Raw genomic sequence first — 64,696 nt, 5'->3', positions numbered from 1 at the left:
GAGTCCGGTTTTTCGCATGTTACAAAAATTAAAACTTAGCAAAGGAACTGTATGCTGACTCCAACCTTATCTGCTTGTCTCCATCTCAGTCTATCCGAAATCCAGCCGCGCATTGACATGCTTGTTGCTAAGAGACAGGTTCAAGTTTCGCACTAAATTTTTTTTATTTATTTTTCGTTAGGAATCTTACCCGTTTATTACAGTAATCTGTGAATCCGATTAGGTTCATATTCATTTTGTTATTGTTTGTATCTCTCATTTTGTTTTTATTATGCAATGAAAGGTTTTTATGACGTTGCGAAAAATCATGTTTGTTTTCGTTTATTTATTATATAATCATAAAATACCTATTGCCTCTGGCGCACTTTGAGTTTGACTCGACTTAATACTATTACAATTGGTATGATTTCTAACAATGATATAGTTTTGCTAAAGTGTTCGTTTTTCACTGAAATTCTTTTGTTTTTTGCAAGAAACATTGTATTAAACATTTTATGTAGAATTAAAATTAGGGGTTCCGTGGAAAAGTTGAACTTTGGAAAAGGGTTCCGCCACTAGAAAAAGGTTCAGAAGCACTGATGTAGTGAGTATCCTTCTCAACCTCCACAAAGTGAAGCATCAGCAAGATTCTGGGTTATCCAATAATGGAGTAATGCCAAATGCACCTCAATTGGTTCGACCAAGGGTTGACCGGGGGATCAGCCAAGAGACATGGCTTGCTTTCATTCGGAGGTGGGAGGCATTCAAGATTGGTTCGAATATAAGCAACCAAAATGCAAGCATACAGCTTTTTCAGTGTGCGCAGGACAAGCTTGGCGATCTTATGTTAGCAAGTTATCCTCGACTGATGGCCAAATCAGAAAGTTACGTTGCTAAACTGATGGAGTCGATTGCAGTCATAAAAGTTGCTATTGGTGTAAAGAGAGCAGAACTTATGAACCTACATCAGGAACATGATGAACCGTTTAGAACGTTTGCCACACGTGTACGAAGCAAAGCAGAAACCTGCAATTTCACTACAGTCAGTGAGTGTGACTGTGGGAAAAGCAATGTGACAAGAAGCTACACAGAAGAAGCAATAAAAGACGTGATGCTCGCTGGCGTTGGGGACGGTGACATAAGAAGAGAAGTTCTCAGTACTGAAGATATATTATCCAGGTCATCATTTAATATAATTTCCTTTATTGAATGTAAAGAAAAAGGACGCCATGCAACTGAGAATTCGCGGACTATATCTGCAGTCTCTTCCTTTCAACGTCAGAAGAAGGGACGTGTCAACATAGAGATAAGTCCCAACATGTTCCTTGCCAGAATTGTAAAAAGCTTTTCTATCCTTTCAACGAAAAAGGTAACCGAAATAAAAAGCCTTTTAGATATTGTCTATCTTGTTGGAGTAGTTGATCAAAAAAGGTTAATGCTGTTCAAATCCAAGCTGATCATTCTGATTTTATGCAACAAGATACCCAAATAATGTCACTACACGCAAGTAAAAGAATCATGTTGAATAACACCATATTCAGTAAGAACTTATTGAGTAATGCCAAGGCAACGACTGATTATCCTCGTGCATCAGTCAAGATTGCTAGACATGGCACAAACAAGTTTGCATGGGTAAGTGCGTAAGCTGATACTGGAGCACAGTCGAACCTTTAGGGGTGGAAAAACTTTCAGGAGGCTGGTTTTTGTAAGAAGGATTTAATGCCTGTACCCATCACAACTCGGGCTGCCAATAAAATTCCTATTAACATTCTAGGGGCTTTCAAAGCTACTATTAGAGGAATGTCTCCAAAGAAGGAGGTTATCAGATGTGATGGAACTGTTTATGTAAGCGATTCAGTTACTAGATTCTTTCTCTCGTATGAAACCATGGTTGATCTCCTGATTATTAACTCCTGATTTTCCCACCATTGGATCTCAACTGCCTCATCAGCATTCTCATTCTGAAGTTGCTGTAAGTTCAAATGAAAATTATCCGAATAGACAGGACTCGCATAAAGATATGACCTGTGATTGCCCGCCAAGGAGTAAAGTGCCAGACCAACCAAACAAACTTTCGTTTGAGGCAACAAATACAAACGTGAGCAAAATGCGTGATTGGCTCTTACAAAGGTACGCAGCTTTAACGTTTAATGTATTTCCACATAAATTACTCCAGCAAATGAGTGGGCCTCCTCTTGAGATACATTTGAAGAATGATGCTAAACCACGTGCTTGTCATACACCAGCTCACGTGCCAATTCATTGGCAGAAACAGGTTGAAGCAGATCTCATTCGAGATGTTAGGTTGGGTGTCTTGGAACGTGTCCCATTTGGTGAACCTGTAAGCTGGTGTCACCGCATGGTGGTCACCAGGAAACAGGATGGGTCACCTAGGAGGACAGTAGATCTCTCACCACTTAACAAGTATTGCAAGAGGGAGACGTGCGCTACAGATACTCCGTTTAAACTAGCGCGCAGAATTACAAAGGGGAACGTTCAAGACTGTAACAGATGCATGGAACGGGTATCTTGGAATTCCACTGAGAGAAAGTGATAAACACCTCACTACATTTATCACTCCGTTTGGCAGGTTCCGATATACTAGAGCACCTCAAGGCTTTGTATCATCTGGTGATGGTTACAATCGACGATTTGCAGCTATTTTATCTGATTTCGAAAGAAAGGAGAGGTGTGTTGATGACACCATATTTTTTGATTCAGAATTAGAGTGTCACTGGTGGTTAACAATAGATTTTCTGTCAAAAATTGGCAATGCAGGCATCATTCTAAATCCCAAGAAGTTCCAGTTTTGTCAAAAGTCCGTTGATTTTGCTGGATTTAGAACTTATGATGAAGGTATAGAACCTTTGCCCAAATATCTGGATTTTATTCGCAGTTTCCCAACCCCAAAGTCTACCACAGATATACGTAGCTGGTTTGGTCTGATAAATCAAGTCGCAAATTATGCCAAACTTCGTAAAGTCATGGCACCGTTTAGAGATTTTCTCAGTCCAAAATGTAAGTTTATGTGGACAGAAAAATTAAACCAATCATTTAATGAATCAAAAGAGATAATCATTGACGCAATAAAGAGCGGTGTTCAAATTTTTGATCTTGGGAAACTGACTTGTCTTAGACCAGACTGGTCAAAGCAAGGATTAGGCTACTTCCTTATGCAGAAACACTGCAAATGCAAAAGCCGGTTACCAGATCGCTGTACCACCGGCTGGAAAGTGACGCTTGCAGGTTCAATGTTTCTGAATGGGGCAGAAAAGAGTTATGCTGCCATAGAAGAGGAGTCGCTTGCTATTGCTTGGTCATTAGAACAGACAAAGTATTTCACTAAGGGCTGCAAAGATCTTTTGGTTGTTACGGATCATAAACCACTGGTAAAGATTTTTGGTGATCGCACCTTAAACGAAATTCACAACACGCGCATTTTTAGGCACAAACAACGTACATTGCCATGGCTATTTCAAGTGCATTATATGCCAGGTAAAACTAATCTAGCGGCAGATGCTGCGTCACGTTATCCAAGCTTTATTAATGAAGTGAATTCACATGATAGTGATTTGACTGACGAATCACTTCTAATTGCTTCATTGAGTAATGAAGCATGCCATTCAATGGCAATCACTTGAAAGGAAATTGTAGAAGAGACACTAAATGACAAAGTTCTTTTAAGAGTATCCAGGTGTATTGAAGAAGGTCGAAGCTTGAAACATGATGAATATTTGTCAGCGTATTTTAGATACGATGATGCATGTACTTAAGTGATGGAGTTTTACTTTACAAGGACAGAGTAGTAATTCCCGTCAGTTTACGATATCGGGTCCTCAACAAGTTACATTCGGCGCACCAAGGAGTCACATCAATGCATAATCGTGCTCAACAGATTGTCTTCTGGTCTGGTATTACACAAGACATTAATTCAATTCGGGCCAATTGTCAAAGCTGCAACCGCAATTCACCTTCTCAACCATCATTGCCACAAGAAGCATCTAATCCTCCTACAAACCCTTTTGAAAAAATATTCGTGGATTTCTTCCAGTTTGCCGGAAACAATTTTTTGGTAGTTGGTGACAGGTTGTCGGGTTGGTCAGAAATATTTTCCACACCCAGCGGAACCACTCAGGCAGGTTCGCGTGGGTTGATTAAGTGCCTCCGAGATTTGTTTTCCAGGTTTGTAGTACCCGAGGAAATATCAAGTGATGGTGGACGGGAATTTGCGTCCAGTGAACAAAGGAATTCCTTAAAACCTGGGATGTTACGCATCGAATATCTTCAGCTTACTATCCAAAATCAAACGGTAGAGCGGAAGTAGCCGTCAAACAGACAAAAAGGTTGCTAAGATCAAATGTTGACACTTCAGGAAGTCTGTACATTGACAAGCTTTTAAGTGCGATGCTCCATCTGAGAAAATAGCGATTGTCAAGTGTCTCCAGCCGAGATCATATATAGACGTCAGCTGCGAGATAGTTTCTCATTTTTGAACAAACTTGACAAATTCTCCAATCCTAATGTGCGACCCATGTGGAGAAAAGCATGGAAGCTTAAAGAAGAGGCGCTCCGTACAAGATTTTTTAAGAATTCCGAAGTACTTAACCAGAGAGCGAGGGATTTGCGACCTCTCTATGTTGGCAGTAGGTGTCTACTACAGAACCAGAGTGGCACTCATCCACGTAAATGAGACAGAAGCGGATCGGTAATGGAGGTGCTTCCACATGATCAGTATGTAGTCAGAGTTGATGGTTCACGGAGACTTACTCGGAGGAACAGAAAGTTTTTAAGGATGTACAACCCAGCCTCAACAAGCATTGAAGCAAAAACTTCCCATGGTTAGAGCAGTAATCTACCAAGCTCACATGAGTGCAATGTTGGTCATCAACGTCCTGATTCTTCTGTAAAGATTACAGAGGATTCCAACGGTGCCAATACTGGTAAAACCAGTGAGGTTGAAGCGGATCATGAAGAGGTTGAGGAAGAGTACATTCCTGCTCCTATAATTCCCAAAAAAATAAGGTGCCACTTGCTTTGCGTAGGTTTGAAGACTTCAATGCGCCAGGGAAGCTTGAGAGTGGAGTACTCCAAAGTAGAAATCACCGTAAGTGAAGTCTGTTTGTTCCTGTTTATACAAAAGTTTGTGCTGAGTGTTCAATTGCTGCTGTTAGTGATGATTGCTGAGCCAGGAAGGATTCAGCGTGGAATTGCATGAATTTGAATTGTTTTGGATTTATTTAGTGCGTTTTATTGCAGTTTTGTTTTTCTTTAAATAAATCCCTTCTTTAAAGATTTATTTATTTATTTAAGTCAATTGAGCTTTGTTAATGCAGAAATTTTAGTTTCATCTTAGTAAACTATTTTTGTTACTTGTTTAAATCACCTCTTGACGAGCTTTGTTGTTAAGGGCATAGGGAATCTAAGTTTTTTTTTACAAAAAATAATTTTTTAAATTTTGAAATTTTTCAAGACCTAGAATCTCGAACTTTAAAAAGTTTACTAAAAGTCTATCTTCTCCTTTATTTTTAAAGCAATATCGTTTAAATTTTCAGGAAATGTATTTTTCAATATCATAAACAATTTATAGGAAGCAGATTTAATTAGAATAAATATTAAAAAAACTATGACTAAAATTAATAATAAAAAAATGTTTTGTTTATTTTTTATGAAATAATTTTTTTATACGAAAATTATAAAATCTGTTCAGAAAAAATTGTTTAAAATTTAATGAAGACTACTCTGAAAAATTTTTAGAACAATTGCTCAAAAATTGAATGAGTAGGTAGAATTTTAGTGAAATAGTCTATTTTTGCCCTTTTAGTTTGGGCCTCCTATAAGGAACCTATTGGAAGCTCTTACTTTGATCGCTTATATCTAAAAATTTCCTTTGAGTTTTAACAAGCAGTAGAAATTGTGATTTATTCAATAACAAGGAGCTTATCTAATTATGTAAAAAATAAGGCTAAGGTTCAAAATATAATTTTTCCCCTTCCCACCCCCCTATGCCTTTAATATTTTAATTGATAAATCAAAATTCTTTAAATGATAAATATAAAATTAACACTATTTAAAATAGTTCAAACATATAAATGCTGCTAAATTATAACTTTTTATTTAAAACAAAAAATTGTATAAAGATTGTTTTTTATTAAGTCTTTCTATAAAGAACCCATTTAACTTTCATCTTTTTACCCTCTTATCTCAATGACTAAAGAAAAAGTTGAAAATAAAATAAAAGTTTTCTGCTGTTTTAGTTAAAACTCCCAACCCCTGGTGCTACATGTAATATAGTTTTCTTTAAGAAAAAATCTATAATTTTTTCAAGTTTGTTTTCAAAGTTTTCAAATGAGATTGAATTACAGTAAAAATGAGTTTGAAGCTAATTTTATAAAATATATTTTAATAACATATTTTATATTTGAAAAAATTTAAGTGCTTAACTTGATTGATGAATAGAAAAAAAAATGTAATACTAATAAATTTTGCTAATGACAGGATTCAAACCGCTGATCATAATTTCGATTAAGATTACGGTATGCAGCCTTAACCGCTCGGCTATATCTACTCGTCTCAACTCAGTTTTTGCGTTTTTATATTTAATAAATTGATCAACTTAAAACTAATTTTTGCAGCTCCTTATTCCTAGTTGTTATTTTAATAAATATATTATAATGTATTTAATTACGTTCTTTTTTTGTTATTTATTAATTTTGATCCGAAAAAGATAAAACAAACAAGATAACTTACAATTATTTTTTCCAATAGGAAGTTTGAGTATGATTAGTATTTCCTTTTATTTGAATTGTAATACCGAAACATAAGCTTAATATTTTAACTTATACTTGCAAAATGCTAAAAAAATTTGTTCCTTACAATCTTTATATCTACTTTATATCGATATAACAAAATTTACTCTTTTTTTTCAGTACACACTTATTTAATTTTACATTAGTTTTTTTAACCAAAATATTTCCTGATTCTTTTTATACAAAAATAAAAGATGATTAGAGCAATCAAAAAAGCTACTGTCTACAGACTTTTACAAACACTTCGAAAAGATCTTTCGTTTCAAATATTCAATTCAAATAGATAATTCAAATAGTCAATTCTTATTCAAATATTTTTTAATAAACGAAAGATATTTTCGAAGTGTTTGTAAAAGCTTTTTATCTAAAAGTTTACTTATTACCAGATTTTATATTATCCTGCGTAACTTACATTTTCAGATATTTTTTTAAAAATTTTATAAACATCTGTTTAAGAAGATCCAAAGATTTTTTGTATTCTTTTACTAAAAAATTTGTTTATTTAAAAGTTTTTTATAAAAAACTGTTAAATTTAATTTTAATATATTTTTTTAAATTGGTTATACTTAGAATTTAGGATGTTTTAAATATTTCTTTTTTTTTTTTTTTCTAAAAAATATATTTCACTATATAAAAAATATATCGAAAAAATAATTAATATTTTAATAGGAACAATGTTTGTATTTATATACTCTGTATATGATAAAAGTATTTATTTAGATATGTAGAGAAGTTTATAAAAAGAGAATAAACAGACTATAAACATTTAGATTTTAAGTAAAAATAAGCATAGTCTACTAGGCTAAAAAAGTTTATAAACTTGGTAATATATGGTTTTTTAATTAACTTTAAATAAATATTTTTAACCTTCATTTAAACTAGGTTTTTTTGAACTATCGTAAACTTTAAAACTTGAATTGATTGACAAACTTTATTTTTCAGAATTTTATGTTTGTTTATTTATAAGAAATTAAATTATCATGTTTTCTGCTACTCTTATTAATTAATTTACAATCTGCTATACACAGTATAATAAATCCACCTTGTTTTACGTAACGTATGTTATCGATGTTTTTATATTTTTAAATCGTTATTTTTTATTATTTACTTTTGGTACTTTCTATTTTTAATTATTTTTACACTACATTTGTAAGATCATTACCTTTATTAAAGACTTGTGTTTAATTTATTTACATTTTATAACATACTAAAAAAGTATATTTTTACTTTAAAACATTACGTTTAAAAATAGAAGTATAAATAACATTATTATTTGTACTAAAAAAAACATAAGTAGCTAATTAAAACATTTGCTGAAACCCATTAAATAAACATTTTAATGAATAATTATACCATTAAATTATTTAAAACTAACAAAAGAATCTACATAGTTCATTAGCTAATTACGATAGTTATGTTTTATATTGCGATATTTGTTTTTCTTAAGCTTATATACTTCCTTTCATGTGGTTTACGATCTTATGGTTATTATTATTTGCTATTGCACTCTTTATTTCACTTTTTAGCCCTGCTTAAAAAAAAAACTATTCAAATTAGGGGATATATGGCTAAAACTGATCACACTCATAAAATATAGAAAACTATTAAATGCTAATAAAAGTTTAATCATTAGAAATATATTGATGAAGCTATGAGCTATTTAAAATATTTGTCCCGATAAACACTTCTTTATTTTAATTTTTTTTTAACAAGTGTTTTTCTATAGTTTAACAACGATATTGGTGTTTAATTACGTTTATTTGGAAAAACTAAGTTTTATTGCTAAGTAGATCTTCAGGTGTAAATAAATAAATAATCATCTAGGAAATTTTATCAGTATATATATACATTTGAAGTTGGTAGTAATTAGTTATTGGTAGAATCGGTCACATGATAATTTAAATTCTAAAAAACTATTCCAAGGGCCACAACTCAAAAACTAATATATATTTGAAAAATAAAACGAATGTAGGTCTAACTTAATACCTACAAACAAAATTTGGGTTTTTGGAAAAAAATGTTTATTTAAAAAGAGTTTTAATATTTTAAAACAACAAATTTTCACAGTGTTCCTTTTTTATTAAGCTAACATATGTTTCTGTGTGTAAACAATTTAATACACTTCAACATTAACTTGTAAAAAATAAATAGTGTAAGAAAAGAATCAGAGTGTTGACCTGTTAACACACAAAAACATATATTAGCTTATTAAAAAAAAAGAGCACTGTGAAAATTTGTTGTTATGTATTCCAGTGAACTTTCTTCGCTGGGACCTCTATTAACGAACAATTAACTTTAAATTTTGAACACTTATACTTCAAAGTTTATTTTAGCTTTATCATATTTTTGTTTGAAGAAAAAAGTGTTTGTAGGTGTTATTTAGACCTACGTACGCACTTTTTTATTTTATTCAAATATATATTTCTTTTCGAATTGTTGCCATTAAAAAAATTATAATTTGAATTGTCGAAGTTTGAATTGTCGGAATTTGAATAGTCGTGCACCCGGTATGATCAATGTTTATTTATTTGTATCTGAAGATCTACCTAGTAGTGAAAATTAATTGCACCAATAAACGTAAACACCAATATTGTTGTATTTACTGCTCACTGTTTGTGTTTGAGCACTATACAAAGACTTTGATAAATAAAAAAAGTTTAAAGAAAATAAAAATATTTTTTATTAAAGCTTTCTAAATTAGTTAGCAAGAATTTGATTTTAACTGATCATCTTACCATAAAGTTTTAATAATAAAACTTTTCTTAAATTATAATTTTTTTTTTAAATATTAGTAAACAAGAAAATTTTCATTGAAAAAAAAAACGTTTTCATAACTTTTGGTGCTTAATTTTAAGTTTTTTTTTAATTACAAAAATTTCATAGAAAAAGGATACTTAAAAGCATATAAATATTTTTTGAGAAAATGAGTTTTTATAGAGATTTTTTGCAACTCGAGCAGGATCAGAAGAGTTTTAGTTTGAAAAAAAAATATTTATAACTATAAGGAAAACGTAAATTTCCCTGTACCTCCTGTTATGTCATCATGCATCGTCCCTGTTGTTTTTTATTTTGCAGATTCGTAATTTTTTCGAGCTAGCTACGTCCCTAATACATACGAAGTCTATTTGAATAAGAAATGGTCAAAAACACTCAACATTTTTGAAAAGTTAAATTCAGTTCATCATATAGAAGTATCAGGGTTGCCACTGGTTTTTGAGAAATTTCTTTAAGGTTTTCTTAATTTCTTCCATGTTTTTTGAGAGTTAAAGTTTTTGGATTTATTTTTAGTTTAAAATTAAGTTTTAAGGTTAAAAACTCTGTTACGTAGACGTTGAAAAGATACTGTAAAGCTACTTTATATGTGTTTTTTAATAATAATAAAATCTTGATGATGACAAAAGTTTTTATCTATTTCATAGGTTTTTCGAGCCAAATCAAAGTTTTACTACATAACATGTAAAAATATTTTGAAATTCCAGGTGTTTGAAAATCTCAAAATTTCCCAAACTCCAGATTTTTTAGCCTAAATTGTCGAATTTCAGGTTTTGTGGCAACCCTGAGGTATCCTGACAAACAAAAAAACGGTGTATACACTTTTGATGTACCAGAAAGTTTGCAAAAGTTTTCAATATCAGAATTACTACATCATAACTTATTTTTAACATTTATAAGTTCTGAAATTTAATAATTTGTAGTTTATGACAAACAAAAGCTTTTTGAGGATCAGTTAAAAACTCAAACAGTGAAAAATATGCAAAAAAAAAGTGTTTGTTATAACTAGATATTTATATATTAAAAGGGAAAACTTTGTTTTTGTGACTAAGTTTATATATAAATAAAGACTTAAATATACAGTATAGTAGTAAACAAACTTTACAAAAAAAAAACATTTAAACTAATCAGTTCAAATTTAGACACGCTAAATTTGCAAAAACGTTCATAATTAGTTAAAATTACAGGTAGAAAAATATGAAAATACTTAATCTTCACTGAGCTCACTTGGATGTGCTTTTAATACTTCATTTAAAATTAAGAATTTAAAAATATTGAGCAGTTGTTTCATGTAGTTTGTTGTTAGCTATTTGAACTAGAAATAAATACTGAAAAGTACAGCACAGATTAAAAAAATTATACGAATAACATTATGACGTAATTTTGTTCATTTGGTTATCTTCAATCTAACTCAAAAAAAAACAAAAACTCGTCTCACTTCAACTTATAAAGAAGTTGGAGCAGAAAAAAATTGTAAACAACTATTCCATCTATTTAATTATGTATAAAAGTTAATTACAACTTAACACTAAAAACATTGTCCAATAGTTGGATTCTTTGAGATGTACTAAAAAGCCAGTTTAGTTTCCAAAAAATAGTCTGAGCTAGATCAAGCTAGTCTGAGCCGGCATGAACTTATAAAAAAGTGATTAAGAAATAAAATAAGACTTAAATAAGTATAAAATATCTCATGATTTTTTATAGACTTCTGAGTTTTGTTGATATTTGGTTTAGATGCAAACTAGTTAAAATAAATTTTAGAAAGTTTTAATTTCATTAAAATTTTAACTCGTTGCATTGGAAGCATTGCGCCTGCTTTCCGAGAGAAGAAAGGAGTCTTTTTTGCGTGTAGCAAACCGTATAAAACCAAGCGCCGCAATAAGGGCGTAGTCATTTTTTGTTTTGGTCATTCGATGTAGTCTTTTGTTTTGATCACCAGATTCGTAGAGGCATTCAGTCTTATCCCGCGACGACGATAGGCTTTCCGTTTTATCGCTAGACGACTACAATCAGTTTCAATCTAGTCTTTCGATTTGGTCCTTTTGAAACAAAATCCCGAGTCAATCTAGTAACATATTGATCAAACAAACTATTCTGAGCTCTGACCTGCACGTGTGTGAGTGTCTCTAATTTATTTCGTATTGTATTTTTTTGAATTGTAGAATAAATTTTGAGTGCTAATTCACTATTTAATAACAGTAAAATATAATTAAGTAAATTTAAGTTATTAAAGTTAGAGTATAGTAATTAACTTTTTAATTACGAAAATAACATTTGATTTAATTAAGTATAATACTTTTTATTGACTACGGTAAGTTGTCAACGTAATACTAAGACGAGCCTCGATTCCTCACACCTCATTTCCAGTTCGCATTACTGAGCCCAAACTCGGTTAATTGCGGTGAATTCTTTCCAGTTCGCATTACTGAGATCAACCTCGGTTAATTGCGATTCACTTCATCACGGAACCTCTACGTTTGGTTAACACCTCGAAGAATGAGTTCCAATAATAAGAAACCCAAAACCCTTTCGAAAACCAACCTCACTAATTTTGTCAAGAAGCACGCGAAGCGTGCACACTCGGCCGATAAGGCGTCAAGTTCCAATAGACGAGCCCAACAAAGTAACCCCGAGCTGTTAAAGACTCTCTCATAACATCAACCAACCAAACAACTGTAGAAACATACAAAACAGAAGAGATTATAACAGCAGAGGGTTATAGCAATAACTTGATTCAATTTATTTTTAAATTAAGTACATATTTTATCCAACTATACATTTACAAATTTGAAAGTTTTGAATATACAACATCTTAGTTTTGTTTATACTTTCATGCTTGTATAAGTATCAAACAATATTATAAATAAACATCATTAGAGTAGAGTGCATTTACTACTTTATTAATATTCGACAAGATCAGAAACTTTTCGGACTGAAACCTGCTAATAATAGTTAATTTGCACCAAATTTACTATTTAGATAACATTAAACAAAATCAACTGTCATTATTGCATTTTTTATTTTACTCTGAAATACCAAAATCCTAAAAACTTTGCGTTTTTGTATGATATAAATAAATGTTATAGCAAAAAGTTGAAGTACAGTGCTTATTTACTTATCCGGACATGTTGGGCGAGATTTTTCTGTAAACATGTCCACATAACCAAAATTCCGGATAATTACAAAAAATCAATTATTTTATATAATAGTATAAAATTGAATAATGCTTGCAGGGTTGCCACTCGTTTTTTCAAAAATTTTTCCAGGTTTTCCAAATTTCTTCGAGGTTTTTAAAAGTACCTATTTTTAGGTCTAATTTTAGTTTAAGGTAAAATTTAAGGTAAGAAACTGTGTTAAATAGTATAAAAAGATTGAAAAGATACTGTATAGCTACTTTAAATGTGTTTTTTAATAAAAAAATTTTTGGTGATGACAAAAATGTTTTATCTATATGATAAATTTTTTGAGTCAAACCGAAATTTTACTTCTGAATATGTTAAAATTCTTAAAAATTCCGGGTTTTTTCAAAATTTCTTAAATTCCAATTTTTTTTTGCCTACATTATCAAATTCCAGGTTTTTCCAGGTAAAGTGGCAACCCTGTGCTTGCTAAAAATGACCTAGAATATTCACCGTAAATTAAACGGTGCAATCCAGAAGCATTTTCTAAGAGTATTTGACCAATTATTTGACTACCATTCTCACGTTCCTGACAAAACCAAATATAAAGGGCGCTGTCCAACTTTTCAAAGCCCTCTACCATTTCGTGGCTTTAATTAATCCCAGTTCCTCCTTTTCTGCTTTAAACTTTTCTGTATTTTTTAAAATGTCGTACAAAGTCGACCTGCCTATACTAAACTGATTGATTATAAAAGACTTAGGCACATTGTTTTTTTACCATTTTACAGACTTCTAGTTTGTTTTTATAGGTTAGTGCAACTTGTTTTCTTTTTTTAGAACTCTTGTCCATTTCTAAAACCTGGTATGTTAAGTGTGTCAAACTTATATAACTTTAAAAGAAATATATATGGTCATGCATCTCATCTTGAACAAAAAGTGTTTAAATTAACAACTTTTGTAATATTGTTTTAATTTAAAATCAAACATAAGATAACTGTTATAAACTCTTTTTATAAAAAATCAGAATTTAATAACTTATAAAAAAAACTTTGAAAGTGTAAATAAAAAACTAAAAGTTATGTTTTAAATAACATAGCTTTAAAAATTTCTAAATTGACTAACTTTACATGCAAAGGTTTTTGATAACTTGACTAGCTTTGAAAAAAGATAGAATGTAACCTTTAGTAGTATTATTACATCATAATAATGAAAAAAATTGTATAATTTATAAAATCACTTAAAAATTTCTTAAAGCATGAAAGATTAAATATTTGTATCATACAAAAATATTAGTGTTTAATATTAAATTATTTTTTTTCTTCTGACCGAAACTATCCGGATAAGTGAGCGTCCGGATAAGTGAAATTCGGATAAGTGAATAAGCATTGTACTTAAAGAATATATTATTTTGGCATTTGTTATCTTTCAATTATATTCGAAATTTTATTTTTTGTTTTATTATTACTATTAACTTGATTTAAAAATTTTTATTTTATTTTTGCAACATCATTAGTTTGTTGAGCATGCTACGTCCCTAATATAAACTTTTATCAAAACTGTTTTTAATTTTCATTAACAAGCATTCATAACCGCGAATAATTTTAATGAAATTGTACTAATAAACTAACCCTTAATTATCAAACAAATAATCAAGTTGCTCTCTGTATGTTTACAAAACTGAAGAATTAAACAAGAAAATAGATCATGTAAAATATATTGGTTATATAATCAAACTCTGAAATACTGAAGATTGTTTTATTTACACTACAATAGAACTACTCAAACTTTATTTTTGACAAACTAATTTTTAAAACTTTTATTTATGTTATTATATTAATTTATTTTAAAACAAAAACGAACAACAGTAACTATTTATTTAAAATGCATATAAAAACAAAATATATTCAAATGAAAAACTTGTTTTCTATAAAATTAAATCAAATTAATTTATACTCATAAAATTAGACAACTAAATTTTTCAAGTGTTAGATTTAATTTTTTCTACAATAAAAAAAGCTTAGTTTAAAAGCTAAAAATGCTTGGCGTAACTTGTTAAGTGTTGGCAAGATTTTTTTTGACGTTTATTCAAAACTATTAACAAATTTTTATGAAAAATTGTTAAAAAAATTTATCATCAAATCCATAAGTTTAGGATTGAGTTAAGTTTTAAAGAAGCATTGTGGACATAAATTTTTAAAGTGTAATACATTTTTTCAAAATTAATAAAACTTAAAAACAGCGGTAAGTAACAGACACTTTTAAAAACTATAATTGTATCGAAAATTAAGTAATTGGTTTAATTTAAGTTACAAAGAATTAAAAAGTTTTTTTTTCTGAGCTTCATGTTAATATTTTATAAAATTATAAAAATTCTACCATTATTTTAGTACTAAATAATCATGAAAAACTTAATGATTGCCTTACTTCTCATGTAATAAGCACTCAAAATAAAACAACGTTGAACTTTAAAGGACGGAAAACAAGCAGCAATCAGACTGTTGCTATAAAACTTTAAAAATTAAAGCTTTTTATAAATTTATCAACTATTGGCAACAAAATGTTACATAATTAGTGAAAAATAAACAAGCCTAATAAAAGAATATCATTACAGATCATTATTTTAATGCTACCCTTAAAAAAACTATTATTAATTTAACATTAATAAATTTGAAATAAAGCTATGACAACTATGTGTAAAAGCACAAAAAAAAAGATGAATAAAAATTTTGTTAATTTAAAAACAAGAAAAATATTTATTTAATAGATACATAATTTATTTAATTTATACAAATACTAAAGGTTTAAGTCGAAAAATTGAAAAAATTAACAGCGCAAAACAATAAAATAAAAAATTTGATCGCAACATTCTGCTAAAACATGATTGGTCAGTTCAAGTGTAAACGAATTTACTTACTTAAGGTTTGTAACAGTTGCGCGATGATTGCCTGTTTACAATTTACAAATTTTATACATATGAAGTACGTTCAAAAAAAATAGTAAAAATCTTAATAAGAAAACAACTATAAGCTAACCCTGCTTGCATATAATTAAACTTATATCCATAATAATTTGCTTCAATGGGTTAGTTTTTTTAATAAATCAGTAGAAGTTTTATTTTATCTTCATTTAAATATATTATTTAATGTTTATGTGAAACAGTAGAAAATCTTAAGAAATAAAATAAACAAAATCTACTTAATCAGTCCGTTTTTATTTTAAGTATTTTTTAGGTGGTGCGAACAAATACAGTGTTGTTTAAAAATATTTTTTTAATGTATTAGTATAAAAGTAGTTTTATTGCTAAAAATTTGAATTTAAATCACTAAAAACATACAGGGTTGCCACAAATATAGCTGAAAAAAATCCCTGGCTTTTTTCTTTATAAAATCTATAAATAAAGAACTAATTTATTGTAAAATTAATAATTAAAACCTTGGTAACAAAAAATAAACTCACTCATTTACACATAGTTCTCGGGTAGAGTTCGTGCTCGAATTTTTTTTTACTTTAGCCTTATTTAGACTTATTTTGACGGACTTAGCCTGATATTTTTTCAAAGTAAGGGAAATTCCTTTATAAGTCATTTTGGGTACCAGGAGATCTTAGTTAGTAAATTAACAAAACAAAAATGTTCACAAACACTACTTTTAAAGAAAAGAAAAATTAACAAAGTTATTTTTCAACATTTATCAATCGATTACAGAGCAACTTAAATATTTTTAACTGGTCATTGCAATTTATTCTTCAATGAATTGTTATTTTTATCAATTATAGTAAATCAACTAATCTGAAAAAAATATTAGCTATTAAAAAGATGTTTATTATATACCTGTTATCTAAAATACATGCTTTTATCATTTATTTTGAACTTCTTAAACAAAATACTAAATTTTAAAAAAAAAGTCATTTTGCAACTAAAACTGTTTAAGTGCTATAAAAAACTAAAATGTTTAAAAAAATTAAAATAAAAATTAGTATCAACTTAAGAACTTGTAAATATAATTCTACTTTGAATATATGGATAGAAACTTATACTTTAAAGCTAAGTTTTAGTCTTGTGAATTTTAAATAAACAAACAGTAAAATATATGAATAAACTGCTAAGAGTTTTAATCTAGAAACTATTTGGTATAAAGCTTTTATCTGGTCTCTTGCCACACTTGCAGTTCAGACTTTAACTCTAATGACTTTCGCAAGTATTTTCTTCTTTATTACATGGTTGCCAAAGGTTTTTTTTGAAATTTTTCTAGGTTTTTTGACTTATTTTCAGATTATTTAAAAAGAACATGTTCTTTGGTTCATTTTTAGTATAAAAATATATCTAAAGTAAAAAACGGTCTTAAATGGGTAGGTTTCAAATTTGCACAAAGAGTCATTTTTGCACGAACACACTTTTGCATAGGTTGAATTTTATTTTTATTATCACTGTTACCCCTAACCCTTACTCTTGGTCGGTAATATTTTCTTAAGTAATTTTTACTTTCGTGCAAAAATGACCTATAGTGTCTTCGTTCATATTTGACCCTTCCCCTGCTTAAATAGTATAGTAAAATTGAAAGATACTGTAAAGCTACTTTAAATACGTTTTTTATAAATAAAATTTTAAATGATATAAACTTTTGTTTAATATATATAAAAGATTTTTTGAAATTTCAATACTTTTCATGTAAGAATAATGTAAAATTCCATGTTTTTTGCCTGAATTGTCAACTTCAAAGTTTTTTTCTAATATTCCAGATTTTTTCGCTACCCTCTATTTTAATAAGTTATTTTTTATTAATTTCTTAAAAACTTATAAAATAGTTTTGTTAAACTTTTAATGAGTCAATCTTTAGTACTGTAAATGTAATTTGATATCACTGAAATTTCAAAATATACTAATTAAAAGTCCGTATGTAAACTACAATAATTAAATAACTTTCGAAAAACATTAATAAGTTTGACTTACATTGGGCAACTAATCATTTTGGTACTTTTTATAAAACTTCAATGACCATTTGAGGTGTCTAACATTGAAGCAGTTGAAGAAGTGATCATTTGAGGGGAGGTTGTTTGGTTAGAATTTTGAAAAGTTGGTGAGCTGTTAATACGCATTTCAAAATTGAAACAAAATTTCAGTAACTTATTTTGATGTATTTAGATAATACAATCTCAACGTTACTATAATAAAAATTTAAAATTAATTATAAAAAGTCAAGATGTTTAAAATATAAACACATTAAGTAAATAAAAGCCTAACATTTAATTTTTTTTTAACAAAAAATTTTTAATATGTTATAGCTTTACTTTTTAAGACATACAACATTTTTTTAACAACTATTACAACTTTAATCGTTTGATAAAAGTAGTATCTCAATAAAAAAATCAATTCCTTAACAGATAAAACGCTCATATATAAATCAACTTTAAAGAATAAAAGAATTAACTAAATATCTTTTAAAAGTATAGTAAAAACTTGAAAATAAAAAATACAAACTATCTAAGTTAGAACTCAATTACCATAGTAGTACATACTTTTAAATAAGCTTATATTAAATTAACGGATTACTTACCTATGTGTATTACTACTATCAAAACTTGTGACCGTAGGTTGTAAACTAACTGTATTTGCGTCACTACTAGATGGTTTGCTCTACATTAAAATAAATAATACAAATTAAATTCATAATAAATACTCATCTTACTATGAAAAACACGACAATAATAGAAAAAGACTGTTTGACATTAGGGAACGTTTACCAAATTATCTAATTAGTTAAGAAACATTAAATTAAAATTTATGAATATAAACACTTTAATTTTTTTTTTTATTTATGAAACTGTTCAAGTATTTATCGAATTGCATTTTAACTAAAAAAACGTAAGGATGCATAAACTAATAAACCAAAAAGCTATAAATTCATAAATTTTTGAACGTAAGTTAATTTTAGATATAAATATTAAATATAATTGTATTTACTAGCTCAATATTTCAAAAACTAACGCTGTTGTTAATGCTTTCAAAAACACTAATATTGTTACTATCATTTATTGAAGTTATTGTTATACGTTGTTGATTGTTATTCGTTGATTTTACTAAGTATTGATCGGTATCCTAAACGGTGTATTGAAAACATTAAGTGCAGATAAAAAAGTTTAAACCATATTTTAAGAACTACAAACAAACATACAGGTAAAGATTTCAAAAATATTTATTTAGATTTTTTTAATCATAATAACATACATTATAATGTAAAAAGATAAACACAATTGTTTAAAACAGTTTAACTAAAGAATCAAAAAACTTAATTAGTTTATTAAGTTTAACTTATAATTTCAAGTTTTGTATTTTGTTTTTTAAGTTTTAAACATATTGTATAACAATTTGATTTAAACTTCACTATAAGTTCTGTTGACATATAAATCGATAAATTAGGCAAAAATCATCATGCATACTAGCATTTTAAACAAATTTAAGTGCACAAAAAACGTTTAGTGTGTACCAAAAAGTTTAGGTTTTTTTGTTTTTTATTAGAGAATGGTTTGAATGCTAAGAATTTAATCATTAATACTTTTTTTAAGTAATTGAAGTTTAAATCAAGATTTAAATAACTTTAGAAAACATTCAAAAGAATATTAAGAATTTATCTCCAACATTTTTTGCCGTGCGTTTTTTCGTATTTTAAGAAGAAAATTAAAATAAACTATCAAGTTTTAAATAAGATTGCTTGGAAACTGTAGAAGATAGAGTTTTAATCTGGTTTATTTTGTTGTCTACTTTAATTTGCACTTTGAATAGCAAACTATAACTCCCAATTTGATTTCTTATATCTTACAATTAATTCGAATTTAGTCTAAGCTACAAAAAAATTGGCAGCAAAGTAAAAAACTCCACAAAATGAAATTTGTATGTTCTACTATTTCATTAAGTTAATTTACTTTGAAAATATCACATTTTTACAAATCTATCGCATAGTAAACTTTTAACTCTTACTGATAAAAACTTTTGTATACTTTAACGAGTCTTAAAAAAATTGGAAACATCAAAATTAATTTTTATTTAAAAAAATTAAGAAAGTTAATGAAATTCTTTAAAAAAAATATTTTATTTGATTAATAAAGTATATAACATAACATGCCTTAAAACATGAAATTAAATAAAAAATTATAAAATGAAACTTTTTTTTTAATATTCATCGCTTTAATTGAACTAGTTATGCATTTCAGTTAAATGTCAAACTACAAGTTATTATACTTTCTTTTAATATTAATAATATAAAACCTTACCACAATTTGTTGAGGTGAAATGAAGTCTATCGAATCGCCTGAATTTTCATACAAGCTTTTATTAAAAATGGTGTTTGGATTTGACTGCTTGTTGATATTAGAATCTTTTTTCTTGTCTATCATTTCAATACCGTCTGAACTGATAAAATCATTAGTGGACATACTAGCAGAGGTTGAAGACAAAAAGCTATTAGTGTTAGGAGTCGTCGACAAAAAAATATTACTAGAACACTTGTTAGACTGTGAAGAATGGGTAAAACAGTCTCCACTTTTTATGGTGTTTGTAAGATTTTCATATGTATTACTTGTATCATCTTTTTTTTGTTGCTGCGGAATGATGTATATATTAGGATCGGAGACTAATGAATCAATTGCCGAAGAATTTAAGCTATTAGAATTAGTTTGTGAACTAATAGCCTTTTCTATTGAGGGAGAAACTACATTATTTACAACTGGCTTTATAGAACCTTGCAAATTTATGTTTAAATGTATATTATTATGCGGCTGCTGATTTGAAGTGTTTGACGTTTGGATACAACTATCATCTAAATTGAAATTGTTGTCAAAACCTCTCGATAAACCGCTCTCAGCTAAACCGTTATTGATTATGGGGCTTGCTTTATTCATTATTGACTCAACGCTAACATTTGATTGTGACTTTATCAAATTATTTTGAGAATTTTCAACAAACATCGAAGAATTTTGAGAAGATGAGGTGGTGAATTCAGATGCTGCAGAACATACAACTTTTTGTTGGGATTGCGGAGGTAAGTGAGATAGCTGATGCACTACATCGTCAACATTTATAGCAGGGAAATCGGTTGGCTGCCTTACAATTTCGTCTGTATCCATCTTATGATTTTGAAGTTGACTATTTTGTACTAACATCTGATTAGCATCACTTTGTGTACTACTTTGTTGATTGAACAAGTTATTTGTGTCAACTTCTTGATTTTTGAACAGGGTATGCTCGTGCTGCATTTGTTTTTGACCTCCAAAAATACTTTGACCAGTATGTTTATCGAAGACAACTTGCTGATGCTCCGAAAAACTACTTGCAGTTGTGGCAGAACTTTTTTGAGTAACTTTGACTTGTTGCTGTTTAGAGAAGTTGTTAGAACTTTGATTACTCATGCTACACAAAGCCTCATTATAATCGGGTAGTTTAGACGTTTTCTTTTGATCCAGTATTTGTTGGTTTTGAAAACTTTGAAACTGACTTTGTCGCTTTATATGTTGATTCATCATTTCTTTCTGGTGTCGCTCTAATTGTATCTGTTGCATTTCCTCCAACTCACGTTTTTCTCTTTCATGCTGTTGCTGAAGAAGCTCTTTTTTACGTTGCATTTCCTTTTGCTTTTCAACTTCTTGCTGATGTCTCATTTCTTGATCTCTTTCAACTTCTTGCTTTCTAAGCGAATCTTGTTGCATTTGTAGTTTATGGCTTTCAATTTCTTGTTGCTTAATTACTGCTTGTTCTCTTTGATGTTGTTCAAGTTTTAGTCTATCATCTCTTACCTTTATCTCAATTTGTTCGTTTTGTTGTCTTTTCAGCAATTGTTGTTGTTGCTGTTGGTAAAACTCCTGTTGATTTTTAAGCTCATCATTTTGTAGCTGCATCTCTTGCTGTTTAAAATGTTTTCTTTGCAAGTCTTTTTGAAGCTGTATTTCTTGTTGATTTTCAAAATCTATTTGCATCGCTTGCTGTTTTTTTAAATCTTGTAACTTTAGTTGATTTTGAATTTCAAAGTCAGTTTTTTGTTGGACTTTTTCAGTAAAAACATTTTGAGGGTTGTTTTTAATAACAATAGGGTGTTGTAGGCGTTTAAAAAGGTGGCTTTCATTAATTTGATCCGGCAAAAGGACACTGCTGGTTGATTCTTGGAAATTAACTGAACTTTTAGGGGTTTGCAACAGTGGCGTTGAATTCAAAAAAATGTTTCCGCCACTACTTTTATTGCTGGTGTCTTTGCTTGCCCATGATAGCCTGCTAGTATCATCAAACACATCAGGTGGGGTATCATTAAATGGATCATCTAAATTTTTTACAACATCTACATCTGGATTGGATATTTGAGCAAAAGTTCGTTTATTTGCTGAAGACTGCATTGTTATATTATTACTTGGAGATGAGCTCCATGAGGGCAAACTAACATTATTGTCAACTACCATTGACGACTGCAAGTGGCTATTATCAGTAGATACACTTTGTTTTACAGGGGAGAAAGAAAAATCTGAGTTTTTAATGTTCGTTGATTGATTACTGAATATACATTCAGACGTTAAAAAGTTGCTTGTTACATTGCTTTTTTTGTTGGGTGATGATGAAGTAAAAACATTTGTATCATTTAAACTAATATTGTCTTTAGGTGTATCAGAACAAAACATTCTTTTCGTGTAAAAAGTTGAACCTATTCCCTCTTCGATAAATTGTATACTTGAGCTGGTTTGAACTTGCATGGGTGTTGGGCGTTCAACAGTAACTGGCGAAGAAGGCTTCACAACTGATTGTGTAAACATCACTGGTATATCTTCGGTCAATTTTTGTTGACTACTTTGCACTCTTACAATTTCTTTACTTTTCTGTTCATTTTGAAAATCTAACACTTTGTTTGTGACTATAGAAGGAAAAAACTGGTTGTCGCCGGCAACTGACACTGATTTTGAAGTGTTCTTTTGGTTTTGCGAAATATCTGGAACAGAGTCTAATACATTATAGTTTTTGTGAAATATTAAGTTTAGTAGTATTGTACACATTTAAGTAGTAAACAACATTTTAAGTTTATAAAAACTTTAGTCTATCAAACTACTTTAGGAGTCCAATAAAAGAAAATTTTATAAGTATGGAATCACTTATTTTACATAAAGAATTAGAAAAACAAAACATAATATAGAATAATGAACTACTTTTGAAAAACCTCATGAATACTAACTGAATTTAAATTTTCTATAATATTTCTTAATAAACGAATACAGTAAACACTTTTTTAACTTGTTTTATCAAATAGATCTGTTTAAGCATTTCTTAATTTATTTAAAAAAGTTACTTGAATTATTAAAAACATAATAAAATCATCAAGCAGTTACTTTTTAAGTGAAAATCATTTATGAAATATAAAAGAAACAATTGAAATTCAAAACTTATTCAAACTATTTACTGGTCTTACATTTAATTTAAATTTAAAATATACACTATCTAGATTAAATACAACAACACCATTTACTATCAAAATCATTTTAACTAGCATTTATTTAAAAGTTATTTAAAAGTTATTTAAAAAAAAGATAACCTTGCTTTTTGTTAATTGATGAATCCTGGTTATTATCAAAGTCGGGTGACATAATTATTTGTGAAAACAAACTAATTAATTTTTTGCGATCAGCATAACTTGACATAAATCGTTTTAATTCTTCAGCTGTTGTAATTATTTAAAGTACTTTAGAAATAATAATTGATGTTACAGTTCAGAAACTTATTTTAAAGCGTCTTTTTTATATACTGCTAGTAAAAAATTACGTTAAAAAGTTCAAGTTATTTTACATTCATTCAATTTTGAAGAGACTAATTTTGAAAAACTCAAGTTGGTTATACACTTAAAATGAACCAAGGAGTTTTCTTTGTATGATAAAGCATAACTGAAACTACATAATTTTTTTCTTTTAATTTTATAACAAAGGTACTTAAAAACTAACAATTATCACCAGTCGCTGCTATGGTAGCTTCTTGCTGTTGAGTTAAAGTGTCAGTAACATTAGTAGAAACTTCATTCGCAGAAGAAATATTTTGTACTGTTGGTGACACAGAAATTTGTTTTGTCATAATTGGGTCATAGGTAAAAGAATGGGGATCACACTTACGCTTCATGTACTCTATAAACACTTGCACATTTACTGGTTTAGTAATGTTTTGATTATGATAAGGAGGAATCTCAACAACTAAGTGAGCCTGCAAAAAATTATGAAATTGAAATAGTTTTGTCATGTTTTTTAAAGACAATATTTACATTATAAAATAAAATTAGAGACAAGTATTTAATTTTATGAATTAAATAGATTTATAAATAATTCGCAAATCGGTCCAGGTTTTAAAGTTCACTGATGAAGGACGGCTGTCCGAAATTAATTTGAACAAAATGTTGCAATAAACTGGTAGATTTTTAAACCATCGTTTATTTATTTTTTATGAATTATATAGAAAACTTAAACAAACTAATAAAAAGTCTACTTTAATTGAATTAAAAAATATGAAATAAACCATAATTAATATTATTGAACATTTAATTAAACATAATTTATTTTAGGAAATAAAAAATCTTCTGTAACTGGAGGTTGATTTGAAAAACTTTAAACTTTGTATATCATTGTATTTATTGATTTAAATAATACTTTCAATTTATTATCAATTAAAGATTTATATGTTTAAATATTCTTCATATGAATAAAAAAACAAGAAACTTTACATAAAATTTAAGTGTTTAAAGCTGTAAAAGCATAAAAGTTTATAAAATATTCATGTAAATAAATAAACGCTATAATATAAGCTAAATTATGTAACACTATTATTATTTGGAAAACAAAACAAGACTGAATCAATTAAATTCAAAACTAGGTCTAAACTATGGAAAAGGATACTGTAAATTTTCAATTCAAATTAGAATAGGTACCTACTTTTTTTTCTTAATTATACTTATTACTTACCTAATGAAAAAAAAAATTTACGCTTTTTTCAATTATATTCAAATTTAGTTATGGTTCTTTTACGTTTAAAGTTTTTAGTTTAAATAAGTGGTAATTATTTTAACTTGTAATAAACACGCATTTAAAATATTTATTAATCTCTGTTCAAGATAATTCAAAACAAACTTGGTTAAATGTATTCCGATCGACTATTCCAGTTGCACTCCAATGAGCTGATCCTATTGGAAAGCAGTTTGATTGAAAAATAATATTTACCATTTTTACTAACATTAAACTTAAAATAAAATTTATAAAAATTAAAAACAATTTATCGGGCAAAGCTTTTAAACGGAATATTTCACAAAACAAATGAAGTATAACAAAATTACACTTAATTCAAAAATTTTATATATTTTAAGAAAATATAATATAAAAAAATAGCTCAATATATTTACAAAACTATCTTAAACTACCTAATTACAGTTAAATAACTATAAATAATAATATAAACTAGTTTATACATTTATTAATTAATTATTCATTTATTTTATTATACTATTAGTTAATTTAATAAACAGACTTCATAATCATAAAAGTATTTATTACGTAATAAACTTTCTGTGCACAACCAACAACTTTCTTTGCATACTCTTTAGCGTGAACGTTTAAAAGATATACTATCAAAATCCACCCTATTTTTTTTCTGTTATCACTAACCCTTACCTACGATCGGTAAGCGGTTCTCGTATTTGACTGGGTGGATTTTGAACGTGTCCCGTTTAAAAACACCGATTCGAATTTGAAAAACTAACCAACTTAATAAAACTCATTTAAAATATTATTTATATAAAACTAATTGCAATTATTCACATTATTTTTTCAATATATAATTTATATGAGAACAAGATCTGTTTTTAAACTTAACACTAAATAATGAAATACATACCTATAAATTAAAGACTTTGTTACAACAAAAACAAACCATCAGCATTTTCAGGATCCTGAAAAATAACTTTAATTCCTTTTCTAAAATTTCTTCCTATAATAAACATTTCGTCACCACCTTTCACTGACCCTCGCTCCAAGCTTTTCTTGATGATTTCAGGGTGGCCTGGAGGCTGTGCTATAATATATTTTGAAGCTAAGTAGTGAAAATATTTTAACTTTGCTAAAAAAACTAAACATTTTTAGAGTTTGATATACTTTTTATTTTATATTAGGTCAACCGACTTTATACTAAAACTGAGTTATAAAAATTTAGATTTCAGAATAGTTTTATAATTAGTATATAAGATAGTTCAGATTAGTTTAACTTTAAAAATGGTATTAAAAAGCAATTAATCAAAAATAAATTATTAAAAATTAATATAAAAGCAAAGTAATAAAAGTATTTATTAGAGCAATGGTTCTAAAACTTTTCAAAACTATGCACTTGGGTGCATCCGGTGTCCTACGAAAATTAAAGTTTTATAATAATGCTTTGTAAAAAAATCAGCGTAACAAATCCTATAAAATCAGCACAAAAAAATCTTTCTAGCTGATAATAATTTAGAGCTAATGACATTTGAAATTTTATAATATCAGTAACTTCAAGAGGCAAGAGAAGGGGGTATAAACTAGTTTTTTACAGCTTAGTTTTTTGTAGAATTTTATCTTAGCTTTTAGTTGCTTTTTAAAGTTAAGTCATAATAACCTTTTTCAAGATATAAACTATCTATCAAAGTTGGACAGCTCAATAGGTTCTTGTAAAAAAGTTATTTTTTAATTTAATAATCATTATTAAATATTTATCTCCCCTACAGTATTCACGTTAACATTTTTAAACTTTAACAGCTCGTCTTTATTTAGTAGTAAAAAATTTATTGCAAAAAAAAAAATAGTTATTATTAAAAATAACTAGCTCTTTATAATCACCACACAGAAAAAGCAAATTTTTAACATTTTGAAGAACTTTAGAAGTAACGACTAAATTAAGATAAACAACTACATCAAACTTTTGCAAGGTTTTATTAAAACACTTTTTAAATCTTTTAAAGGCTTTTAACTCTGGATTTTTTACTGCTAGACAACTGAGATACTAGTATAGTAGCTGATCTACTGCACAATGCATAAAAATAGCCTAAAAATTAAGTTTCCAAGAAACTTTCTTAATTTGATTTAAAGCACCTGAAATGCGGCATGTATTGAAGATCGTAGTGTCAAAAACCTTACCGTAAATGTTGTTCAAACAGTTCGATTTTTTAGAAGATTCATCATTTACTTAGAAACTCATTTGCCGTAACTTTTTATCACCAAATATAAAACTTTTTATATACAACCATACAACAATTATCATTAGAAAATGTTCCACCACTGGGAAAAATAAAGCCAATTACTATGTTTTTATGGTATAAGAATAGTTTAAAACATTTCATGTTGACTCTAATTTGAAAACCGATTTTTTTATTAAATAAAGTTATTTTTAAATGATAACTTGAGCTAGCAAGAAAAATAAATGGAATAAAAGAAAAATAAATCAAGCGTGACAACGCCTTAAAACATTTACAAAAGATACAAAGCAATGAAAACTTTGACCAATTTCAGTCTTTTTATCAACTTGGATTTTTTTTCAAACCTTAAAAAACAACAGACGAAAGCGATTATAATCATAAACTGAAAATAATAAACACATATCAGCAAAAAATAATTTTATAAAAATATTTTAAATAATGAAATAAAGTTTAAAAACACCGAGGTATTTATCAAAATTTAAAAGTTAGTTTTATTTGTGCTTAAAAATTTATTTAATTTCTATCAGATATAAGCAAGACTACTATATTTAATTGTTATATATGATATACTATCTTAGTTATGTGGAAAAGATATTTAAAGGCAGTGAGAGTTTTAGATTTAGCCAGATTTTTATTCAATCATTTGCAAATTACACCAGTAGGAGTAATATTTTGTATACTAAATAAGAATGCTAAAACAAGTTCCGAAATTGAAGTTACCTATACAAACTAAAGATAGTTTAACCGTAGAAAAAAATAAAACAATCTTTCAATTTTTTTTTGCTAAAGTTTAAATCAGTACAGATAGTTCATATTTTCTCAACCATTATTCTCAATAATCAAATATGTAATTCAAGCATATTTAAAAGTTAAATTTAGATGCTTATGTGGTGTTTATTATGAACTAAAAAGTTGACTAACTTTTTTTAAATACTTTAATTTTTTTATGGCTATATAGGCAGTCCAACATTTTCTCATAAATTAATATTGACTCTTAAATGAAGTCTTAAAATATGAACAATAAGTTAGTTTTTATTGGTATGAAAACTTTCACTTGCTTTGAGATATAGTCATTTGTTTTAAAAACTTCCATACAAAAGTATGGACCACAACATTTTTATTTTCAATTTTCTAAAAAAATATTTTATTCACAAATAACAACTTTTTTTTTGCCTAGAGACCTCAAACTTATAGGAAGTATTTTTTGTAGAGTTTAAGAAAACTTTCAAAATTTATTAGTTTAGACTGATTATTTAAAGTTTATGTTAACTTTAGGGTGTTTAATATTAATTGGCTTATTTTAAACAAAAAAAATCATATTATTATTATCAAAATTAGTACTTATCTAGTTAAAGTTGAAGTTTCTCAAAATTTTAACAAAATTTAGTTAACTTATAATAGAAAGTTAAGTTCATTTAAAACGCACTGTTCTTTGTATTTCCAAGCCATTTATATTTAAAATTTGTATAACGACTAGCTTCCACAATCAAAAGAAAAGTTTTCTCTCAACAAATTAATTTCAAATTAATTAAAAAAAACTTTATCGTTGATAGTTCAGCTAGTTTAGGATGGTTTGTCAAATTTCAAACCATAGCTTTTAAAAAATTTGAAATTAATTTAAAACCACAAAAAAAGAAGGTTAAGTACTATTATAAAATAATAAGCTTAAAAAGTTGGTTAAGGAAATATTTACTTTAAATAATTTTACTTTATAATAATAAAAAACTATTTACGTCATGGTTTATCAATATAAAAATAAGAGTTACAACAAATTTGAAACAAACTAACCGCAAAAACATTAATCCTTGCTTTGAAAGCATTTTTAACGATTTGTAAATTAAGTTTATTTTTGAAAATATAGAAATTATACAAACCACACATTTTGTAAATGCTAATGAACAAAAAAGTTTAAAACTAAAACATTTTAATTGATAGCTTTTCGCACTTTAGACATTTAGTTTGATATCATCACAAAAATGCAGAGAAAACCGATTTTTTTTTTGAGAAAATATTTTAACAATTCTTACTAAATGCATGTCTGATCAAACAAAAGTTTACTTTTTAGATGTTATAAGCTTTTTTTTAACCCTTTTTATTATAATTCTCTATTGAAAAAATTAAAAAACAAACTATATAACAATGATAACTTTATATTAACTACTTAATCAAAAAACCATATTTTATATTTTTTGAATTAAAACAACAGTATATATAAATAATACATCTAAAACTATAAATCAATAAATTAATTCTAAATTATATACCCTTAAAATTAAACAAACATAAAATGCTATCTATATAACCACCTGAATGATTACATTTTACTTAAACATCAAATCAATATTTGACCAAACAAAACTCATACAATTCTTTGTTTAAATAAACGACTATATAAAAATAATATTAGTTATTATACTATAATCATAATTTTTGACTAAAAACTAACTGCAATTAATACGATTCGACACAACTTGCAATATTCTAGGAGTTGTAGAAAAAGTTGTTGCATCTTTGCAAGTAAAATCGTGTAAAAAAATTCTGAACACAAGACGAACATTTTGGCTTTTCTTTTTTGTACGTTGAAGGCCAAATCTTGCTTCAACATCAGCATTCCTAAGTTTTAATATTCCAACACAGTCAACACTAAAAAATATAATAAACTCATTAATACTAAACAACACTAACTATAAAGGTTTTTATTTTAAAATACATATAACTTATATTTTTATAAATGTGAAAGTTCGCAATAGTTAATTTTGCAATTTATAAACCTAATTAGCACTAAATCATAATTTATATATCTGACTGGATATTGTATTTTATACTAAATTACATTAAAAGTTTTTTTTTATTTAGTTTATAGTGTACAAACAAAGTATTTAAATATTTCATTCTGAAACTTTAATAGGTAAACATGTTAATTTGCTTATACATAAAGGTAATAAAAAACAAAATAAAAAGTAAAATCATTACTATACACTTTTTAATTGTAAGGTTTTTAGTCGCATTCATACAAATTTATTACATTAATTATAAAACTTCAAAATAAAATACTAAAATAAGTAAGTGGATGAATTATGTATGTCTATGATAATTTTAATATATATATACTTTGTAATTTTATATATATATATTAACAAATTTATATTTACGAAATTTATAAAAAAACTTTGTTGAAAAGAGCTTAGTTTTTATGTATTTAAAATCTTTAATGAAACTACCAGAAGTAAAAATTAACTTTTTGAAAAATTACATTTTATATGATATCAAACATCTTAGCTATTTTATGTTAAGATACATTTCAGAAACTGTATTTTAATCAATAGTTAAGTTATTTGCATAAATAATTTAAAAATATTTAACTTTAATCATTCTCGAGTAAGTAGAAATGAATCAAATATTCAAAATATTAAATCAATAAATAAGAAAGTTATCTACACACTTTTAATTATAATTTTAGTTTCATAAATTAGTTTTGTAATAAAAAAAAAATTCAATTTCCACCATAAAAAAACAGTACTATTAGAACACCTCAATTGTAGATTTTTTTTTTTGAAACGATAATCTATCACTCTAAAAGAAAACTATAAGCTATGAGTTCAAGTAAAAAATACAAACATGAAAATTTTATTAGATAATTTTTGTTCAACTAAACGATAGGGATTAATTATTTTATTATTAGTTTTAAAATTAAATGATCACAATAAATGTTTTTACAGGTGAATTTTTTTAATTTAGATATGATTACAAAAGAATTATAGCAAACAATTTTATAAAATAATCTTTTTTTAGAACTTGCTCACAACTTATCAACAAAATAACTTCACAGTATAAAAAAAAATTATTTAAGATAAAGTTTAAATAAAGTGTATTCACTTAAATTAAAAAAAAAAACATTTTCAAAAGTAAAACTCAATGCTTTTTCAAATAATATATTTGACTAAAATATTTCTAATTTTAGTATGGTATCAGTGAAGCTTATCGCAAAAATTCTAATTACAAATCAGCTTTGGTATGCTAAATTTTTAGCCAATTATATCTCACGCATGATGGTGCTCACAATTCATAAGTTAAGCGTGAACAATTGAGAATGTTTCATTTGTGAACTTCAATTAGTGTTTGTGTGAAACCGTGTAAAATACTCATGTTTAAATACCTCATCTTTTACGAAATAAAATAATGTTTAGAAAAACATTATGAGCATACTACATAATGTATGTAAAAACATTTCATTACACCAGACAAAAACTTTTAAAATTAAAGAATTTGTAAGTAATATGTGTTTATGTGTTCTGTTGTATGTATTGAATTGAATAAAAACCTTATTATAATTCATTGTGTTTATATGAAGTATATTATTTCAAGCAGTAAAAGTACAATAAATAAACAAGCATATTGCTGGTTGTATAATTAATAAAATTTAATTGAAATAAAAAAATAATTAAGATTTAAGAAACCTTAATGCATAAAAAAAAAACTTTTAAGTAGATCAATAAAATAAACCTTCAACAATTTCTACAAATTCTACCCTATTATAATACTTTAAATTGTTTAAACTTTAATTAGATATTTATTATTTTAAACAAAACTATCAATTAAACAAGCCAGGGGTCAGCAACCTTTTAAAAGTATAAGGAGTTTTTTTTTCTAGAATAATTGTTCGCGGGCCGCTCTCTGTAGAAAAAAGCCTTCCAGAGCCGCAGTTATGTGTAAAAATTGTAATAATTTACAAAAAAATGATATCTTAAACCAAAAATTTGATGAAACAAGCGATAAATTACTACTTATTAATAATAATTAAAGTAAGAGCATTTTTGTAATCTACAATGTTTATATTTTTTGTTTTATAGAAGTTTAAAAGTTCATCGTTGGCCGTAGATTTTTGCTTTGCGGGCCGCAGTTTGTCGATCCATAAAATAAGTGATCATATGATAAAAAATAATTAAATGAGCATCATTTCTAAAATATACATTATGTCATTGCTAACAAAAACGTTTAAGTACCAATAGGTTTAGAGCTAGTTGGAAAAACAGAGTGCTAGAAATGGTCTATTTTAAGATAATAAATTCTTCAATTTAAAACTGTAAAATAATGTTAGTGGAATGGACGGGAATGGAAAATAAAACACAATATTATTTTATAAATAAGAGATCTCAGTGAACGTATTTAATTTGTAAGATTTTGTAAAAGTATATCCAGAAATACCGTAAAAGACACTATTAACATATATAATACATATTGTACAAAACAACTAATAAATTTCAACCTTATTATACATAATGACACATCAAAAAGTAATCAACAGAATAAAATTTACAGAAAAAACAAAATTTACATCATTAAATGAAATTACAGTACTATAGGAATAAAAAGTATTATAAATTTAAACCTTATTGGTTCTGAAGTATCAACAACCATAGAAAGAATCATTGTTCCGTCACAATCAATCTCTTCGCACGGAGAAGTGTTGCGACCACTAACTTTGCATGCTTGGTAGAAACCATGCGGTCGTAACAATTGAGATTGGTTGTTATTCTCAGTACTTACAACAAAAATGTGTAATGAAGCTTTACCAGCGTATCCATTCACCTGATAATAATTATTTGGTACTGTTATTTAGAATATAATTTTACTAAAGACTTTCCAGAAATGTCACAATGGATATTTTATTTTGATATTAAAAATTGACACACTACTAAATTGAAATTTCTATAAAAAGGAAATTTGTGTAAAACATATAACTGTTCAAAAATATAGGTTTAATCGTTTGCTAACAAAAGATCCTAGTGAAATAACTTCACTGGAATATAAATAAAAACAAATTGTACAGTAATCTTCCTTTATTATACCAACATATGTTTCTGTGTGTTAACGAATCAACACACTTCAACTGGGTTGTTAATGGAAAGAATAACAACCCAGTTGAAGTTTGTTGATTCGTTAACACACAGAAACATATGTTGGTACAATAAAGGAAGATTACTGTACAATTTGTTTTTATATAAAACATATATAAATTGTATATCAAAAAACAATATTTTTTATAAAAGTTTAACAACTTAGTGATAAGCATTAACTAACCATTTAATCAGTCACTAATACTTTTTTTGCTTTATAACTTACAGATTAGTATTTTTTTCGACTTTTTTTAAACAAACAATTATAGTTCTCAATTTAAAATTTAATGATATAATGTACGAGATAACAGGGTTGCCAAAAAACCTGAAAACCTAGAATTTGACAATATACGCTAAAAAACCTGGAATTTGAGAAATTTTGAAAATAAAACTAGAAAACCTGGAATTTTTAACAATTTTAACATGTTCAGTAGTAAAATTTTGATTTGACAAAAAAATCTATCCTATAGATAATTTTTTTTTCATCATCAAATTTATTTTTTTAACATATCAAGTATCTTTACAGTATCTGTTTAATGTTTTTATACTACTTAACAAAGTATCTTACCTTAAATTTAACTTTAAACTAAAAATAAACCCAAAAAAAAGTACATTTAAAAACCTCAAGGAAATTTTTTTAACTTGGAGAAAATTTGCCAATAAACAATTGGCAAGCCTGAGATAAATATAAACTTTTTTTTGAACAAGAATTGTTTTGCAACTAGTGAACTATCGGATACACAAATTTTGACTGGGCCAGATTCAAATCTAGATCTTTTTTTTCTAAATAGGAAGTATTTTAAATATGGTAATCTGGCCGGATTCAGAATTAAAAAATATTTATTTCTTCAATAGGGATAGCCCAGTGGGCTGGCAAGCAGACTTTGTCATTTTTGCTTATTAGAAAATCAATCCAAGAGTTATACATGGTTAAATAAAAGACAATGTCTTGTTTTCAAAACTTTTTGTTTTTGTTTTTCTACCACTAGTATTTTCAAATAGTTAATTGAAAATGCAACTTTTTTTTTGTAACTAACAAAAAATATTGCATAATTTTGACCTCAAAACTAGTACCGGATCAAACTACACAAAAATACCTAAAATACTTAAACATATGACAAATGTTTGAACCGTTTTTCTTGAATATGAAATAGAGTTTTAAGAAAATAGAAAACTGTTATTTTGCACTTTTTTTTTTAATTTAGGCGATTGTATCTTAATATATTTAGAAAATTCTGTCGTAAGGAATTTTTAAAAAATTAAAAAACAAAAATTTTATATAAAAAATAAACAAAAAAAACAGTTTTTTTTTAGTTTTTTTTTAATAATATTTTCATTTTTTAATTTTTTTGAATTCTGTTCCGACATAATTTTTTAAATATTGCAAGGAACATTTCCTGAAAATTTGAGGTAGTTATCTCAAAAAACGTAGGAGAAGATAGATTTTTAGTGATTTCTAATTATTTGCCGTTTTAGTTTGCGCCTCCCATAAGGAACCTATTGTTGCCTCCAACTTTGACCCGCTATATCTCAAAAATTATTTTAAATTTTGAAAATCTGTAAAAAGCATCTTGTAGCTTAGTAAAAACTATATAAAATAAGATCAAAAACCAAAAAAGGGTGTTTACCCCCGTACGCCCTTAAGGGTATATTGAGAGTCATTTAACTTCTAAAATCCAATAGAAAACCAAACCTTTTTTTTACTTGCTAGAAAGTGCATATAGTATCGAAAATAAAATAAAATTTATAAACGTTCTATAGATTGGAAAACATATTTTTTATGCCGTAATATTTTGAACCCTCTTTATGATTTTTTTTTAATTATATTTGTAAATCAAATTGTTTGACTTTTTAAACAACTTATCTTAATTTCAATAAGCATTATACCTAATTAGAGAAAATCAGTGAATATAAAAGTTATAAAAATGTATTTTAGATATTTTTGTACAGTTTATTCCAGTCATTTTTGTTGACAAAAACTTAATGAATTTTGAGTAACCTTAAACTTTCAAAATAGCAGAAAATGGCTGTATCCAAACGTACATAACTACTTAACTACAGGCAGCAGAAAGTAAACACAACCACTTTAAAAAACAAGAAATTCAGTTCTATTCAACAATGTCTGGGCCAGTAGCCTTTTAAAAGTGACAAGATTTTTTTTTTTTAATCGCTCGCAAGCTGCGCTGTAAAGTTTTTTTTTTGCGTGCTACAGCTATTTAAAATAGTTGTAATAATCAATACAAAAACACTGCTTAAAACTAAAAATGATACAAAACAAGCAGTAATAAAACACTATTAGTTATTAAATAAAACCTTAATTGTAAAACTCAGGGTTGCAAAATGAATCTTGAAAAAATACCAGATTTTCTTAATTTTTTCTAGGCGATTGAAAGTGAAAGTTTTTTACTCCATTTTTTGTATAAAATTAAATTCAAGGTCTTAAATGTTTTTAAAATATTTAAAAATATATACTGCAATGCTACTTAAGATATGTTTTATATCAAATAAATATATAAACAACAAAAAAAAATTATGATAGATGTTTTATATTTACTCTAAGTTTTGTTATTTAACATGTAAAAATTGTTTAAAATCCCAGGTTTTTCCAGTTTATTTCAAAATTTCTCAAGTTCAACATTTTTTTCGCCTAAATTGTCAAAATCTAGGTATTTCCATACTTTTTGGCAACCCTGTTAACTTTCTAAAAGTATGTTTTTTGTAAATTATTCAACTATCGATTTAAATTTAAAGTCACTAAAAAGTCAATGAACAATTAAACAACTGTGAATGTTAAATTGTTCAGATGGCAGGCCTGATTTATTAGAAATGTCTTTTAAAGGCCAGACATATCAAAAAACAATTTAGTACTGAAAAATTTACCGAAACCAAACCCAGATAGTACCAAAACCAAACTATTCAAAAATTTTGTACTGGTAGTATCATATCAATTTTAAGCTTAATAAATTTTACAGAACACTGGAATAAAAATAACAACATAGTTATAAGGTTTACAGCAAATTCGTTGAAAATTAAATAGTAAGCTTCTAAATTTTCAAAACTTGAATATTAATAAGAAATCCATACGAAACTTATCTGTTGTAATTATAACATTTTATTTAAACAAATTATTTTGTTTTCAAGTACTTACGAGCTCTTTGAGCAAACTTGGTTTAGGAAATTAACTTTCAATAACTATATATTTATATAGTTGTTCTCCTTTTATAAAGTAGACCTCTATAATATTTTCAACAATTAAAGCTATAGTAATTATAATAGCAGAGTTTAAAAGCAGATATTAGCAATAACAGTATTATAGTAATTTTTATGCAATAATATGACAATATAAAACTTAATAAAATAGAACTGTTAAGAAGAAAGTATCGATGAAACTATAAAAAACACTTTTAAAATTTTAAAGACCTTTAATTGAGGAAATCCTTGTTGTGATTCGTCCTTAACTGGGCCACGGCTGCCTTCTGTAAGGTATCTTGCACGGTGTTGAGCTTCAGGCTGAACAATTAATTCTAATGAACAATTTGATGCTGTTGAAGGATAATTACGTGTAAAAGCTTCACTTGTTTCATATATTATCTCATTATTTTGTACGGCTAGACCAGGTTGGTTATTGAACAAGCGGCGGTATGTAGAGTTGGAACTTGATATTGAATTATTACTACATGACATTGCTACTTGCTGTTGTGCATGCTGATCAGTCATCTCCGTTTTGACAACTCCATTCATAATTGTACTGATAAGAAATAGTTTAAATTAACCATTAGCAAAAATTTTATTGACGTAAAGAAATGAAAATATAAATCATTCAAGTGAAAATAAAAATACATAAGTTTAAGGAAAATTAATAATTATTTTTGAATATTAAATTTTAATAATTCTAATACTTCCATTTAAATTTAGTGATTTTTCATATAGAACTCTATCGTTATTAACACTAAATAAATATAAAATTTTGAAAGCTTAAACTATGCATTAACAACTAAGAACATCAAACACACAAGTTATACTAAACAGGGTTGCCACTCTTTGAGCTGAAAAAACTGTCCTGAAAGTCATCCGGAGTTGTTTTTTTTTTCAAACCCCTTAAAAAAAAAATTTGTCTCTAGTGGAAACGACTTATGCCTCGAGTTTTTCTTCTTCTTAATAATTAAAAGAAAGGTTGTATGTGTATGCTTCTGCATTACATGTTCACTAAACTTATGATAAATACTGTTTTCAAATATTCAAAATTAAAAGTTTAATTCAACTAAAATTAAATAACACAATTTTTGGATAAGTTTATGTAACGATGTTAGTAAACTATATATAATAGAAAATAGTTTGAACTTTTTTTGACATTTTAATTAACCAACTTTAATGTTACTACATAAAAGTACTCACTTAAATGCGGGTAGGTGTCTAAATTGCGCGAGCGTACAAAATTGCACGAGGGGACAAAATTGCACGAAAACACAAAATTGCACGAAGATACTTTTGCACGAAGACTAATTTGCACGAGAGCACAAAATTGCACGAAGATAAAATTGCACGCAGACAAAATTGCACGAAGGCTCACTTTTGCACGAAGACACTTTTGCACGAGGGTATATTTTTGCACGAGCAGACAATTTTGCACGCAGACACTTTTGCACGAAGGGTCATTTTTGCACGAGTGACAACTTAGCACGGAGGGTCAATTTTGCACGGGTTTTGTTTCCTTCCCAGGGACGGGTCAAAATTGCGCGTAGACATTTTTGCACGAGGGGACAAAATTGCACGAGAAGACTATTTTGCACGAAATTTTTTAATAATATTTAAAAAATAAAAAAATAAGAATTAAAAAATTTATAACTTAATAATAAAAAATACAAAACAAAACTATATAATCTTCAAAAAAAAAATCTGAATTATAATATTTAATAACTAAATAACGAAAAATAAAAATCAGAATTAAAAAAGTTATAACTTAATAATAAAAAATACAAAACAAAATTATATATTGTTCAAAAAAATAAAAAAATCTGAATTATTAAATTTAATAACTAAATAACAAAAATTAAAAAAATTTAAAAAAAAACAGAGTTAAAAATTCTATAACTTAATAATAAAAAATACGAAACAAAATTACATATTATTCAAAAAAATAAAAAAATCTGAATTATAAAATTTAATAACTAAATAACGAAAAATTAAGATAAAAATATTAAGTAAAAAATAAAAAATAAAATAGTGAAAAATTTAAGTGAATAAAAAAATATATATAGTACTTTTAAGTAAAAAAAAATATTTTCCAGTAAAAAAAAATTAAATGTTAATTAGATTCTTTTAAATAATAAAAAAAGTTAGAATATAAAAAATCAACTAACTTAATAATAAATAAGTTTTAAAAAATCAAAAAATATTTAAGATTTACAAAAATTAAAAATTAAATAATAAATACATTAAATAAAAGTCCAAAACAAAAGTTAATAAGATTAATATAAAAAGTCAAATTAAATGAAATAAATAACTAAATAAATTTAAATGAAATAATAATAAATATAAAAGTCAAAATGAACAATTTAAATAATAAACAAAAATCTATCAAAAAAAATTATATAAATAAAAATAAAAACTAGATTATAAAATTAGATTCTAACCGTTATTAAAATACAATTACCAAAAAAAGAGTTTTGTTTAAACCTTTTTTTTTGTTAAAAATAGAAATTAACTAATTGTAGCTGTTGTATTATTTTGTTTGTTTCATTTAAGTCTAAAGCTTATATTTCCTTTTTCTTCTAAAAATGTAAAAATAAAATTGCTTCTGACAGTGCTTTTTCGCAAGTCTTGGTTAGATAAAGAGAAAATACAGAGCAGGAGAAACTTAAGAGCTAATTAGACTAAAACGCGTGCAAATACTGATGCAACTAAGATAAAGTTTAAAAAAATATAAAATAATGATATATAAATTAGGTTTAAAACTTTTATATAAAACAAAAAAGTACAATTTTAAGTATAGTTTATGGAATTACAAAGCCGTAACAGAACTTTTTGTACAATGCATAATAAAAATTTCAAAAGACGGATTTTCTCTTTTCTAAATTTATTTAATTGTTTCACTATTTCGCATGCTCGTTTTTTCTGTACAAAAGTATCTTCGTGCAATTTTGTCCCCTCGTGCAATTTTGTACACTCGCGCAATTTTAACACCTACCCATGTAAAATTTTATTTATTATTTTTTTTTTTAATCTTGTTTTATTTCATATTTAAATTTAGTATAATTATAATATAATTTATGTTTACATCAATACATGTCTATTTTTAAATAAGGATTATTTAAGTATGATAAAATTCTAGTTTTGTTTTTATTAAAATAAAATTTTAATTTATAACAGTTTTTAAACACATTAATTTAGTTTAAATAAAAAAAAGGTTTTACATATTGAAAAAAAATTAAATAAAATTAATTTAAACCTGGTTAAATTAGAATGAACTACACTAGCACATGCTTATTATTTTTTTTTATAAAACATAAAGGTTTTATTATAGTTTTTATTTAGTTATTTTAAGTTGATATTTTTTGTGCAAAATTGACCCTCCGTGCAAAACTATCTGTCGTGCAAAATTGACCTTCCGTGCAAAATTGTAACTCGTGCAAATTCGACCTTCCGTGCAAAATAGTCTTCGTGCAATTTTGTCCCCTCGTGCAATTTTGTGCCCGCGTGCAAATTAGTCTTCGTGCAAAAGTATCTTCGTGCAATTTTGTACACTCGTGCAATTTTGTTCTCGTGCAATTTAGTCCCCGCGTGCAATTTAGTAACCTCACGCACTTTTGTCTTCGCGCAATTTAGACCCGTTCCCCTTAAATGCATATTTATTAACCTCAATGTTTACTTCAATTTTTACAGGGTTGTCACTCGTTTTTTCAAATTTTTTTCCAGGTTTTCCAAATTTTTTCCAGGTTTTTAAAAGTACACATTTTTGGGTCTATTTTTAGTTTTAAGCTAATTTCTATTTAAGAAACTGTGTTAAATTGTATAAAATATTGAAAAGATACTGTAAAGTTACTTTAAATGTGTCTTTTAATAAAAAAAATTTTTGATGATGACAAAAAATCTTAATTATATGATAGTTTTTTTCTTGTCAAATCAAAATTTTACAACTGAAAATGTTTAAACTATTAAAAATTCCAGGTTTTCCCAGGTGTTTTGATCAAAATTCCAGGTTTTTTTCAAAATTTCTCAAATTCCAGGTTTTTCCAGGTTATTTTAGCCTAAATTGTCGAATTCCAGGTTTTTCCAGGTTTCCAGGTAAAGTGGCAACCCTGTTTTTATTAACTTTTTTAACTTTATAAAACTCAAATCATGATAAATATTAGTTTAAGATTTAAAACAAAAACTACAATGTTATTTTTAAGAAATTTGAAAAACTAGCCGCAAGACTAAAAAAATTTTAAATAAGCATTTTCAAATCAATAAAAATCAAGTTCTGAAACAAAATTGGGTATACAAAATATCAAAATATTGAAACAGAATACTAAATCCCATTCTAGATCTGGAGAAAAATTGCCCTGAGATGTTTGAAAATTCCTAAAATTATCCTGAGATTTTTATAAAACTGCCTTGAGTCATCCGAGTTTTAAAAAAATCAAAATATCCTGAGTTACACAGAGTCTACTTGAGATTTTCTAGAACTTCAAATATCCTGACTTTACTTCAGTACCCTGATTGTGTGGCAACCCTGAATAAAATAAACTAGAAAACAAAGTTCAGTTAGCAGTTAGGTTTCTAAATTAGCAGTAGAAAAAAGACAATCTGTAGTCCACCAAACATAAATTCTGACACACTAATTTTTTTGAAAAAAGAACCAAAAATTCATAAAAACTTACAAAAAGTGATAAGAACTACATAAAATCAAGAAACGCCTATAAAACTTTCTTTGATTGTCTTGAATTATGCACAAAATGTTTAGTGATAATTTGCCACATGTAAAAAAATCAGCTAAAAACTATAGGGTCGAACTTTTTGGGTCGCATACAGTTTGCATTGAGATGGTTTTCAAAAAATCTATAATACCCTATATAAAATATTGTTTAAATCAGCTCAAATTTTACACAGGCTGTTTTTGTGGTATTTGCCAAGCGTAAAACAAAACCCTGCTGAAAACTCAAAGGTCGCCATAATTATAATAAGCACCCTAATATACATTTAGTAAACATGATTAAAAAGAGGTTATGTATCCCTCTAAATAAACAGTAAAAAGTATATTACTACTGTAAATCATATATATATATAAAATAAGGTGATTATTCAAATTTCAACACCTTCTACAGTGCCCACTTGAAAGGCTTTTAAACAGTTTTTTTGAAATACGATTTTAATAATTCTATTACATATGTTTCATAAAGCTAAATGCTTTAATCATCAGCTAGTTCAATTTAAAATTAAAAGCACTTCGGTAAACAGAGATGCAAAAGTTCTACAAAAAAACAAAAAAAATAGTATGACGTAAGAATTGAAAATTGTACATTACAAAAATTCGGTACGTACTTTGATGCTAATTTTTGAAAACATTTTTTTTTACTATTCTCAGGGTTGCCACACTGTCAAGAAACTCAGGATATTTTGAAACTTCTGAAAATATCAGGATGACTCAGGATATTACAAATATCTAAAAAAAACTTGGGATGACTTGTGCCAGTTTAGTTTTTGATAAAATGCTTAGGATAGTTTTATGATTTCTAAAAACCTCAGACCAGATATTTTCTTGATTTTATATCTCGAACCAATTTTATTTAATAACCTGATTTTATTGATATTGTAAAGCAAAAAAAAAGTTTTTAAAAAATAAAAAAATTAAGACATTTTAAGGTCACTCAGAACAGTTTTTTTGACTCAAAGAGTATAAACCCTGTAAAACTTAAATTAGTGTAATTTAAGCATAATTATCTATTACAATCGTTTCTACATAAAATATTTCGGTGTGTACAAATACATTGAACACTATATGACATGAATCAAAATAGTTGTCTTGTTCAGTATACGTTTTGGATGCTTGACTATTTACATTCAAACAATTCAAATTCCGACAATTCAAACTCATAAAAATGTTTTAAAGGTATACAACTCAAAAATTTATGTATACACAAACAAAATTTTTTTAAACGTATGTAGTTCTTATTAATATCTACAAGCTATTTTTTTCGTTTTGCAAAGTATCATTTATTTTTTTTAGATATGGCTAAATAAGTTATAAAATACATTTATGTTTAGTATTTTCAAATATCCGAAAAAATATTAATTTTTGCAAAACATAAAAAATGGCTTGTAGATAATAATAATAAGACCTACATACGTATTTTTAATTATATAACTTTTTAGTTATGGTTGCTTAAATGTTTTTTTAAGAAATTTTGTTGTCGTTATTCAAACTTTTCGAATTTGAATTGTCATGTAACCCTACATTTTCTTTTTTTAAATAATATTTCTTTGCAAACTAATTCAATTTCAATGCATGGCACACTAAATACACAGTTGCTCTTTTTTTTGAATTAACTTTTTTAATGTAAACTTGATCAAGTTATGTTAAATTTATTAAATCTGTATATTGTTAATTAAAATAGTTTTTATTTGTTGTTTTTTAAATGGAAGGTAAAGCAATGAAGAGTTGGTTGCCATAGTGCTAAAAAAAATAAGTTTTTTACTTCATTAATGATAATGACTTAGTAAAATTTTATACTTAAATAAAAATGTTTGATAGTTATCTGTTCTTTCAAAGCTAACTTATGATAATTAAAATTTAGTGGTTTCGCTCTATATATTTATTTAACTGTTAATAAACTTTGCTACTACTTTATTATGTGAATTTTAAGTCACGTTAAAAAACTTAAGTGCTTGTGAAATTTATATTTATACTACTTTGAATTCTCAAAAAAAAATTAAAAACTGTAGTTTATAAACTGTAATTTTTTCTAGTCTAGTTACATATTATGTAATTTTTATGACAATCGTATTTTAGGTATTTAAGCTTGTTTAAGGCCATAGGGGGTTCAAACATTTTTTTTACAAAAATTAACTTTTGCTTTTATATGAAAGTTTTAAGTACAAATTACAAGCCAGTTTTTATAGAATTCAAAAATATCATTTAACTTTTGAGATATTTAATTTTTTGTAAAAATTTTCCGGGTCAATTTTCTTGGAAATTTTAAAATTCACTAAAAATCTATCTCCTCTTTCATTTTTCAAGCAATCTTCTTCAAATTTTCAGGAAACATTCCTTATAATAAAAGGAAAAAACGTTACTTTAGAATTTTAGTAATTTTAAAATATAAAAAAATTTCACAAAAATTAAAAAAAAAGTGTTTTTTTTTCAAAAAAAAAATATTTTTACAAAAAAAATTTTAAATTCCAAAGTAACATTTTTTTGTTATTGTATAAAGATTAGACTGTGAAAGTTTGAAGAAGATTGCTTGAAAAATGTAGGAGGAGATAGATTTTTAATGAAACAGTCTTTTTTCGCTGTTTTAGTTTTACCTTCCCATAGGGAACCTATTATGCGGCCCGACTTTGACTGGTCATCATATCTCAAAAAACAATTCAAATGTTTTAAAACGATAAAAAGCATCTTGAACCTTAGAAAAAACTCTATAAAATAAGATCAACTTGTAAAAAACATGGTTTAACCCCCCCCCCCCCCCCCCCTCCTACGGCCTTAACAGCAAATCTTTTATTTTTTAGCTTTTTAAAGTTAAATAAACTTAGGCTGGTTTGATGTAACTGAATCATTCATAATGGTAACCGTGTATAAAACTACATTGATTATTAACAAAAACTTTAACGAAAGTATTTAACCATTATTTAGTTAAAAATTTGTTTCAATTTGTCCTAGACAAGATGTTAAAAGGTGTCCGAGTTATGTGCGACTCCATAACCAAAATTGTCTTAGTGCACCAGACCCTAGGACCAAACACTTTGAGCTTTTTTGTTGTTCAATAAACTATAATGCAAACTGGTATGAATATATTTTAGTTAAGGGCATAAGGGGGGTAAAATTTTTTTTACAATTTGATCTTATTTTATATAATTTTTACCAAGCTACAAGATGCTTTTTACAGATTTAAAAAATTCAAAATTTTTTTGAGATATAGCCGGTCAACGTCGGAGGCAACAATAGGTTCCTTATGGGAGGCGCAAACTAAAACAGCAAACAACTAGAAATCACTAAAAACCTATCTCCTCCTACGTTTTTTAAATAACTACCTCAAATTTTCAGGAAATGTTCCTTGCAATATTTAGAAAATTCTGTCGGAACAACATTTTAAAAATCAAAGATTAAAAATTATATAACAAATAAACAAATAAAAACTGCACAAACCAAAAACGCAAAAAAAGACTTTTTCATTAAAAATCTATATTGTCTTCATTTTTTAACCAATTTTCATCAAATTTTCATAGAAAGTCCATTACCAAATTTTAAAAAGATCGAATGCAGGAATTTCTTTTAATTTTGAAAAATATAAATTTTATTAAAAAAAATACCTATTTTTTTGGTTTTTATCTAAAATTTTTATTTTTTAATATTTCTGTGGTCCATACGTTTGTATCAGAAAATTTTTACAAAAATTACAATATTTCAAAAGTTAAATGATATCTTTTAATTCTATAAAAAATGGCTTGTAGTTTGTACTTGAAGCTTTCTTTAAAAAGCTAATTTTGTTTTTGGTAAAAAAAAGTGTTGGAAAATACTAATGTAAATTTTTATTCAATAAATATGTACATTTAAATAAGCCCTTTTTGTGTAACTAATGTCATTTAAATTTATAAAATTAATAAAAGTAAAACTTTTTATTTGTGACTAAAACTAAAAATGGTGTCACTAAAACTAAAAAACTTATTAAACACTAAAACACTAAACTAAGCAGCCCGCAAAGACATTAAAACTTGAAAATTTGGCCCGTGAGCACCAAGTACCTGCCAACCCCTATTCTACTAGAAGGTATATGAAATTCAATTTTTATTAAGTAAAGAGTTGCAACCTCCTTGTGTGCAGTGCAAGAGCATTTTATTTGGTTGGATTACTTAGGACGGGTGGGTGTCACTTTTGAACGAAGGGTCACTTTTGCACAAGGTGACACTTTTTCACAAAGGGACACTTTTGCACGCAGGGTAACTTTTGCACAGAGGGTCACTTTTGCACAAAGACACTTTTGCAAAGGTAGAAAAATTTATAAATTTCTTTGTATTATTTTTAATTTATTATTTTTATTTTTGATATCACTATAACCCCTAACCCTTACCCCTGGTTGGTAATTTTTTTTTTTTCTGATTTTTTTTTACAACTAATAATTCTCTTTATTTCATACATTTTTTTTAAATCTCATGCAAAAATTACTCTTTGGGTAAAAGTGACTCTCCGCGCAAAAGTGTCTCCTTGTGTAAAAGTGACCATTTGTGCAAAATTGTCTCCTTGTGTAAAAGTGTCCTCTCATGCAAAAAAGATGCTCGTGAAAAAGTGACCCGTTCCCACTTAGGACAGTTTAAAAGGTCATTCACCTTTTTTTTTTTTACTCAAAGAGTGGCAACCTTGAAAACAGCTGCTTACTTTTGTTTGTAGTTGTAGTGTTTAGTTTATATTGAATATATTATTTTATAGATAAACTTCTATTTTAAACATATTTTTTATTTATAAGTGTTTTTAACCTAAAGTAAACTAATAAAATTTGTTTAAACACCATTTTAAATTTTCTAATATAACTTAATAAAGATGAGATTAAGACAGGAGAATACATACCTACATTTGTATGGTGCATCACCAGGTCAGTCCTATTTAAGTATAACTGGTTTTAAACTGACAACTTATTTGTAAGTACTGCTTTGTTATGAATCAAATAAACAACAACTGAGAGGTATGTGAAGGGGTCAAAATTATATGCTTGGAAAAATGAAGTTCTTAAAATTTCTTATGAAGAAATGACAAAACATTATAAAAAGGCTAATTTTAAGTGAAAAGTAATGTCACACTTTGTTTTGGTTTCGAAAAGGTACTAGCATACCACTTTTCACTAGTTAAATGTAGTAGCTATAAGGGCAAAGGAATAGATATGAACACAACCATTATTATATAGTCAAAAGATTCAGAGAAAAAAATTAAAAAAGAGCTAGGACAACCTTTTCTATCTCATAAAGAAAAAAACAACATTGAACTTAACATTCTTCATAGCATGAAAACTGGCAGAAAAGCTATTTATAGTTCTTTAGGCAAAGCAAGCATCATAAAATATCAGAACAATCTTGCTAAAGCTCATCAGTAGTGCAAGGTGAAGAAACTTCTGAAATTCCAATTATGATGATTCTTGCAATTCTGAATTGGAACAAGGAATCAATTAAAGAGCTTCCTAAGAAGCAATCGCACAAGCGTTTTGTCAAAAATGGTACATCTTGCAGACCACAGGTTAGTCAGAGCTGATAAATAACTAAAATTACTCCGACTGACTGATCTACAATTGCTTCTGTTTTAATATATATATATGCTGTTGGTAGAAACAGAACTTCTGTTGATTTAAGTTATGCATGTATTGCAAGACATTACAAGAACAGTATAACAAAAAAAATCTTTAACTATTAAGCAAAAATGGACTGTTGCAAAAACCTTCTGGTGCATTGGGACATCAAAACTAGTGAAATATTGGATGTAGTTCAAAAGAAAAACACTTATCTGCTTCTATCTCACGAAAACAACAAAAGCTTGGATTCAAAAGCAATAGTAAACTACATGAGTATGCTTAATGACTGCCAAACAAAATATTAAATTTTCTAGCAATTTTTAACTTTGTTGAGAAATTAAGACATATATCAATAATAGCAGAAATAAAACTAAAAGTTAAAAAATCATTCTTTTTCAAATATCCCAATACAAAGCAATATTTATAAAAGTGTTTTGCTCTAACAGGCTTATAACTAGGAAGCTTTTTTTTGTCCTCTTTTTTCATAAGATTTTCCACGCACAAAAAAAATTACTAAGCTCTAATACAAAATTTTCATTTATGGGGGGCAAAAGATTCACCCTACTATACATTTTACATAAAAAACAACTTTGAAAAGTAGTTTTAATTGGAAATTTTAAAAACAAGTTAGCAAGTTTAAAATTCTATAGGTTTTTTGAACATATATAAAACCTTTTTTTTTTCAAGTAATTGTATCTTTTAATTTTGAGGTAATAGCCCATTTGTAACCAAAACCTGCTACGCGTGACTCACATCAAAACAAAGACACAGCAAATATAGCAAAATAAATTAGACTGGTATTTGATTAACTTAAGCCAAATCAGTTTAACTTAATATAAATTAATAAAATCATTATTTAAATCTAATTTTTAAATAAAACCAATAAATAAATACTATTAAATATTAGAAACATTGTTATTTATAGAAAATCTTTAAAAAATATTGTTGTATTAAATACAAAAATGCACTATAACTTAAAAGTAGCAAAAACTAGGTGAAATTTACTAAGCATTTGTAAATCTATACTAAATCTATTTATGACAATTTTAAACTTAGTTATCAAGTAGACAAGGTGTAATTATTAAAAATTAAACAGTATTTTAATTTCTTTTGTAAAAGTAAAAGCCTAAAATTATAATAAATATTGCTAAATATACACTTACTTTGATTGCAACGAAGTATTCAAACTCATTTCAGATGTATTGGAAAGTTTTCTGGACAGTTTTATTGTAGCTGGTAAGTTAGAATCAGAGTTATTATAATTAATTGCTTGATGACGAAAATTAAAAGAATTCCCAGTGCAGGCAGAAGAATCTTCATTCTCTGGATTCCAATGGTCATTCATAGACAATGATGGAGATGGAATTTGGGAATTAGCAGGTGATACATATCTTTGTTTGTTAAATTTAATATATGGTGCATACTCCCCATTCCGCAAATGTTTTTTTCTTCTTTTCTTGGTTGAGGTATAGGAAGAGTAATCATCATCTGAGCTTCCTCCAGGAGTTGTGGTGCTTAAAAGAGATTCAGGTGGAAAAGGTCTACGGTTTATAGATGCTGATTGTACAGAATCTACATCAGATTCCATAGCTTCATACGCACTTGAAGCATCACAATCTGTAGGACTAAAAATATTATTAGGACTGATAATTGCTTTTGGACTTTCAGTTTTCAATGTGTCATTTTTCAAAACAATTTTTGAACTTTCATCTACCATCATTGGTGATTCAGTTTCTTGGGGCAATGATGAGGTTTTTAAAAAAGGAAGCATATCTTCTTCAGTTTTAAACATTATTGGTGTGTTTTGAACTGGTTTCGTAACTGAAAAAAAAATCAATTGAAGATTAAGTTTAAATGTTCTTAAAATAAACAAGTGAGCTATGAAAATTTAAATCAAACTATAAAGTTTTTTTCTTATAAGTTAAAAGTAATCTCTCATAACATATTCAGATTTTATTTTCTAAAATGTCAAACCTTCTGGCTGCTGTACATTCATACTTACAGTATTTAAATCTACTTTCATTTCACTGTTTTGATTCCAGTTTGAATTTGAGTTTGAACTTTCCATAGTTTTTATAATTAACTGACTTTTCAATCTGCTTGTTTAAAATGTATGTGAAATATTTACAATGTATAAAAAAATTGTGTTAAATTCATGTACAAAAAACAAACTAAGGCTAAAAAAATTCTATAATGATACATAACATCTAAATCATTGTAAATGTAAAGTTAGTTTGGAAAAAAATGTTTATATTACTAAAAATACAGTTTAGATCCATCATTTTGTTTTTATTTAATAGAATTTTTTTTTTTAATTTTAGTTAAGGTCATGTATCTTAGTGTTTCCGTGTCAGAATAGTGCAATGTAACAAAAAATTAAAAAGATTCATTTTTTATATGCATCAGGCAGCTAAATCAGTTTTTGTTTTAATTTGGCAAAACATCAGTTTTTGTCAGTTCAAATATTTTAAGATTTCTGAATGTCAGTTTTTGTAAGTTCAATTGCTTGAAAATTTTTGTAAATTAAAAAAAAAAGGTTTAGGTTATAAGATGTAACACTAAAAGGCGTTAAATTCTAGAGATCCTGATGAGCTAAGGTTATCAGAATATATACCACAGATGTTTTTGAACTTTATTCTAACTAATGTCATTTCACTGCTCTCAAATAAGTTTAAGAACATATCTACAGAGTCTATAAAATATTAACACACATTAGAAAAAAAGCATGTCTATCTTTGAAACTACCTGCTGTACTTCCGATATAAATAGATATGCTAACCATAAACATACTTTTAAAAATATAAATAAAAAACAAAGCACAAGTTTATCAGATTATGTCTGGAACTTTTTTCACAGGTGAACTTAAAAGGCCAAACATGGAGTGGAGTATTGTTTCAAAGATCAAACATACATCCAACGGAGTAAGAAGAATTTGCCCAACTTGCAATACAGAAAGAGTAGTAACTGCAGCAGAAGATAAAGACCTACTTCTGAACAAGCAACAAGAATTATCAAATATTTGTCTTCACAACCGACAATTCTACTTTAAATAACTCTGTCTACTTATGCACTTATTTATTTCACAACATTTTCATATACAATCACATACATTAAGTTTAACACTACATGTTTCCTCTATTTTATTATATACCGAGTATATTGTTCTGTATAAATATTTTAAATTTAGTTATAATTTTTAGTAAACATTTTACTGCATAGTTTATTTTTAAGCTGAAAAACTTATTGATTAACTTGTTAAAATTATTACAACTTAACATTTCTGCACAACTTAATTTATGTTACTTTTAAAAAACTTGCCTATTCTTAGTGCTTTTTTGAGGTTAGTATATACTTTTATTTTTTTTAAGTTTTTTTTAAGTTTTGGTAAACAATTTTATATTTTTATGTTTTTATTCCAAACTTGGTTTTTAAACAATGAAGTTCATTTATAGTTAATACCCACATAAATATTATATATAATTATACATGCTTTTTTTCTAATTAGTGTTAATATTTTATAGACTCCGTAGATCTGTTCTTAAATTTATTTGAGAGCAGTGAAATGCCGTTAGTCGGAATAAAGTTTTAACACAAAAACATCTGTGGTAAGGTTTAGAATATTTATAAAATTGTCAATTTTTTGAAAAATAAGCATTGGATTTATCAGTATTTTTGAACAAATTTTTAATAATCACAAAGATTTTTTTTGTAGCAACAATTAAAATATTTCAAGATTTGTCTGTACATATCATTGAAAGGGTAGCTGTCAAATTTGCACAAACGTACAAAATTGCACAAAGATACTTCTGAAGAAATTGAATTTTTCTTTGCTATTATTTTTAATTTTTTTATTAATTTTATTTAGTTTTTTTTAGTTTTTTTTTTTACTACCACTGTTACCCCTAACCCTTACCCTTGGTCGGTCATTAACTTTTTTTTCTTTTTAATTTTTGTAATTTTTATTAGTCTTTTTTTTTACTATAAGTGTTACTTCTAACCTTACCCTCGGTCAGTAACTCCTTTTTTTTCTGTTTTGTCTTTGTGCAAACTTGTCTTTATGCAGAAGTATCTTTGTGCAATTTTGACCTGTTCCCCTTGAAAAGCTTTTAATTTCTAAATAAAATTCAAGGACTGGGAGGAAACTAATTATTTTTTCAAAGTTACTCTTTTTTATATATTTAACTTAGCTACCAGATCTTTTTTATGGTTTTTAAAAATTCAAAAAACTTGAGATACAAGTCATAAGAGTTAGTTTTATTTATGTTTTTTGATAAACAAGCATTTTTTTTAGCATTTATTATAGTGAGATTTAGAAAAAACAATCAAGTTAATGCTATTTAATCTGACTATTGGAAAATACAGATTTCAGCTTTGTTAACAAGAGATCCTAGCAAAACAAGTTCACTAAAATATATAATAATAACAAATTACACAGTATCCTTTTTCTGTTACACTAACACTAACACATGCTTCTGTGTGTTAACGGATTAACACACTTAAACGGAGCTAAAGTAGGTGTATACACATGTCTATCAAAAATAAGAAAATTGCTAAAGATTTTTAGAGGTTAATGGTTAATAATAAATAATATTATATAGTTCTTTAACATAACTTTTAAGTCTAAATTAAATTAATCAAAGTTAAAATACAAAATTAAATAACAAATCACAGTATAAACTACTTACATGAAATTAAGGAAGTACTAATTCTAAATAATTACTGGTTACTAATCATTCAAAAAAATATCCAATAATCACGTCAGAATATTAAGCTGTTATATATGACCATTAGATTTGCTTCCTAATTGTATCTAACTTTAATTATTTTATAAATTAGATTTATTCATTATAAACATTCAATAAAAATATATATTATACCAAGTTTCTGTTGCTTTTACTATCTTCACTATTGTTTAAATTATTAATTCATTAATTAATGTTTGTTGTTTTACTTTTTTTCACAATATATTACATATTACCTGTTTAAATTAAAGCACTCTACTACTTTTTCCAAACGTAAAGAATAAATTATCTAACTTTGTAGTATAAAACTAGCTTGTCATAATTTTCATATATAACAGCTTAGTATTGTGACGTAATTATTAGATATCTTTTTCAATCATTAATAGCCAGTAAATATTTAGAATTAGTACTTCCTTAATATCATGGAAGTAGTTTAAATTATGATTTGTTATTTAATTCTGTATTTTTGCTTTAAATTATTTAATTTAGACTTAATAGTTAACCAATATTAATCTATTAACATATTTTGTTTAAACAAGCTATATAAATACATAGTAAAAACTAATTTTAATTATTATCAACTAAAATATTTAATCTTTTTTTTTTACAATATTGTAATTGATATAATTTTTTGTATTGATATAATCCCTTTATAATTGTAAAATAAAAGAGACTAAATATTTCAGTTTTATTAGGCTTGAAAATAAGTTAAATTTTATTTATGTATTTATAATAGGGGTAGGAAGTACTTGAGTGATGTTTGCTGGACTTATGAGTCCATATGATTTGGATATGTTTTTGCTTCATTAAGAAGAATCTAATAAAGAAATAGAAAATTGCAAAAAAAAAGGTATACCGCCCAAAAAACTAATTTCAACTCCAAAAATCAAATAATTTCCGATTTTTTGACTACAACTGTAATAAAATCACTTAAACATGTCCTAGACTTTTAACTTATATCTTAAATGAAAACTTATACTTATTGACATAGATTTAAAGACATGCTTTTGATGTTTTATGATGTCATAATTACCCTAAATTTGCAAATTTTGTCTGTAAAATTGTGCTTTTTGGAAAATTAAAAAGGATAGCTTGTTAGTGATTTTAATAAAAAAAATATTGTAAAACAAAACTTTTTAGGTATACCTACTTAACTTTTAAAATTTAGGTGATGTGGTATGTATATTAAAGGGACATTTGATGTCATGGTACATTTAGCTTTAAGTGTTTATAAAAACCTTAAATAATTATTCAATCAACATTACAACTAATTAATGAAAAATTAAAAAGTTATGATTTATTATAGGCAAGATAACGTTGTATGGCATTAAACATTAAGTTAATGATTGCAAAATAAAGACTTTTACAAAGAAATAAAGAACTGCATTATAAAACGAACATTGTACTGTATAATTCAGTACAAACACTTAACATTATTTCAAAATAACTGATACTTTTTAAATTTCAGTATAAAAAACTGTCACATGATTGATAAAATCTAATGGACTATCGTGGCTAGTCTTTTCTTGTGGGTATTACCATTTACTTTGAAAAGTTCTGGATTACTAATCTTGATCAAAATGATGTTTATTTACTTTAGAGAGTAACACAAATCTGAAGTGTTATACAATCCAGAACTTTTCAATGTAAATGGTAATACCCACAAGGAAAGACTCCTAAATTTATGTGCTCTTGTTGCAGAGGATGATAAGTGCACTCAGTCTCTGTGTTCACTACCAACAAACGCTGATGCAGCATTAATTGTAGGGTCTTCTTCCCCCAATATACAGAAAGAAAAACTGAAGATATTTTGGTAGGGCATTATTATGCCACATGAATTAGTGAAGGATCATCAGACACATAGTATATTGCTACTTGGGAAAGTAAAAATGATGATGGGACTTTAAAATTATGAGATGGACCACCTCATGAGAACTTGAGATGGTAATAATTTGAAGTGGAAACACCCACCTAAACTAATTTGCTGAACTTGCATATAGATTCTATACTTGATTGTTAAATTGAAGGGGAATGGAATATTTCTAATGAAACATCTTTTTCACTGAAAAACCATATCCAAATAGATTTTTAGTAGAACAGATGTCTTTTACAGCAGGTTAAATAATAGCTTGTTTAAATCTATAAGAGTAGTATGTTAACCTAAATATTTCAAACAGTGGTCCATTAGATTTTATCAATCATGTGACAGTTTTTTTATACTAAAATTTTAAAAGTCATTTTGCAGTAATGATAAGTGTTAATACTAAATACAGTACAATGTTTGTTTTATTTTGCAATCATTAACATGTTCTTTATTTCTTTGTAAAAGTTTTTATTTTGCAATCATTAACTTAATGTTTAATGCCATACAACATTATGTTGCCTATAATAAATCATAACTTTTTAATATTTCATCAATTAGTTGTAATGTGGATTGAATAATTATTTAAGTTTTTTTTAAACACTTGAAGCTAAACGTACCATAACATCAAATGTCCCTTCAATATACATACCACATCACCTAAATTTTTAAAGTTAAGTAGGTATAGCTAAAAAGTTTTGTTTTACAATATTTTTTTTATTAAAATCACTAACAAGCTATGCTTTTTAATTTTCCAAAAAGCACAATTTTACAGACAAAATTTGCATATTTATGGTGATTACATCATAACACATCAAAAGAAGTTAAAATGTCTTTTAATCTATGTCAATAAGTATAAGCTTTCATTTAAGGTAAAAGTTATAAGTCTAGGACATGTTTAAGTGAGTAATTTTATTACAGTTGTAGTCAAAAAATCAAAAAACATTTGAATTTTAAGGTTGAAATTAGTTTTTTGGGCAGTATACCTTTTTTCTAGCTTTTTTTTTTATATTCTTTTTAGTGATGCATAAACACATCTAAATCATATGGACTCATATGAGTTTTACAATATGACCAAAAGAAATGTGCTTGACTTCCTACCCCTATTTATAAAATATAAACTTTTTGCATAAAATTATTGTTAAAAAAGAAAAATATAATATAATTTCACTCTGATATCAGTGTGACATCATCCTAATTAATTACAAGTTTTTTTTTTAACTATCCGTAGTTTTTTTTCTTACCAAAATATCATGTGTAAGAAAAAAATAATACCCTGAGTTATCCTGAATATCCTTTAAGTGAGGTGACTATGTAACAAATTTTAAGAAAACTCATAAAAAGACCAAAAGCTGTTCTCCCATCAGATTTATATCTCATATTATGACCCTTACACCAAAATCATTTAATAACAAAAATAATCAGTTCAAATTGAATATTTTTTATTACCAACAGCTCTTTAATTGCACTACAATCATATGATTATTATGAAAAGCTATCAGCAATACCAAATACATAACATTTTATCAAAATCCAGTATGATCCCAGTTAATATTACTCAGTGTACAAAAAATATACATATATTTTACATAAAATATAAGTTTACTTTATAGTATAGTACTTGATTGTTGTTTTTTTATATGCTTATAATCAATTATTACAATTTCAAATGCCTTCATTAGGGCCAACCCCAATGCTAAGGAGCCAACAAAAATGTGCTGACAATTCTACATGAGTTTTATAGTACACATTTACACAATCTAAATTAAGGAGAATATTAAATGATGATGGGCTTCCTTTCCACATTTACTGAAGTATATTCCCAATTTTAAAGTATGTTTGTCCTTATTAGTGATACTGAAATAAGATTAAAATTCTAACTATCTTGTTGTTGAAAAATTCCCCTAAGAAACAACATACAAATTTATACACTGTTAATCGATATTTTCTGACTTTAAATTAAAACTAATGAATATTTTATTATAGTTTATTGAACGAAAACAAAAAAAAGTCAAATTATTTGGTACTAAAACCTAGTGCAAGAAGAAAATTTTAGTTATCAAGTTGCAAATAGGGATATCTTTTAGCGTCTTATCTAGTACAGGAATAACTAATCAGAAAACTACTTTTTAAGAAACATTGACAGTTTGACTTCAAGAAAAATAGTTTTTTTTTTTTTTTTTGCTCGTTAACATCTTATCATTATTTTCGCTTACATTTACAATTTCAGAAAAAATATTAACTCTATAAAAAAAATTAATTTTTGCAATTGAATCTTCCGAAACCGTTTACTGTTCGTTTCCGCTTTACTTTCGGAAATTTATACTTAATGGTCCTAATAGTATTTCTAAAAAATTATTTTACTAACGTAAAATATTTATTAAAAATGCAAACAAAATAAAATTTATTCTAACTCAATTCAAATGTCTAATGAATATTTCAAACTTTTTGTATTAAATTAATTTTAAAAAATGCTTTTTGCATTTAATAATTTTTTTTAAATTTGTCCTCGACAAGACGTTAAAATCTATCCAAATGGTGAACGACTCGATAACAAAAAGCTTCTTTGTGCATTAGGTCCTAGGACAAAATATTTTGAGCCTTTTTTTTTTTTTGTCAGCAAGTAAACTATAATAAAGCTGTTTTAGTTTTTTTTTAGTAACTATAGATTAAATTACAGCAATAAAAAACCAGCAAAATTATAATCACATGTAATTCAATGGACTTTTATTTTAAACTAAACAGATAAATTTAATCAACCCAAGTGAAATGTTTAAAATAAACTAGCTTAGATTAAAAGTTTAAAATTATAAATTTATCTTAACCTACTATAATTTTAATGTTTTTACAAGTTTGATTATATTCAAATATGTAACAAAAACCGCTAGTTTTGTACGAAAATAACTTAATAGTTGACGATAATAAACTTTTCTAACTGCTTATAAACTTGAACAGCTCTGAAAATTTTATTTTTCATGCCTAAGTTTATGTTCTTAACTAGTTTAGACATCTTGGATTTAATGCTTTAATCTTTTGTATGTTATATTTAAGCCATATGCATTTAATGTTAAATGATATTAAATGAAGTAAAATTTAATGCTACAAAAAGGCTCAAAATACTTGGTCCCAGGACCTTGGGCACAAAGAACCTTTCAGTTATCAAGTCGCACACCAGGGATACCTTTTAACGTCTTGTCCAGGACTAACGTTACATGTTTTTTACTAATGTTAAACACCTCTTTTATAAAAAAAATAGAATAAATTTCAGCATTTTCAGCAACATTGTGTAACTTCAGATGTGAAAATCAAAAATCTTTATCTTTATTCAATGTCATTGCTATATAGCTAGACAAAAATTTGTTTATTATGATAAAAAATTTGAAAAATATACACTTTCACAAATTTTACAAAAGTTAACTTAAGTAAATATTCAAACAACTAGATTTAAATGTAAAAAAAAATTAAACGTGAAGTTCCTAGAATATTTTATTTTCAATTTAAACAATAAAGTTTCTTAGTTTAAAAAAAAAAAGAAAGCTGCTTTTGATTTTTAATAACAATTTCACCGTGAGATTTAGTTATATTTGCATATAATTTTTTCTTGTTAAACTAAAAAGTAAAAAAGTCACAAAACTTTAAAAGTGATATTATTATAAAAATCAACCAAAAAAATTAATAACGTCATATATTTAATTAACCTGTATGTTTCAAATTTGAAGTAGTAGTTATATAACTGTTTTAAAATAATTAAATTTTAATTACTTGACATGGAAAAAGGAATTTTAAAAAATAAAATAACTTTGTGAGCCAACCTAAAACTGGTCTTTGTATAGATACGAATGATAACATTTTAAAAAATCTTTAAAAAAAAATTAGTTGAACTTAAATGAAATTTTACTTTTGCATGGTTTATTTTTTCTCTTTTTAACACTTTTGCCGAGATTTTAATTTTTTTACGAGACTTTTTTATTGCCTAATCTTAAAGTTTCCTTAGATTTTTTTTCCATATACTGTTTAGACTATTTTTAAAATTAAAAATCATTTTTTAAGCTCTTTTTTTAATTGTATATGGAACACATAAGATATTTTTTGACATTTTTTTTTATTGACAAAAAAAAAGGTATAACAAAAAAAAATGCAAACATTATTTTTCTAATAGCTAATGGCAAATTTATTTTTCCACAGAACAACGATTTTGTGGAAAAAGTTACCACATGATGCATTTTCGTGTGAGAGGTTGAAGAATTTTGTATCAAAACTTAAAAAGTTTAAATTTAAATAAAATAGCAGAAAGTAAGGTTCGATAAATATCCTTCAATGTTTAGAAGAATGTAACTTTTTTTTTCCATGATATCTATTACTAATGATTATAAATTGTTATTAATAAAGTTTTTCCGACGCCTCTCCCTAAAAACGCTTAAATGTTTTATCAATTACGAAACCTTATATATTTCAAAGATTTTTTCGAATACTTAACTTCAAAGATTGTGTTGTGTTTTCTTATAGTATTTTTAATAAATATTATGTATCATATAATGTGTTTCGATTTAAATTGTTATGTTCTTTTTATGTATGAGTTTCTTATGAGGGTATTGTATTTTACTCATTTAGTTATTTATCAATACACTTACCAAATAGGAAATTATATGTCTCTTTAGTATTTCTTTTCGTTTTTATTCTTTGTGTGATTTCTGTTTAAGCGGCTCAGGTAAATTCCTGAGTCCAACGTTGCACAATATTAATAATACTTAGTTCAAATCTACAATTTTAAGAAATAAATACGTATACCTATACTAAAAAGCAAAAGTCTTAATAATAGTTAAATTAAAATTAAATAATTGTATTTAAAAAAAAATTATATACAACTAGATTAAAAATTCAAACTAAAAACCAAAAGAAATTTTTAACTTGCGTTAGTTAAAACGTTCTAAGCATTTAACAAACAAGTTTTTATTATATGTTTTGGTTTTAAGAAAACAAATAAAGATATCTCAATTCTCAACTACTGGAGGAGAAATAATGAATTTATTAATTCAAGAATTTATTTTACAAACTAAGTTTCGGTCAAAGACCTCGTCAGTGCTTAGATAAATCTAAAAATATATGTGACAGTCATGGAAAATAGCATTTAAACAATTAAATTAAATAAAAAAAAAATTTTACTCAAAATTTTTACTTAAAAAACTAAACAAATTAAATTTTAATACTAAGATTGTGTTTAAGGCAATGTATAAATTTTAGTTAAGTTTTAAAATCAATGTAACAACAATAATAATAGTAAAAGTTGTATGTAGCTTTCTTTTTTCTTCTAGTTAATTTTCAAAGTAAACATTGCTCAAGCAAAAATGTAGTTAACAAAGTGAGCTTAAAGTTGAGATGCATTTTAACGTAGCTTATTTTAACTGTGATGTAACTATTGAAAATCTAAATAATCTTGTGCTTGTAATAGCTATGAAAATTTGAAATCCCACCCGAATGCTTTATATAAAAACTTATAGTTAATACAAACTTTTACCTAAAAACAACTCAAATTAAATTATAATATTAAGATTGAATTTGTGGCAAAGTTTGAATTTTAGTTAAGTTTTAAAATCAAAGAACAACACAAATAATAATAAACATCTATATGTAGCTTTCTATTTTCTTCTAGTTGATTTTCAAAGTAAACATTGCTTAAATAAAAATGTAGTTTATAGTAATAAGTGAGCTTAAGTTAAGATGCATTTTAATCAAGCTAATTTTTATTGTGACTTGACTATTGAAAATTTAAGTAATTTTGAGCTTGTAATAGTTACAAAAATTTGAAATTTGGTTTGAATGATTAAAAAAAAAAAAATTATAGTTTCAAGAAAATAATAGCTACAAAAAATTTATTAAAAGCATGCATAACACCTGTATTACGGGCAACTTAAGTTTTGAAGTGGAGTTTTCGAAAGTGCGGGCAGGAATAAAAGAGCTCGTACCGTTTGTTTAGGTTGTCCCAAGTTTTTATTTTAAATTTCATTTTTGTTTAGCTAGTTTAAGATTATAAAATATCATGTTTGACCACTTAGAATAAATTGAACTTTTACAAATTCTGCTGATAATTTTTGCTAATGATAGCTTTGATTAATCGCTGATTTACCGAGCGTTAACTATAATCTCATATTGGGGCTGACAATGTCAAAGAAAACTTCAGTTGTAATGTTTTTTTTTGATTGTACATACTAGTGGATAATTCAGTACCAATGTACTTTAGAATTGAACTCAAGAGGTAGAACTAATCAATTAAAACTTCAAAAAATCATCAGGTAAACAAAGCAACGATGAATTGTTGTTATGCTAAACGTGGTTAAGTTCTATTGAGGACAGAACTAGGTCGCAGACTGTTGCGTGGACTGTTGTTGAGGGTTGTGCAGTTTATTTTAGTACTTACTGGTATTTTTTAGCATTTCGTACATACGCAGAAAAATTTATCATATCAACTTTAGAAGCCTAAAAGACGTTTAGCTGGAAAAGAAAAACAAAAGTTGTTCGAAAATTTAATTAACAACAATGTTTTTGCACAAGATTTAATCAAGCTTAATACTTTTAAATCAGAATAAATAACTAATAATGACAATTAGACGGTAAGATCATTTTTAAATTCATTATTTTCAGTTAAGTATGTGTTTCTTATATTAAGATTAAATAATCAATAAAATTAGAAACATATAGAAATGAAAACATATTCTTCAAATTAAAAATTTTGAAATTAAAATAAATTTTTATATACTTTTAATATTTTGTATAATTTTTTAAAGTACTTATAGTAATATTTTTGTTTACTTATAAGAAAATAGGGTTGCATTATACTGCATATCAATACTACAATAGTTAAATTCAATTATTCTAAAAATAAACTGTCGTAACCATTAATCACAAATGCACAAGTCAAAAAAAAGCAAGTAAAAAATTTAATAATAAATAATCAATTTTTTGTCAAAAGTTAATTAAACTATATCTTAAAGTAAAAACTCATAAAATAAGGATATGCTAAAAATAACTCATACCTTTTATCTAAGTTTTGTTCTTTATTTGAGCAAGCTCGATCATCACTAGATTACAAATTTTACATATTTTTTGATATTTTCCATTTCTCTTATTTTGTACTTTATTTTCTATCTTTGTTCATAGTGTATATACGTATTTATATACTTATTTGAATATGTAAAAAACAGTAGGTTTATACGACCGTTTCGTATATGATGTATATAACCTCATATACTCATCAGTAAAAGTAAAGTTTATTAAAAATGTTTAACAGAAATTTACATTTTGAAAAGTTTATAATCATTATGACGTAGTAATAATGAAGATTTTTGTACAGTAAGTTAAGTTTAACAAGGTCAGCGTATTTTTTCAAACCTTCTATTTTTCAAAATGCATAAATTCTTAAAGTAACAATATCAGCGTATTTTTTCAGTTTAATAACCTTTGCATTTTGAAAAGTTTGGAAAGGTTGTTTAAGAAAGACGCTTTAAACTGTATAAAAAAAGTATTTTAAACTACTCGTGTTCGCGGCTTAACTTTACTTTGGCTTAATATTTAGTTAGTATTAAAGTATTTTTGGTAATGAATGCATTTATTTTGTTTTTCGCTTTTCTTGTTTAATGTTATGTTCTTGTCTAACTTATTAAATAGTATTTTTTCTAAGCTGCAAAGTTTGAAGCCGAGTTTAGTATTGAATTTTGAATTTGTTCTGTTTAGTATTTCCCATTTAATTTTGTAGTCTGTATTATTATATTTTAAACTCCAAGTATAGTTTGCCAGTTCTGTTGTATGTCTTTTGTTAATGTTTTTGAATGAAGTTTTATGATTCCTATATCTTTGTTTGAAACTATTTCCTATAGATCTTAAGTAGTGTTTGGTTGTTTTATTGGTCGTTATTGTTGCAATATATATTATGTTTGAAATTAGACATTGATTGTTTAAAGGGCAAGGTTCTTTGCTGCAATTACACTTATTTCATATGTCATTTCGCTTTTCATTTGATTTTCCTTGAACTTTTTGTGTTGATTAATACTTTGACGTTGACCATGCACTTATATAAAACTTTACAATTATTTTTGTTAAAAATTTTAAGGAGTGGTCCATATTTTCTGAAGTGTTTGTTTTTTAGTTGGGCATCCTTTTTACGATGTTTGTTTTTACCGACTCGTATTAGGGGGGTTAAAGTATATCTTGACCTTTTTTTTTCATTTCTTTTTGTATTGTTGTTCTTTTCAATTTTCGAACACTTAAGCGTGTAATTAAATTTGTATTTTTTTAATGCTTTTTGGCATAATGGTATTGCGTTGTTTTGTACACTTTGCCTTTTGTGCATAATTATTCAAAAAAGAGGTCATTTCTATAATGTAAAACAACCTTCTCAGAAAAAAAAACAGTTTTCAACGGCTTTTATTTTTTAATGAAAACTTAAAAGTAAGAAGTTCTTAGTAAACGCAAGTTTTATATTGTTGAAAAAATTTTAGCGATAATTTTTTTTGTTCGTTTCTTTTTTACCATATTTGTAAACAAAGATTCTGTAAATTTATAATTTACTCTATTAACCGGTTCAATAAATGTACAAAATGTGTTTTAGCACTAGGTATTTCTTTTTTTCATTTACTTTAGCTTTTAATTAGCTTATTTAGTATTGAAAGTAGTTTTTTTAGTGATTTTAATTTATTCTATCTGAGCATTGCAAGCTATAAGTCAATAATATTTCTTTTAGTTGTCTAAAATAAACTTAAACGTTAGTATCATTAAACAGACAACAAGACGGCTAAAAAAAAACCTTAACTTACCCTTTTTATTAATGTAAGTCAAAAATTTGTTTTAAAGTGTAGTCAATCACATATTTAATATAACCTTTCTTTATAAATGTAGTTTTAATCGTAATTCTATGTTTTTAATTTGAAATTGAATGGCAAGTTATACGTAAAAATTAACAAACGTATTCAAAAATTTGCACATGTAGAACCAAGTACAGTCAATTGCACAAGCTGGACATAACTTTAAACAACAGATAAATTATTATTAAGAAAAAAATGAAAAAATTATAAACTACAGATATTCAGGGTTTCCAAAATTTAAAACATATCACTGGTAATACAACTATAAGAAACACATAAACGTTTTTTTTCAATTTTTATGCAGGAGCAACTGTGTAAAGTTACGCTCAAGACTAATCTAATAGCTACTGTCTGTAAATAGTATGGTCAGTCGATTCACAAAAACTATTATAATACACCATAATCCATATGTACAATGATTTATTTCTAGAGTTATATTGCTCGCGTTAAATAAATAACTTTTTGAAAAATTCCAAGAGCTGTAGAAGTTAAGTTAGTGATCACAAACTTTAATTTGTATCAAAAAACTGTTATTTGTTAGGAGATTAAAGTGTTAGCACAGATACTTTTTATTACTGCTTCTAAATGTTATTCATTTAAAGACTAAAATTTGTAGTTGAAACGATTTTAAGGAAACGAAAAAATAAACAGGAAAACTAGCAATTAAAAGCTCAAACTTTAGTTTTTAAAGTTTTCACTACTAAGAGAGCTTAGTTAGTATAATAACAATAATAATAATGATAATAACAATAATAATAATATTAGTAACAATATTGTATATATATAGTTTATTGAACGACAAAAACTATGACAAAAAAATTTGATCCTAGGACCTGGTAAACGAAAAAACCTTTCGGTTATCGAGTCGCACACAACGGATACTTTTTATCGTCTTGTCTAGGACAGTAATAGTTATAATAATTTTTATAAACAACTTATTATTAATTAACTTTATCATTAATATTAGTTGTTATAATAATAAAGATGACAGTAAATAAACTACAAATGCGTACAATGATAGAATAAAACTTTTCAATTTTTTTTGCCAACTTACTCAAAAGTCTTTTTAGTTTTATTCTTTGCTCAACAAAGTAAGTAAAATATTATTTTTAGTTTTAAAGAAATAGCAATACAAGTGTATAAACTAAAAATACAAATTAAAACCGTCTAAACACTTCTACAAAAATAATGAAACTAGTTTGTACAAATTAAACAGCTTGATGACAATCAATTTTCAAGTTTTTAAGTATAATATTTTCTTATACAAAATGAAAATACTCTTGTATGCTTTCAGTGAAAACAGAGACTTACATTCGATTTTGTACTGCCCTGATATTTTATAGTGTTTATTCTGGGCACTTTAAACATTTTTTTCACATTTTGATCTTATTTTCTATAGTTTTTACCACACTACAAGATGTTTTTTAAAGATTTAAAAAATTCAAAATATTTTTCAAGATATAGCCGGTCAAAGTTTGAGGCAACAATAGGTTCCTTATGGGTGGCGCAAACTAAAACAGCAAATAACTAGAAATCACTAAATATCTATTTCCTCCTACGTTTTTTGAGATAATACCTCAAAACTTTAGAAAGTCTTCCTTGATATATTTATAAAATTCTGGTGCAAAGAGTTAAAAAAAAATTAAATAATAAGAATTTTGTAAAAAAAAATAACCAAAAGTAAGTTTTTTTTTTGTTTTTGTTATAAAACTTTAGTTTTTTAATTATTTTATTTTGTTCTGACAGAATTTTATAAATATTGCAAGGAACATTTCCTGAAAATTTGAGGTAGTTATCTCACAAAACGTAGGAGATAGATTTTTAGTGATTTCTAGTTATTTGTCGTTTTAGTTTGCCCCTCCCATAAAGAACCTATTGTTGCCTCTGATTTAGACTAGTTATATCTAAAATATTACTATGAATTTTTTAAATGTTTAAAAAACATCTTGTAGCTTAGTACAAACTTATAAAAATACAATCAAATGGTGAAAAAATGTTTTCACCCCCCTACGCCCTAAAGTTCACTCAGGTTAGTATTTTTTTACTTAAAAACAGGCATTGCAAAATACAAAATAGGTACAGTATTTTAAGACAAAGCAATTTTTTGTTTATATAAATGTATTATTTCTTTTTAGGTAGACATTTACATTGCCTTAAGTTTTTACAACAATTATAGTTATGAGAATTACCAATCAAAATTGAGTTATAACATATATTAGAAGTACTAAAAATTTTTTTTTTTTTTAAATTTTAGCACATACAGAAGAAATTTAAAGATTTTATTAAAGTATAGTATGATTTACAGTTTTTGTTTTATATTCATGTTATATTCTTGTAAAAATTATTATTCTTATTTATATATTTAAAAATGAGATAAATTTTTTCACAGCATTTTCACTGCTTCTTGCTTTTTATGTTTTTATAGAACTTTATACTTGTAAAAAGAGCAACAAAAAAAATGAGTACGTACATGATTGAAAAATTAAAATCTGAAGGAGGAGATGGTGTGGTGTCTATGGTAGACTATGTTTTCCATAGTCAATATTGGCAGAAATGGGTATAAAAAAGAGTGCACACGATTTTTTCTTTTTTCTTAATAATTTAGTTTATAGTTAATTTAAATAATAATACTTAAAAAAAAAGAACATATTAATTAGTATTAATAATGATTTTTCATTGACCTTAAGTTGATTTTTTATTGTTTTAATTAAAACTGTTCGAAAAATGTAATAAAATGTATGGTGTGAGGTTAGTGACCCAAGTCTTTCCACACTAATCCATTGACCATAGTTCACATTTTTCTTTCTTTGTACTTATCTGGAAAAAGGCTAATCTTGTCATAATAAAAAAAATAGCTTGCTCAATATCGGCTGGTTTAGCAAGGAAGCACTGTAACTAAATAACAGTTCAAACTAAAATAGCTGGTAAAAAATTTCCAGTAAGACTGTATTTTTTAAAAACAAATTTGTTAATTTTT

At 26.3% G+C, this 64,696-nt stretch overlaps 1 protein-coding gene across 2 annotated transcripts; it reads right to left on the bottom strand.

Moving 5' to 3' along the window:
- Positions 1-14,734: 14,734 nt before the first annotated feature.
- LOC145835243 (uncharacterized) lies at positions 14,735-48,381 on the bottom strand. 2 transcript variants are annotated; one of them, XM_082942806.1, is made up of 14 exons: positions 48,236-48,381; positions 47,425-48,082; positions 36,207-36,534; positions 32,279-32,478; positions 29,336-29,532; positions 25,602-25,742; positions 24,806-24,858; positions 23,636-23,888; positions 23,233-23,358; positions 19,943-22,647; positions 18,660-18,770; positions 18,229-18,308; positions 17,625-17,756; positions 14,735-15,621 (listed from the first exon to the last, which is right to left on the bottom strand). In XM_082942806.1, the coding sequence occupies exons 1-13, from the start codon at positions 48,327-48,329 to the stop codon at positions 17,663-17,665; spliced, it is 5,040 nt and encodes a 1,679-aa protein (XP_082798932.1). In that variant the 5' UTR covers positions 48,330-48,381; the 3' UTR covers positions 14,735-15,621; positions 17,625-17,662. The 2 variants fall into 2 exon arrangements, with proteins under 2 accessions (XP_082798932.1, XP_082798934.1); XM_082942808.1 differs by having other exon boundaries at positions 19,943-22,635.
- Positions 48,382-64,696: the final 16,315 nt, after the last annotated feature.

Source organism: Thalia democratica, chromosome 4 (assembly GCF_965202585.1).
Source record: "Thalia democratica chromosome 4, ktThaDemo2.hap1.1, whole genome shotgun sequence".
NCBI lineage: Eukaryota > Metazoa > Chordata > Thaliacea > Salpida > Salpidae > Thalia > Thalia democratica.
The sequence above is the reverse complement of the archived record's forward strand: the minus strand, read 5'-3'. Positions and strand labels throughout refer to the sequence as shown.

Coding starts and splice junctions, on each gene's coding strand:
- LOC145835243 (XM_082942806.1), bottom strand. CDS start 48,329: ATGGAAAGTTCAAACTCAAATTCAAACTGGAATCAAAACAGTGAAATG. Junction 24,859..25,601: donor GGATCCTGAAAATGCTGATG/GTTTGTTTTTGT, acceptor GCTTTCCAATAG/GATCAGCTCATTGGAGTGCA. Junction 18,771..19,942: donor TTTCACCTCAACAAATTGTG/GTAAGGTTTTAT, acceptor TACACCGTTTAG/GATACCGATCAATACTTAGT.